Genomic DNA, 54,808 nt, shown 5'->3' on the forward strand with positions numbered 1-54,808 from the left:
TACGATCTAGAGTTAGGCCGAAATAGAGAGGAGAGGAGTGTGACTGGAATAGAAGGCACTAACGGCAGATATGAATCATATGTAGTGGATCAAGATGCAGTAAAATGGGCGACTTTAGAGAATTCTGAACGTACCAAAGCATAGGAAATTCTATTAGTGATAGGATGAGTCAAGCATTGATCGTAGCAGAACAGCTGCACCGATGTCATAAGGAGAAGGTTACGGTAGGACTCTTGACGTTGACCCAAACTGTCACAGGAGAATAGACATGGGAGCGTGCTTACCGGGCATCCTTACAACCAACCCATATTTTCGGAAAGTAGAACTTCTCTTGGCGTATACATTGTATAACTCAGTCGTACCTAGTATCACCTGCTATGAACAAGGACACTCCAAGGGAAGAGCATGATAGAAATTTCGGACAGTGGTATGCTGCTTAACAAGACTCAGTGCGAGATGTCGGGAACTTCCCTTCAGCGTTGGGCAACTATAAAAGGGACTGCACCTCTGAACCTAAAGTGTTGTCTGTTGAATGTACCTGATAATCTTTTCACAGTACTACTAGTAAGGAATCTAAACTACCTGAATACAATCCCTGATTCCACATACTTACTGTTAGGAATATAGATTGGTCACATAGCTACAAAACATTTGCTTCAGCGTACTTAACAAGACTGAATCAGGTACCAGCACCAAGCCGTGGTAACGGAAATTTCGTTCTCAAAAATTTTCTTAACACTGGTCATCGCTTATGTGGCCGATGCACATCACCGTGAGAGCCATCCACCCAAGCAAACTCCATTACTCACCAAGCGAGTGGGTCAACCACAAGGTCCTAACATTGTGGGTGTATCAGTTTCTGTAGACCTTGTGACGCGAAAGTTGGCGGAAGTTGCCGAATACGACCTATGCTCCTCTCCTAATAACACCAGCGAGTGAGCACCAGGCGGATTCCGCAGCCATGCGAATATCACGCGCTCGCACTCACTTCCACATAGGCTGTGAATTTACAGTGGACACATGTGCAATACGCTTCGCTTACCACCTGCGTTGGGCACAAATGACGAATACAGATTAAAATTACTGTTTGTTATTCGTGAATAACAAAAATATTTATTGTACATATTATTCATTTACAAGAATGAAAACTTTTATTCATCTGTGAATAAAAAAAACGTTATGAATACTAGATAAATATGGAATACAGTGACATTTGTTGCTCCTAATTTTTGTCATTTATTATTTTGTTGGTTTAAATTAGTTTGCGAAGATTTGCCATTCTGACATACTAAAGAAAATAACTTCTGTACATTAAAAGTGGATACCAATGCTTCTGAAATCTTATGTAATTCATGATAGCGATACAAGACCTTCAAAGCGCAATCGTCTTCAGCAAATGAGGAATCGATAGTCTTGTGCCAGTACTTCGTTGTGATTCCACGTTACCTTCAGCTCCCAAATCATATTCAAAATGAAATTTACTATTTACGTCTTAACATGATTTGAAACATGTGAGCCGATTTCTTCGACGTTTCTTTGGTTATTGTATTATGTTACAGTTCGTTGTAAGGCTCCCTGGGTCATGGACAGTAACTCAGATTAACTACTTGTTTTCAGATTGTGATAACGCACTGCGGCAATAGTGGCAGTTGACACAGAAGGGCAAGGAAGGTGTTTCAATAGTTTCTTGACTTTTTATTGGTAAAAAAGTTGTCAGATTGCTGAAATATTATGAACTCTTTTGTGTACTCAAACCCAGTGCCTCTTCTTGAAGCTCTCAATTTCGAAGCTCTAACAGGATACATACACGTCGCATCAAAAACGTATTCTACCTTCTGACGGAAAACTCACACAGAGTTACCCCTAACACATTTTCAAATGACTTTAAACGTTCAGAAGCCTTCCATAAACGTTCTGGGAGACTTCAGATTGAGAGTCTGATGTTGTTAAGCGTTAGCAAACACTGAGTTCTTGTTTTGTACACTCGTCCTGTAGCACTTTAAACACGAACAAACAGAGTAATTGTATCGAGGAGACATCCATATCCGTTAGTGTTAGCAATCTAAAGCCGGCCGCTGTGGTCGAGCGGTTCTAGGCGTTTCAGTCCGGAACCACGCGGCTACTACGGTCGCAGGTTAGAATCTTGTCTCGGGAATGGATGTGTGTTATGTCCTTAGGTTAGTTAGGTTTAAGTAGTTCTATGTTTAGAGGACTGATGACCTCAGATATTAAGTCCCATAGTGCTTAGAGCCATTTTTAGCAATCTAACGAAGGTGTTGAAGATTGAAGTTCTAGGGGATTGATGATCTCAGATGTTACGTCCCATATTACTCAGAGCCATTTGAACCATTTTTGTCGTGAGCATCCTCATCGTTGGCTACTTAGTTAAAGAACTTGCGCACATCAGGACTGGGAGGGGGATAAACACTGACTGGTGCAGGAACAATTGAATGGGGCCACATTGGTAGTGAACTACAAAGGCCCATCCCATGTAAGCATTTTTGTGTTTCATTTGTTATGCAGCAAATCAAGTAAAACCGTGCTCCACAAGAAGGTTGGTTTGAACACTCCAGTGCTTTACTAGGCGTGGTGGTTTACCCTTGACTTCCTCTCACTTCTGAATCAACTTTACACAGTAGTTGGGAGGAGGGAGGGTGGGGGGCTACATTTTAACACGAACACCAAAACACAGTGCAACTTCACTCGGCGTTTTGGTCATTGTTACAGGTGAAAGAAGCGACAAGTAACAGAAAATCGTAGGATGAATCGGGGATAGGAACCCAACTGTTTAGTTTTTTAGTCTGGAACTTTAACCAGCAACCCATCGAAACACGTTTCTGCACCAACCATTAATACATTGTATATAAAATAGCAACTGCACTTAGGAATGGGAGAAAACACTACTTATAGCATTCTGCAGAAAAAGTAAACAAAGAAAATATGGTGGAATAATATGTAATTCGTAATTTAAGTTAGAAATAATTTATTGAAAAATAAATCTGGTGGAGTGATACTTATTCGATTAATTACACCGACAGAAATTTATTCGTATAATGCCCAAGTCTGCTTACCACTATGCCTTGCACTTCCTTCCTCTTTGTGGTCACTGAACTTAATACTGTCAACTGTAGGGAGACCTTTTAAATAATTTACTCGATATAGTTACGAGCAACTACAGCGTAATTGGGTTGAAATTTATTGCTAATTATAGTAAAAGTAGACAATTCTCTTCAGTCGTCATTTCTGTCAACAGAAATCTGTCTCATCTGTTCTGTCCAAAATCTGTGTCAATGTCCGTGCGATTTTAGCTGGCTACTGAATGTGAGCATTATTTTCATCTACTTTTATTCACAGATAAATCAAATACCTTCTGCAACATTCAGTATTCTACACTCCTGGAAATTGAAATAAGAACACCGTGAATTCATTGTCCCAGGAAGGGGAAACTTTATTGACACATTCCTGGGGTCAGATACATCACATGATCACACTGACAGAACCACAGGTACATAGACACAGGCAACAGAGCATGCACAATGTCGGCACTAGTACAGTGTATATCCACCTTTCGCAGCAATGCAGGCTGCTATTCTCCCATGGAGACGATCGTAGAAATGCTGGATGTAGTTCTGTGGAACGGCTTGCCATGCCATTTCCACCTGGCGCCTCAGTTGGACCAGCGTTCGTGCTGGACGTGCAGACCACGTGAGACGACGCTTCATCCAGTCCCAAACATGCTCAATGGGGGACAGATCCGGAGATCTTGCTGGCCAGGGTAGTTGACTTACACCTTCTAGAGCACGTTGGGTGGCACGGGACACATGCGGACGTGCATTGTCCTGTTGGAACAGCAAGTTCCCTTGCTGGTCTAGGAATGGTAGACCGATGGGTTCGATGACGGTTTGGATGTACCGTGCACTATTCAGTGTCCCCTCGACGATCACCAGTGGTGTACGGCCAGTGTAGGAGATCGCTCCCAACACCATGATGCCAGGTGTTGGCCCTGTGTGCCTCGGTCGTATGCAGTCCTGATTGTGGCGCTCACCTGCACGGCGCCAAACACGCATACGACCATCATTGGCGCCAAGGCAGAAGCGAATCTCATCGCTGAAGACGACACGTCGCCATTCGTCCCTCCATTCACGCCTGTCGCGACACCACTGGAGGCGGGCAGCACGATGTTGGGGCGTGAGCGGAAGACGGCCTAACGGTGTGCGGGACCGTAGCCCAGCTTCATGGAGACGGTTGCGAATGGTCCTCGCCGATACCCCAGGAGCAACAGTGTCCCTAATTTGCTGGGAAGTGGCGGTGCGGTCCCCTACGGCACTGCGTAGGATCCTACGGTCTTGGCGTGCATCCGTGCGTCGCTGCGGTCCGGTTCCAGGTCGACGGGCACGTGCACCTTCCGCCGACCACTGGCGACAACATCGATGTACTGTGGAGACCTCACGCCCCACGTGTTGAGCAATTCGGCGGTACGTCCACCCGGCCTCCCGCATGCCCACTATACGCCCTCGCTCAAAGTCCGTCAACTGCACATACGGTTCACGTCTACGCTGTCGCGGCATGCTACCAGTGTTAAAGACTGCGATGGAGTTCCGTATGCCACGGCAAACTGGCTGACACTGACGGCGGCGGTGCACAAATGCTGCGCAGCTAGCGCCATTCGACGGCCAACACCGCGGTTCCTGGTGTGTCCGCTGTGCCGTGCGTGTGATCATTGCTTGTACAGCCCTCTCGCAGTGTCCGGAGCAAGTATGGTGGGTCTGACACACCGGTGTCAATGTGTTCTTTTTTCCATTTCCAGGAGTGTATTATCACTTTGCGTTTCATTATGCATAATTTTACTCAGTATCTGTGATAATATTTGATAAATCTCATGTATGTGATATATTGAATTTCTCCTTATAAAACATAGAAAACCGACAGCTAAAAGGAAATTCTAATCCTAGGTTAGGCCTGACGAACAATTACTCTCCTGGGGCGTGGTCACAATCCATGAGAGCAGTCGAGTAGTCTGCTGAGCTCTCCAGCTTCCCCCACCACTGCGCTATTCTGAGCAGCTTTGAGTCAGACGATTACATTCTGGAGGATACAGACACCGGAAACGTCGGAATACATGTTTGCAACACAATGCAGCTACCTCTAAGAGATGAATACTACAGCGTACTTTTATGAGCAGGCGTTTACAATCCCTGTCTGTTTTCAACTTTTTATTTTTCTGCCAAGGCAATTCCTTTCAGTTCTCGATTAAATAAATACATTATATAGTGCTAACATGGTGAACAGAACAACATAAAGCGTTACATCCAGGAAATTAACATTTCATTGTGATGTTTACAAACTTACATAGATTTCGATTTTATAATATGTAATAGTTCTGAAACTATGGTTCATGATACAGTCAAACACATGGATTTATGTCGAATAATAACCTGTCGAACCCAAACGTTGGCGGGAGAGAAGAGAGAAGAAAAGTCATTCACATACATTGTTGAACAGAAGTTTGAAATAACTTTAGCAGCTTGTCTGTTCAGTCAAGGATACTGTTTTTGGTGTAACATTTTATAAAAGTCTTTTAAATTCCTGGTCTGGAAAAACAGGTTATTGAGCTGGGTGCTCCACTGTACACTGTCATCTCAAGTCGGAAGCGAAAAGCGAAAATGATGTGACAAGTAAATAAAAATCCATCTTCAGTGATGCAGTGTCTCCGAATTTCTATGAAATGTTTTAATTACTCAAGCGCACTCAGTCAGGTCTGGTCCAATAACGACTACCTTGAGTTGTGGTAAACCTTTTATTTTATGAACTTGAAGTCGAATTTTACATAGGATAAATTGTGGCTCTCTAGTGTCAGTCTTGTTTGCTATATCTGTTACCAGGTCCTTATCTCCTTGCAGTAAGATACTTACAGAATTAAAATAATTTCTAATGCCAACAATAAAAGATTTTCTCGCCACTCTACATACACTTACCTCAGATTTATTCCCTTATGGTTGCCTTCAGTTGAGCCAGCGTACACTGTCGTTCCTCTGAAGAAAAGTGCATAATACTGTTCTTCTGGCTGATGTTGAAATGATGTTTGAATGAGTGCTTTTCCAGCGCATAATAAAGCGAGGCTTATTAATCACTCTCTAAACGATACGAAAAATAAAATAATTCCCATTCGCCATTGTTATGTGGCTTCCCCACTTTTGTTCCTGTTTTGAGGAAGGCTATGTAATTCCTAATGCTGAACGTAAATCTGATTTAACTTAAGCAGTATTGTTAACGAACTGCTTGATATCTAAGCAGTATTATCAACGAACTCCTTGATATCTAACATGGCAGCTATCCAGCTCTAGAGGCCCCTGACTGCAGCCATCATTGTCCTCAGCCCTCAGCTCCTCTAATTACTGCGCAGGAGCGCGGCTGGAGCGCTCACGTTCGCAGACAGGCCTGTTCTAGAGGCGTTCCACTGTCTACTGGCCCGTTAGTGGCGCTACAGTGTGGCATTACCACATGGCTTCTGCCCAGCACTCGGTGAACTGGCTCTACGTGGTGCCGAGTGAAACCACGTGATACCGAGTATGGAAACAACCGACAGCATGCTTCTACAAATGCAGGTGAACCGAGTCACGAGCGGCGAGCCCTACAAACGCGGTTTCTCCGAGCAGATGCAGCGCTCTAGTGTAAGAATTAGTAAATAGTGATACGAGAGGGGGGAAAATTTCAGAGATAGTGGTACCATGCGGCTTCGCTAGTCAACAGGTTCAGCAGTAGCCCAGAAATTCAGAGGACCGAATTCTCGACATGAGGGAGGCAATGTTGTGACGTTGGCCTGAGGAAGGCCATCGCAAACTGTCAAGCGGTAATCAGGCCAGCCAACTATAAAATTCTGCAGCTGTGCGACCACAGAATTCTACAACACTGATTCAGTACACGCTGCAGCTCAACATGGCGTTTCCTCAGTTAATGATATGGGGGTGGGCTGACCTTTGTCATTACAGACTCAGCCATGAGCTGGTCCTGAAGGTTCGAGACTTGAAATGGACATGCTGAGACAAGGCCACCCATTGGGTTCCACTGCCTGAAGCTCCAGCCAGTCTCTGGGAGCTCTGAGTCCAACCCGGGGCATCTGAACATCCAGTTAGCTGCCTTGCACTATGCGCTGTGCAGTATGAGCCCACTGTCTAACCATAGTGTGGTTCACTATACTTCACTGAGAAATATCAACAAATTACGTTGCAGTAAGTTCCAAATATTGTGAGTAAAATGGCACTTTGCAGCCACACAGTGAATGAATGGAGTAGTTTGACTGCCTATAACATTTAATGCAACTAAATGCTTAGCTACAATTAGCTGACAACAAACCAGCAGTTGTTTCCCACAAGATGTAGCAGCATCACCCTGAGCAAAGGCTGCTACATATGATGCACCATACATTCCCAGAATTTGAAGGGGCAGGCTAGACCCAATTCCCTCGCCTCCTTGCCCACCCATCATTATGCATCACGAACTTTCTTCTGTAGTTTCAAAAATAAAATTTTCTAAATACGTAAAACTAACCTTAATGATCACATCGGTCATAGCTTCACGACATCTGAAGCCTCATCTGAAAGCACACATTATACATTGACACTAAATGAGGAAATCTAAATATACACTACTGGCCAATAAAACTGCTACATCACGAAGATGACGTGTTACAGACGCAAAATTTAACCGACAGGAAGAAAATGCTGTGATATGCAAATGATTAGCTTTTCAGAGCATTCACACAAGGTTGGTGTCGGTGCTGACATGAGGAAAGTTTCCAACCGATTTCTCATACACAAACAGCAGTTGACCGGCGTAGCCTGGTGAAATGTTGTTGTGCTGGCTCGTGTAAGGAGGAGAAATGCGTACTATCACGTTTCTGACTTTGATAAAGGTCGGATTGTAGCCTATCGCGATTGCTGTTTATCGCATCGCGACATTGCTGCTCGCGTTGGTCGAGATCCAATGACTGTTAGCAGAATATGGAATCGGTCGGTTCAGGAGGGTAATACGGAACGCCGTGCTGGATCCCAACGGCCTCGTATCACAAGCAGTCGAGATGACAGGCATCTTATCCACATGGCTGTAACGGATCGTGCAGCCACGTCTCGATCCCTGAGTCAAGAGATGGGGACGTTTGCAAGACAACAACCATCTGCACGAACAGTTCGACGACGTTTGCAGCAGCATGGACTATCAGCTCGGAGACCATGGCTGTGGTTACCCCTGACGCTGCATCACAGACAGGAGCGCCTGCGATGGTGTACTCAACGACGAACCTGGGTGTACGAATGGCCTAACGTCATTCTTTTCGGATGAATCCAGGTTCTGTTTACAGCATCATGATCGTCGCATCTGTCTTTGGCGACATCGCGGTGAACGCGCATTGGAAGCGTGTATTCGTCATCGCCAACCTGGCGTATCACCCGGCGTGATGGTACAGGGTGCCATTGGTTACACGTCTCGGTCACCTCTTGTTCGCATTGACTGCACTTTGAACAGTGGACATTACGTTTCAGATGTGTTACGACCCGTGGCTCTCCCCTTCATACGACCACTGCGAAACCCTACATTGCAACAGGATAATGCACGACCGCATGTTGCAGGTCCTGTACGGGCCTTTCTGGATACAGAAAATGTTCGACTGGTGCCCTGGCCAGCACATTCTCCAGATCCCTCACCAACGTCTGATCAATGGTGGCCGAGCAAATGGCTCGTCACAATACGCCAGTCACTACTCTTGATGAACAGTGGTATCGTGTTGAAGCTGCATGGGAAACTGTACCTGTACACGCCATCCAAGCTCTGTTTGACTCAATGCCGAGGCATATCGAGGCCGTTATTACGGCCAGAGGTGGTTGTTCAGGGTAGTGATTTCTCAGGTTCTATGCACCCAAATTGTGTGAAAATGTAATCACATGTCAGTTCTAGTATAATATATTTGTCCAACGAATACCCGTTTATCGTCTGCAGTTCTTCTTGGTGTAGCAATTTTAATATCCAGTAGTGTATATTAAGAAACGACTTTCTCCTGCTATAACTCAAAGAAATATTAATCTTAGTACTAAAGGAATAAAGCGGGAAACAAATATAGTGAATAAGTTATGTTTTTATTTTCTATTGGATCAAACTGTACAAAACATTTTTTGTTTATTGTGCTGTCAGGCTATAGAGGACTGTTATTTTCTCATCCCCTCAACTCAACTAACATTTTCCTACTTGTTTCAGGTTCCTACTGCAAACTACTCTGAAATAGACATTTCACCAAGCCTTCAAGCATTGAGAGAAGTGATGCATTTCAACGACTTTCCTGATGCATCGTCTCCTGTGGCCTTACTAAAATTTATTCTTGATATGAGAATATATGGGTGCGAATTTCAGTTTGGTTTGGAACCGATGAAAGAGTTCATTAAGTAAGTTCAGCCTAGACTTATTTGTTGTGCTATAAAAATGTGTTGTAAGTATTGCTAAATGTTAGTGTTCAAATATCCGTGAAATTATCCTTTATATGTGGGAATGAACTTGGTGTTCTTCTGTTGTATGCTGTTACAGTGGTTGCCTAAAGTTTTATCTATGCAAAACGACATCAGTTATTACCTGCATCAGGCTAGAATCAATTACACAGCTGGATATTGCCAAACATGGTCTAAAAGTAACAGAAAAAATAACATTTCAGCAGCAATGCTATAGAGACTCAGAAGTACACAACTCGTTGAGGAAGTCCGCAGTCTACACATGATGCTGCAACAGTCGTTTGGAACTACATCAAGTTCAAGATGTCTCTGTTGGGCGGCACTGTAATTGTGGAATCGAAAATTCCGCTGATGTAAAATTTCAAAAATGCAAGATGGTGGGGAAGCAAAACAAATTTTTTAAAAATCCAAAAAAATTCCCGAAATACCAGACACTGACATTATCCCAGTTCACATTTGTAATACTGCCCTCACATGACCTCCTGTCTCCAGCTAACCACAGTGTAGTTTCTTACCTGGTATGTAAAGAGATAGCGCCAGTCATACCATTACTTTACATATCATTAAAACCAAACAGCCATTTGCAATGTAGCCAACAGCAGCCACACTAAAAGGTATATGAACTGTGCAATTTGTGCGTTATATTCAAAAGTATTTATTCAAGATATTACATAAAAAGTTTAATTCGCACATGTAAAGTATGTCAGCATCAGTACCATACATGGTGTAAGGCACAACAGACATTCAAACATGTTCATCATCTAAATTATTCTATAATGCTTGTCAAGTGTCACAATGTTCTTTCAAAGTCTGAAACAACTGCAAAAATACGTAAGACACATGTTGTTTATGTGAATGTTATTTCCACTTTTGTCACAAGAATAGATCAGTAGCTCTTTCTCTCTCTCTCTCTCTCTCTCACTCTCTCTCTCTCTCTCTCTCTATCTCTCTCTCTCTCTCTCTCTCTCTCTCTCTCTCTCTCTCACACACACACACACACACACACACACACATATACACATTATGATTATTCCAAGCGTTACAGTGGCATCCCCGCATCTAAAATTCCTTTTCATCTGAGGCTATGTTATTGATGGTTTGTAGAATTAACTAACATCAACTTATGATATTTCTGGTTTTCCTGTTATGCTTCACATTAACGAGCACCATTTAGGGGGAAGAAGATACTGTATCATGTTACACACTAGAAAGGTGTAATAATTAATAGTGATTGGCAATTATTGCTTTTTATTACAAATGGTTTAGCCTTACTCAAGATTATGTACATAAACAAATTTCTAGAAAGGTTGCATACCTACCAGAAGAATGATGCCAAGCCTTACTAAATGATTTAAAGTCTGTATTTCATATACCGGTAACTAACTAATAAACTACACCAAATATGTGAAATATGTAAGCACACAACATAGTCACAGGTAAAGGAACATTATAGAATCTGAAGAATGTGTTTTAATGATATCTTTATAGCAATGTGTTACTTAAGCTGCACATTTTCATAATGTATAACGAGAACTTCACAATACCAAATATTTACATACAAAACAATATTGACAAAGACAGAGATACAAAATATATTAGTAAACCATTGCTACAACAAAGCTTGTATTCGCTTGCTACTTCCCCATGGAAAGGGAACAAGTCAGGCTCATAAATTACTTAAAGCTCAGTATATGGCATCTACATGTGATATGTAAATATAGCAATGTATGAAATATTTCGTCACAATTCTGCTGTAACCTGACGATGTATAGGGAAATTTGTTACAATTTTACTGTGACACAGTGATGTATGTTGGGGTGAAGTGTCGTGTAGTTCCGAATGTGGTACTGATTAGTACTGTTGATTACAGAAAGGAAGGGAAATACAGTCATAAACGTTTCAGAGTGTTTTGGAACGATAGTTTTCATCGCTAAATTTTACAGACTTTATCAAAAATTGGTATTGTATAAAATCTCCAGTACTCCTAGATTAAATGTAATAAAAAGAAATATTAGCTTGTCAGTAACATCGATTATTTGTTTCTAGTGTAGAAAATAGTATAGTACCCTCTTTAACCCTAAAACGATAACTGATGACGTGAAGTAGTAGCGAAATTTTTTAAAAACATGAGGTGATGAAAGTTCGTTCTATGTACCACCAGTAACACAGCCTCAAGTAGATGTGCTATTGAAACACCAGTATCTCCATGCATTCAGATGTGCAATTATCACTGTAGTACTCAATTTCAGTCATATTTTAGGTGTCAGTTGAAACATGATGTTAACATTGTGACACTTATCTCTTCCAGTAGGTGACGCTCACAAAACAGTAATACCAGGCAACTATCAGTGAGTGTACCTGCCTCCTTAATGTAATATTATGGTCAATATGTGTTCTGTACAGTCATGGGTTTTTTCAGTTTTTGTTGTCCAAAGTTTTTTTACGAATAGAAACAAAGTTCAAACATTACATCGATATGAAAGAATGGGGGACACACATCAACAACATACTGAACAAGAAAGGACTGAAAGCGAGACCCGAGGGCATACAGGATACAATGGCACAAATAACTACGGAATGGGTCACATTGGCCACAGAAGAGATCAAATATGCCATTAACTGCACCAAGAACGAAAATGCTGCAGCCCTGACAGACTTTATAGCGAATCTTTAAAAGACAATGCTCAAATACTAACGCCAATGTGGACGAAACTGTACAATAAATGCATAGAAACAACCTCCATTCCAGAACAGTGGAGACAGTCAACAGTAAAAGTGCTATATAACGGGAAAAGAGACCCCAAGGATCTTAGCAAATAAAGAGATATGGCCGTAGAAAACTTATCTTTGAAAGTGTTCACAAAAATAATAACAGAATGAATAAAGCAAACAATCGACGAACACCTCCCCTAAAGCCAAATGGGATTCAGGAAGTGAAGATTGACTCTGACTGCAATAGAACTCCTGCTAAAGAGAATTTGGGAAGCCCTTGAAGCCGAAAAGTTTTATGTAGTATTTATAGACTCCAAAAAGCCTTTGACTTTATAAACAGAAAATTAGTGACCAAAGTACTAGAGGAAACTCCCTGTGAAAGCAACATTTGGACAGGAATCATAAGCGCAGTAGTGAGATGGAACGAATAAGGACCTCGGTCAACCTCTCCCTCTTTGAGCCGATACTCGAATCAAACGACGTAAATTCAGGGAGACCCATTGACTCCTCTGTTATTTATACTTGCAGCTGAAGAAATTTAATGTATACCCCAAGGAGTGTGTAATATCATATGCATATGCAGACGACATTGTCATAAACGCAAAGTCGCTGTAAAGTTACGAGAAACGATATGGAAGCTTGGTGCGTCGAACATGGCTTTGAAATAAATGCGACAAAAACGGAAATGATGGTGCTCCGAAATGGATGAAGAGCACCTGCTTCACCTGAGATCTTCATACAGCAGGGAATACTGAAAATCGTACTAGACATCAAGTACTTAGGGGTTACAATACGAACAACTACAAAGAGTTTCTCAAAACACGTAACAAAGAAAGCAATGCAAGAAATAATGGCAATCCATGAAATAGAATACATTAGATCCCTCAGCTCGGAGACAGCAGTGGCATTATTCAAAGCCAAAATCTCCCCAATACTGACGTACAGCATAGAAATTATAGGATCGCATCTCACAGTGAAAAACCTAACAACACTAAAAAGAGTAAAGGCGATCTATATAAAGACAGCAACTGTAGTGTCGAAAATAACACTTCTAGAGTTGTATACCTGCTGGCGAGAGAACCATCCGTCACTCAAGATCTATGGGTAAACATGATACTATCCAACCCCAGCGCTTCGGAAAGTCTACAAAAACATTCAAGAGAAAAAGGGAAGAGGTACCTCCAGAATTTTACAGCACAGGCGCCGTGATTGACCAAACATGGACAAAGTAAAACTTCGAAATAAAACATGTGATCACCAGAATGGTAGTCCATGGTTTCCACCACCGTATTTGCAACAACACATCATATCATGAAGCAAACGCAACGTGTGAGTGTAAACTGAGTCATAAAATATGCAAGCGTTACCAGGAATGCTCTGTTCCAAAAGGACGTGGCCAATAATTGACTATGCAAACCACAATAAGTGAAATTTCTAATTTATTGTATAATTATAATTGTACTTTGAACTTGTATGGCTATTTGGTTTCAATAAATTTGTTATTATAAGTATTACTCATTGCATGCCTCAAGTGTTTTGTACGTGTTTCACTTTCTGCTCATTGGCACTATCTTATACAGTTAACTTGAAGAAAACGTATTTTTTCGACATGCAAATATCTTTTAACTTGGCTCCAGGTGATGCATACTTTTTTTTAATTAGTCTTCCAGATTTAACCCTCAAGCCGGCACAATGGTTTTCATAAAATTAGTGTGTGTATGGTGTGCTTTGAACATATGTAAAGAATAACTGTCTTTATGTTATCAACGCAATCCTGTAAGAGCCAAATCATAGTTTAATGTTAGTGTAATTAAACAACGACAAAAACTTTCACTAAAACAGTGTTTAATTAAACAATAATGAAACGAACTTCAGTTGTACCACGCTGTTGCCAGGGACAGGCGTTTCCCCACATTAATGACCCACTCAAAGCAATGAACAGCACTGCTGCGTCGGATCCCAGGCAACCGCTTATTCGATTACTCATTATCCCGTAGACAACTGCATCATTTTGGGATTGTGGTATTAGCTCGTAACGTGGGTCATTTTCTTTCACCAATCATAAATTTTTCCTGAGCTAGGTTGCTGTTTATTTTGTATTACTGCTGTTCACTTGGATGTACGATAACACAATATGTCATTGTGTTAGCTGAAGCAATAACCAAAGATCAGGTACAGCTCGCCATTGTGAAACAACAATGGTACGGTGGAAAACTATTTTATCTTGTTTAGTGCACTTTATACATAGGCCCGCCCACTCGAGAGTTAACATGTTACATACATAAAAGTTGCCTATGTTGTTTGTATTTTACGAATTTGCCCCAATATAATGTGTCTGAAATAGGGGCATGGCGTGAGACGTCACTGATAAGCGTTTATGATGATGTCATCGAAAAGTGGGCACCGCTTGTGACGCCATCTGCAGGGCACTGAGCTGCTGACTTGATGTCGCAAATCTAAACAAACTGTGCCTGAAGACATATAGCCCTTCTGCTGCTGCTGGTGGAAAATCAAGAGGTGAATGTTGAGAGTTGCTAGGAAAAGCTAGAAAACAAACGATGGTTCAAAAAAGAAATGAGAAAAGTAGATCTTATTCTAACAATGATAAAATAAAAAAGGAAATGAAATTCATCCGTAGCTCTGCAAACAGACGAAATGCTTAAGGAAGTCTTCAACATTATAAAACACGCAAAAGAAACATGTATGTATGCAGCTGGAGATAACGAACCGGAAAGAGTAGAGGATGCTTTTATCGAGAAGATGATACCAAATGGATCACGATCGTTATGCATGGAACATTAACGCTACGGAAATGTATTCTCGTCTCATGTATATTCTTTGACGAAGTAGGAAACGTGTTTGTAACAGCTTATAGTGTAGACCGTACAACGAGATAAATATCGGCAGTTGTGTGCACCACACATCGAATATCACATCTTTATTACACAGCAATTATATGTTCGTCATGTGTATAGCATCGTCCACAATGTGTTTCCTTTATTTAATTAATTAATTGATTTAATTTCACAGTATAGATTTTCAAATGCAGCAAGACGTCATTCTTTCGCATTGTCGCTTAGTTAACTACCATTGTTGACGCATGAAGTTAAAAGAAGTCAACAACACTACCGATGATTCTAGTGACACTGAACATTAAAATTTTACATTTCTCAGTTTTATTCATGTGTGGGAACGATGTTCTTACTTAATATTTGAGTTCCATGCTATTACTTCTTTTTATGTAATACGTATAAACAGAATTCTTCGTTGAACATTTCCTGTTAAGATGTCATGAAAATTATGTTTTATCTTTCAGATTGGAGCAGAAGTACGATGTTTTCATCACAGAGAAATTCGGATTCACTTGCTATTATGGCTTAGCGCACAAAATGGGGTCTCCACCGTTAATTGGATACACTTCTCTTGGAATTACGTCACTTAATCGGAAGACTTTCGGTAGCCCAATTAATCCTTCCTACATCCCCGACTATAATCTCGGATACACGGACCACATGACCTTCTGGCAGAGACTGTACAACGCTTACATCTTACTGCGATCGCTGGATGTTGAAGAGACAGTTCTGTATGGGAAAGAGGAAGAGGAACTGAAGAAGTATTCCGGTCCCAACCCACCTACCGTGAAGGAAATGGATTACAATTTCAGCCTCATGTTGGTCAACAATCACTTCAGCGTGAGCTACCCTGTGCCGAACACGCCAAATATCGTCGAATTAACTGGACTACACATCCAGAAGGAGAGGAAACCGCTGCCTGAGGTATTTACAAATGTAATACAAAAAATGTGAGATGCTGCTCGTCGGAGTCAGGTGTTAACGTTGGAAATGGCTGAGAGCCGTAGAATAATGTGCTAAAGAAGCGTTAACGGATTACTGGGAAAATATTACATATTTATTTAGTTCTCGCAACTTACTTCTGTGTTATAAAATGTATGTTATTGCAATAATTTCCATATAACAGTAGCAAAGTCAGCCGCATATCTTCTAATGCCTTTACGTAGGTCTAAAAAAGGAAGGCAACGGCGTGAGACCGTAGAAGACCTAACAGTTTCATTCATTTTGTACAACTGGGGTGAGGTTCAAATGGCTCTGACCTCTATGGGACTTAACTTCTGAGGTTATCAGTCCCCTAGAACTTAGAACTACTTAAACCTAACTAACCTAAGGACATCACACACATCCATGCCCGAGGCAGGATTCTAACCTGGGACCGTGCCGGTCGCGCGGTTCCAGACTGTAGCGCCTAGAAGCGCTCGGCCACTCTAGCCGGCCACTGGGGAGAGGGGTTGCTTCAGATCTATCATCCATAAACACACTCTGCACAACAAATGTCCAGGCATATATCCAGTAAATGTTTTGATAATGTCATCCATTTTTTTCTACAGCTTTCCATCTCTTCATTTTTGCACACTTTCCAAAGCTACGTTCTTGAAAAACTATGTACTTAGAAAGTAAGTGCCTCAATAGATGTTAAATTGAGGGCAACCGGACCTGTATAACAAGAAAGAAGATCTATGGACCACTTATGATATATTTAAATCGTTTCATTACAAATAGTCATTAGCGGTCATGAAAGACGGGATATGGTCTTCGAATGGTCGTACGCGAGGTATGAGCCTCAAATGAAACACCTATCAAAGAGTAAGGTTCATTTTTTGTAGTAACTTTTTTCCTACATGATGATCCAATATGAAAGAGCAACTGTAAATGAAAACGTACGTCATTTCTGTACAGAACGTAAAAACACCAGAATAAATGTACGACTCATGCGCCTACCGTGATGTTGTTCCACTTTTTTACTTTTGAAGTTTCTTGTATAGGTGTAGCGCTACAGCACTAAATTGTATTGCAGAATTGTGTTTCATCTTATTTTCTTCTTTCAATAGCCTCAGGACAAAATCATGAGCTAAAATATAGACATACCAATTCATGGACTTCTTTACACATGAGAAAGAATTCACAATGTATACAGACTGCAGATGAAGCTGCTACAGAGCAAAGATAATCGTCACTGACATGAGGAACCAGATGTATAATGTTAGGAATTGCACTGTAATTTGTGTATTGAGACATAGATAAAGAAATGAACCAGTACATGTGAATTCAAGGAATGTTAGCGTAAAATAAGAAGTGCAGCTTAATGAAGAATAAACGTTATGTATTAATGTTTAGTGTGGCAGTAATATTTACAAAGTAAAACTGAGTTTACTAAATCTGTGAAGATTAAAAGTCTCTTATGGTATTAAATTAATTGCTAGATAGTATTTATTACACAGAACACTGGGTCTGTGAATAATGAATTAGATGTACATATTTTATAGGTGACGATACAAGCTCAGTAGTACAAGTCAGTAGTAATATGAATTCATGGGTAGAATGAGTGCAAACGTCGTAAAAAACGAAAAGTTTTTTTTATACAGTCCATTCTGTTTATTATTCTGTGGAGGTAGGGAATTATTGGCAAATATCACTATTTCCTACTGCAAAACCATTATCGTTATTTTGAATTATCTCTAAGTTCTCTTCGATATTTCTCAAAGTCAATATTAGAACACAAAGCAAACTTAGTTTGGCCAAAGTGCAAAAATATTCTCTCCAAATCTGGTCTCAGAGATCCTACTTGTTTATTCTGCAAGGAAGTTGAGAGGACTCACATTTGTTCTTCTGTATTGCAGATTCCTTGTGGGGAGATGTTATGGTTTTTGATAAAGCTTACACTTGCTGCAAAACTTATTTTTTTAGGAACTTCTAAAATGTTTGGCAGTTTTGTGATAAAGTTTCCCTAGCAAGGACTTGGCTACATCATTTGTGGTAGATTTATCAAGCTCTTTTGGTGACACAGAGATTGACAAGTGGAAAGTGAAGCTGGGTGGCGAGTCATTTCTTGAATGTGTTTTGATGTAATGTTTGCCAGTATAAGAAGTATGCTATAGCTTTAACAATAATAATATCCCTTAGTTAACGTATTTTATAAACTGGGACTTTAATCACTCCATTGAACATTCTATTTTGTCCATGTAATAGATGTATTTTCTTAAATAATTATTTGTATTTGCAACAAATTTTTGCGCCCATAACTTCTTTGTCTCATCACTACAGACGTCTTTCATGAATTTCTTACAATTGACGTCAGCCATAATTTTAATTATATTAAATTAATTACACATTTTCATTGTTACTGTACTTGTAATTGTCACTAGCAGATGACAGGTTATCGAAATGTAAGGAAGTGTAGTTTAAATCAATGAGAGAACCTTTATAGTTGTTTAAATCTATTCAAATAACATATTTAATACCGTTCCTTGTTTGGACACTGAAAAAAAATGAAATGTTAGTTTAAGGGGGAGGGGGGACAAAGGAAAAGAAAGAGAAGCAACTAATGATATCAGCTGCAACGGAACTTTATGAAGAATCGGCCTCGACGAGTGAAAAATGTGTGCCAGACCGTGACTCGAACCTGGGATCTCCTACTCATTGGGCAGTAGCGTTAACCACAGCGCCATCCGGAAACAGCGTTTAATGGAAATGCACGAACTATCTCGCCAAGCTCCACAGCTCAGTCACAATCCCGAGTGCCACCTGTATCACAGTCCCCATCCATTTCCTCTATACTCGCTAATTTTTAGATTCCCTATGGTGTTCGAATGATATTGAAGGTTGTGGATTAATTTCCCACCGAGGCCAATCAGTTGTATGAATGCATGGTGTCTGTTCTTTCGAACATGTCCGAAAATGCAGACATCGTGCAGAATCCGCAGCTATGATACATATTATGCAACTCGAAGGTGGAGGGGGAGAAAGCAAAGGAAAGGGAAGGAACTGATGATATCAGCTGCATCGGGACTTTATGCAGAATCGGGGGCGACGAGTGAAAATGTGGTCTGGACCAGGATCTTCTCCTCATTAGGCCGATGCTTTAACCAATCCACTATCGAGACACAGTGTCTGTCCCAAATGCACGGATATCTCGGCACACTTTCCAGCTGATGGTTACCTGTCCGCCGTCCCCATTCATGTCATCCATGCTTGCTAATTTTAGGATTCCCACTGGAGGTCGAACGATATTGTGCATCTGCACTGCAAATTGTCGATTCACTGAACACCGAGGTGAAACAATTATGTGAATGTCTGTTCTTTTGGACGTAACTTAAATAACAGACACCACGCAGAATCTGTATCTGTGATACAAATTATGTGTACTGAAAGAGAAAGTGGAAGAATAAAAAAGGAAAAGGAGGAACTGATGATATCGTCTGTATCGAGAATATATGCAGAATCTGCAGCAATGAGTGAAAATTGTGCCAAATTGGGAGCCAAACCTGGCATCTCCAGCTTACTAGATCGACACACTCTTTATTAAAAATGTATCAACTATCTCGTCATGCTCCCCAGGTGACGCCGCTCCTACCGAGTGCCACATATCCATAGTCCTCCGTGGTCGCTTTCTTAGATTCTCACTGGAGATCGAATGATATTATACTTCCACACTGAACGTTGCCGATTGATTGACCATCAAAACGATTCAGTTATATGAATTCGTGGTGTCTGTTCTTTTGAACATGTCTGAATGAATAGACACCATGGAGAATCTGCAAGTGTGATACATATTATGTGAATTGATAGCTGCAGGTTTCATGCGGTGTCTGTTCTTTCAACATGTAAGAAAGAAAACTCATTATGTATTCATATAACTGATTCGCTTCGGTCGGCAATGAAACCACAACCTTCAGTGCGGACGCACAATATTGTTCGACATCCAGTGAGAATCTAAAAATTACTGAACGTATAGAACATGAATGGGGACTATGGACAGGTGGCACACAATGGGTGTGGGAGTGAATCGGGCAGCACACATTTACGATGAACACTGTGTCAGGGTGGCGCAGTGGTTAATGCAACGTCCTAATAAGCCAGGGATCCCAAGTTTGTGTTCAGACCCAGCAGAAATTTTTATTCGTCTTTACCTATTTTGCATAAAGCCCTGATGCAGCTGAATCGTCAGCTCCACTCCTTTCCTTTTCTTCCCCCCCACCTCCACCTTCAGTTCACATAATGTATATCACAGGTGTAGATTCTGCGTAGTGTCTATTGTTTCAGACATGTCCCAAAAGGCCAGACACCACATATATGTAATTCAGGCAAGGACGCCCAAAGATCCGTTCAATGAGGATGCACACAAGGCTCGAACTCATATGAGAGTCGACGAAATGCCACGAATAATTAGAATAACAGGTAAGGACATTACATTAGTAGTGTATGGATAAGTTGAGAACTTGGGTCTGTCGAGTGGTGTGCTAGGGTATTAGGTGCAGTTATGATGGCCACTATGTCCAGACAGCTTTGTGGTCAGAGGGTCTGCCTAGACAGCAGGTGACCTGCGTTTGAATCCCGGTCCGGCACAAATTTTCAAATTTTCTCATTGGTTTAACGCAATGACCACTCGCAGCCGATGTCTGGACCTCCTTTGTATCTTTTTTCATAGTGGCTGCTGGGTCAAGATGATGTTCACTCTTTCGGACATGACCGAGAAAACAGACGTCACATATACATAATGAATATTGTTATTGCAAAATCAACAGTTCTAGTAAAATTTGTTTGTTCATTTGCTCATACATATTACTCCTGTTGCACAGGATCAATGACATACTAACAGAATTGCACAGAAGGAAATACAGAAAGAATCAAACCTGAAGATAAAGTTACTGCCCTGGGGAAGAGCGAGAAATAACTGGGTAGAGCTAGCAGATAAGAATAAGAAAATAACGGAAATAGACAGTGACGGAGCAGAAATTCTAAGTATCTGTCGGACAGAAGGAGAACAACTGAGTACCTCAAAACTGAAGCTGTGGAAATAATAAAATCGTCTTTAGCCCTCTTTGGAATTCTGAGTAACTTTGGGCGACACAGTTTACTGCGTAGTTTGTTGCAGAGTCATATAGCTGAAATGAGCCAAGATATAGGACTCAGATATCGTATGGCAGTTATGGAAAGATGAAAGCATTTTGGTTTACGAGGAGAGGTATTTAGAACACCAGTTACTAATAAATCAATGAAGACAACAAAAAGTGTGAAAATCACGTCACCTGGTCAAGGTTGCATACACAGGAAGGAGTGTCGTCATCTAACAAACCAATGTCCCATACATACACGATGTGATCAAAAGTATCCGGACACCTGGCTGAAAATGATTTACAAGTTCGTGGCGCCCTCCATCGGTAATGCTGGAATTCAATATGGTGTTGGCCCACCCATAACGTTGATGACAGCTTCCGCTCTCCCAGGCACACGTTCAATAAGGTGCTGGGAGGTTTCTTGGGGAATGGCAGCCCATTCTTCACCGATTATTGCACTGAGGACAGGTATCGATATCGGTCGGTGAGGCCTGGCAAGAAGTCGGCGCTCCAAAACGTCCCAAACGTATTCTGTAGATTTAAGGTCAGGACTCAGTGGACGCCAGTCCATTACAGGGATGTTATTGTCGTGTAACCACACCACCACAGGCCATGCATTATGAACAGGTGCTCGATCGTGTTGAAAGATGCAATCGCCATCCCCGAATTGCTCTTCAACAGTTGGAAGCACGAAGGTGCTTAAGGCATCAAAGTAGGCCTGTGCTGTAATAGTGCCACGCAAAACAACAAGTGGTGCAAGCCCCCTCGATGAAAAACACCACCACACCAAAACACCACCGCCCCCAAATTTTACTGTTGGCACTACACACACTGGTATGTGAAGTTCACCGGGCATTCGCCATACCCACACCCTGCCATCGGATCGCCACATTGTGTACCGTGATTCGTCACTCCACACGACGTTTTTCCACAGTTCAATCGTTCAATGTTTACGCTTCTCACACCAAGCGAGGCGTTGTTTGGCATTTACCAGCGGGGTGTGTGGCTAATGAGCAGCCGCTCGACCATGAAATCCAAGTTTTCTCACCTCCCGCCTAACTGTCATAGTAGTTGCAGTGGATCTTGATGCAGTTTGGAATTCCTGTGTGATGGTCTGGATAGATGTCGGCCTATTACACATTACGACCCTCTTCAATTGTCGACAGTCTCTGTCAGTCAACAGACGAGGTCGGTCTGTACACTTTTGTGCTGTACGTGTCTCTTCACGTTTCCATTCCTCTATCATTTCGCAAACAGTGGACCTAGGGATGTTTAGGAGTGTGTAAATCTCGCGCACAGACGTATGACACAACTGACACCCAATCACCTGACCACGTTCGAAGTCCTTGAGTTACGCGGAGCGATCCATTCTGCTTTCTCACGATGTCTAATGACTACTGAGGTCGCTGATAGGGAGTACCTGGCAGTAGGTGGCAGCACAATGCACCTAATATGAAAAGCGTATGTTTTTGGGAGTGTCCCAATACTTTTGATCACATAGTGTATCTTACTCAGACATTCATGGCTATCTCGCTTTGTGTGGCTTCACTATTTGTGTCGTGATAATAGTTATCAATTTTTTTTATTAAATTACATTTAGGAAAGACAAAGATTTCCAGCATGCAGTGATATGTTTAGATGTTTACCCAGTGTTTTGACAAGCCTAGTCACCATCGTATGATGTGGGAATAATTGTTTCGTGAAAGTGTTCTTTGATCTAAATCGGAGCCATACAATGAGCACCAGGGATATATTCCACATCTGCATAAATACTCCTTGAGGCACTGTACAGGACATGGCAGAGGCCACGTATTCACGTATTGCCAATAGTATCGGTATTCTTTTTTTATTCCATTCATGTACTGAGCGATGAAGAATGATTGTCTCCATGTCTCTGTAAGTGTCCCAATCTTACTTAACTTAGTTTCATGATCTCTACATCAATTGTATGACGTTGGCAGCCTAATAGTCGCATATTCTTCTTTGGAAAGAAATTATTTTACATTTGTCCAACGTGAGAATTATGACGTCTTTATTTCCGGCGTTTCCTATTTAAGTTACCCTAGCATTTCTGTTTCTCTTTCATATGAGCTGTACCGATCTGATACTATCGTATCAGAACGTCTCTGAATTCGTTTCGTGCCTGTTGCCATGCCTGCTTTATAAGGAATCCAAACACTGGAACAACGCTCTAGAATAGGTCGCACTTGCGTCCTACACATAATTTACTAACCCTTCCAGCAAATCTAAATCTTTCACTCACTTTCTTTAATACGGATTTTACTTGAGTCTCTCAATTGATATCACTTGTTAGTATTACCGCTAAAGACATATAACTCTGAGATGTGCTCCAGATGTTTGTCACTAGTCTTGTAAGCAGATACTATCGGTTCCTCCTCTTTGTTGTAGGCGTTATATCACGTTTATCAGCGTTTTGAGAGAGCTGCCATGCAGTCCATCGAGTGAAAATTTTGACGTCATTCTGATATTTCTTGCGATTATCCAATGACGAAATAATGCTCTATATAACAACTTCGTCAAGTAAAAAATCTTATAATGCTCCTGATACTGTCTGCTTAATGGTTTATACGTATTTAGCCGTGGTTAACCATCAATTAAGATCATCGTTCACACTGGGTGCTTATAATTAAAGTGAAGTTACTCATGGAGGCCCAGTGTAGGCATTAATAATCGTATGGCAGCGAAACTGGGTAGGTATGCCAATGCGTTAACGTGCAACCGATTAACGCTGTAAAACAAATAAGTTTCAGTTGTGGCCACCAGATGATAGTACGACATCCACGCTGCCATTAGCAAACCATAGCATAAGTGAATGGTGTGGCTATCGAGAAGAGAGGCGATGAACTGTTAGTGAAACTGTTTTATGTGAACGGCAGCTATTACACCGCTGCATTGAGAGAGTATTGCCGACTGAAAGGTCTGAATAGAGGCCCGATGCCATTCAATGGTATAAAGAAGGTGATAGAAACATTCGAAAATACGGGTAAGCTTGGTGTGGTACCTGGAAGAGGAAGACGTCCTATCCCGGAGGAAGTTATTTACCAGGTTGTTGTTTCTGTAACTGACCATGCTATACGTCCCGGGCAGTGTTACTGCTCGTGGAGTGTCACGAGAGTTGTCCATCCGATGGACATCAGTTCAGAATGTTTTTCAGTCTCTAGAATGAAATTTTCACTCTACAGCGGAGTGTGCGCTGATATGAAACTTCCTGGCAGATTAAAACTGTGTGCCGGACCGAGACTCGAACTCGGGACCTTTGCCTTTCGCGGGCAAGTGCTCTACCAACTGAGCTACCCAAGCACGACTCACGCCCCGTCCTCACAGCTTCAATTCAGCCAGTACCTCGTCTCCTACCTTCCAAACTTCACAGAAGCTCTCCTGATTTTCAGTCTATTTTACACTGACACCCGTACAAGATCCAGATGGTGCAGTAAATGATACCTCAAGATCCGCAACAACGTTCTGAATTTGCTCTTCGGTTTCTGTCATGGATCGAAGTTGATGACGTGTGGTCAGGCAATATTCTATGGAGTGAAGAGGCACATTTCACTGTACAGGACAGTACTAACACACAGAATTTGCGAATTTGGTTTGCTGTTACACGTCGTGTTGGTCACGAAGAGCCACTTCATTTGCCGTATGAGATTGTGCGGTGAGGATTTGCAAAGAGCTTCATTCTAGGTCCGTTCCTCTTTGAAGAGAATACACACGTAGGGCCTGCGAGGTGTACCGTGACATCTGCACGTTATGTCGTTCGTCCAGTGGAACATCTGCTTAATGCAGCCATCAACAAACGTGGTATTTCCAGAGGATTCCCAGATGCAGGGCCTGGAAGGTCACCTTGTTTCAATACCCATGACTTTTCACTCTGGGGAGATCCAAAAGAACCCATTTGCCAGGGACGCCTTCGATCTCTACTTGATCTGAAAAGCAGTTCACAGGAGGGACACGTCACTCAGATTCCGCTGTAACTGCTGCGAGCAACTATTGATACGCTTTTTACGGATGCAGCTTCTCGTTAACATCTCTCAGCAAACTGTGTGAAAAGCAGTTAATAATAAAATCAACATTATGCCTTTCACTCTTGTCTGAGCTTTCCTGGCCACGTCCCTTTCCTAACCCATTACGTACGGAAACATTTCTATGCATGTTTCTTCCGTTTACGGCGCCTGATTTCCCCTGGTTGCCAAAATTGGAAATTATGTTTTCCATAGTAAATCGGTTCCGCATTAACGCGTTAGACTGTCTACAAAGTTTCACTGCAGTACGATAATTACAGCCCAGCTGGACCCTTGTGAGCAGCTGGACTTTAATTATAACTAACCGGTACTTTGTTACTGTAGCAACAACTTTCTTAGGCTTGACCGCTGGGTGTCAACAGCGTATGCCTGCCATGATTTTGATGAAACAGAACACTCCTCTTTCAATGCGCAATTCGATAATGTGTGACTAGGGCCTCCCGCCGGGTAGACCGTTCGCCGGGTGCAAGTCTTTCGATTTGACACCACTTCGGCGACTTGCGCGTCGATAGGGATGAAATGATGATGATGAGGACAACACAACACCCAGTCCCAGAGCGGAGAAAATCTCCGACCCAGCCGGTAAGTGAACCCGGGCCCTTAGGATTGACATTCTGTGGCGCTGACCACTCAGCTACTGGGGGCGGACAATTCGCTAGGAGAAACACATTACTGAAGCCAGAATGAGATTTTCACTCTGCAGCGGAGTGTGCGCTGATATGAAACTTCCTGCCAGATTAAAACTGTGTGCCCGACCGAGACTCGAACTCGGGACCTTTGCCTTTCGCGGGCAAGTGCTCCACCATCTGAGCTACCGAAGCACGACTCACGCCCGGTCTCACAGCTTTACTTCTGCCAGTATCTCGACTCCTACCTTCCAAACTTTACAGAAGGTTCGCAGGAGAGCTTCTGTAAAGTTTGGAAGGTAGGAGACGAGGCACTGGCAGAAGTAAAGCTGTGAGGACGGGGCGTGAGCCGTGCTTGGGTAGCTCAGTTGGTAGAGCACTTGCCCGCGAAAGGCAAAGGTCCCGATTTGTCTCGGTCGGGCACACAGTTTTAATCTGCCAGGAAGTTTCACATTACTGAAGACTGGACGCTGTATTAGCGGCGTCATACACCGTTGGATTCCTTGAAATGTACAACAATATGTTTCTGGAGACTTTTGCCACCATATAGGGTAGCTTTATGGCTTTTGAAACGTTAAATATTAAAGTCACATGTGAAGCATTTCTGTGTATCAGGATGTGAGGGACTTCCTGGACGGTGCCAGGGACGGCGTGGTTTACTTCAGCCTGGGCTCCAACGTGCAGAGCAGCGCCATGCCTCCAGAGACAGTCCGCGCCTTCACGGACGCTTTCGCTGGAATCCCGCAGCGCGTGCTCTGGAAATGGGAAGCTGATGGACTGCCCGGTCAGCCCGGCAACGTGATGACCGCCAAGTGGCTGCCGCAGCAGGACGTGCTGGGTGAGTGTGCGGACGCCCTGCGCTGCAACAGCCTGCGGGACTCACGAGCGTAGCGACTACTGCGGATAAGTGACGTCATTGTACTGTTGCAGCTCATCCGAACGTACGCCTCTTCATCACTCAGGGAGGACTACAGAGTTGGAACGAGGCAGCTTATTTCTCTGTGCCCGTCATTGGGATTCCTTTCCTAGGAGACCAGATTTACAATGTTGAAAAGATGCTCAGTTTAGGCGTTGGACGAAGGCTGGATTTAAAAGACGTCACCAAGGACAGTGTACTGGAAGCGGTGCAGACTGTTCTGGAAGACAAGAGGTGAGGGAATCTGTTTCTTAGTTCTCCAGTAGTTCGCAGCACACAGATGTTGTCAGATGAAAAACAGCCGACCAGTTGCAAAGGATAAAGTAATCTTTACCTAGGTTTCAATAGGTTTAAACCTATCTTCTTCAGAAGACGGCAGTATTACATTAACATGGCATGATACGTCGTTGCAATTTTTACAAACATCTCCATAGCTCCATTAGTTCAAATACAATATAGCCCTACGAGTAGGGTTCGTCAAATAAATAAAATTAAGTACATGGAGGTCGGAGCGCGTATAAGCTTATACGCGCTCCGACCTCCATGTACTTAATTTTATTTATTTGACGAACCCTACTCGTAGGGCTATATTGTATTTGAACTAATGGAGCTATGGAGATGTTTGTAAAAATTGCAACGACGTATCATGCCATGTTAATGTAATACTGCCGTCTTCTGAAGAAGATAGGTTTAAACCTATTGAAACCTAGGTAAAGATTACTTTATCCTTTGCAACTGGTCGGCTGTTTTTCATCTGATTACGTGGAACCGTTGCTGTTACGCAGCTATGTTTAAAATAACACAGATGTTGATCACCCTTTCCAGCTCCACGGAATTAGTAATGGTAGTGCAGTGTCGTGATTGCTCGGACACTTGAAAATATGGTTCATATTTGTAATGGCAAGATTCTTCCGACGTGCTGCCTGTTTCAAAAGTCGGGAACCCGCTTCACATTATTCATGTTCACAACTTCGTGCAGATTTACGCTTAAATGACCGTCCTTCAAATTACAAGGATTTTCTTATATTACACATATTGAAATGAGCGTCACCCAACGGCTTTTCCGACCTTACAAAACATTCTCATATAGTACCATAAACATTAATCAGCTGATTACTTACTATCATCATGTACGTTTATAAAAATAAAGAAAAATAAGAAAACTAAGTAGATACTCCCGCATACATATGTCTTGTGTATCAAATCAAAGTTTATAAGTCTATTTTCCTGCTCGTTTGAGTGGTGCTATTGGTTTTTATGCCGCACTTACGTAGTTTACAATGCTACCGTCTCAATTGGAGATCTGTTTCAGTGGGAAATAACAGTGTTCAAAAAGCTTCCTGGCAGATTAAATCTGTGCGCCGAACTGAGACTCGAACTCGGAACCCTTGTTTGTGCGAGCAGGTGCTCTATCAACTGTGCTGCTGAAGCACGACCCACGACCTATCCTCACAGTTTTAGTTCCGCCAGTACCTCCTCTCTTTCATTTTGCAAACAATGCTTAATTTAACACAGAAACAGCTTACGTATCTAAACACAAATACTCTCAAGAGAGGGATAAGGGTATAGGATATTCCATATTGATGTCATAATACATTTACGTTTGAAATACTTTCATTTCTGATTAACTTGGATGAGTGCATTATCCAAGCATCAACGTTCTCGATACGTTTACGGTATGGTATTCCTGCGTCAGACTGTATTCGTTGTGTAGTTTCGCTACTGTTCGACGTCTTGTTGATGCTTGTAGCACCTTTGGTTTACCAGTAGTGTTGTCAAAGTGTTTTTGTAATCACTGCATATAAAATAAAAATTAAAAGCAAGTGCTTGCACAGCACCGTGCTATGTTGCACCGAACTCGTGGCATCCAGACGCACAGTGATAGCTTTTTTGTTATGTGTGTCCACTGTACTCGGAGAATTTTTCTGTATGATACTTGAGAGTAATATTTTGTCACTAGACGAAGATGTCGCGACAGTCAGCCACACGATGGTCGTCGGAGTGGTCATCAGCATCCCTCCTGTAACCACCAGCTTCAATTTGTAACAATATATTAGTAAGACCTTTCGTTTGAGATTCCAGTTGAATATGTTGGAAGTATTGTCCTGATCACATCACACAGCTCTCAAACCACATAAAGCTCTATCTGAATCCTCGTTTAGCCCCGTATTCATATGCCAAAACGACATTTTTGAGCTGTGTTATTAAGAAAGTTATCGTGATGTATTTGTCACGTTACTAAGAAAAGCATTCGTTAGCTTCAGTGCAAATGCTCCAGAGACCGTTCATTGCGACATGTGACGGATTTAACAATATCTAATGAAAAAACAATACTTCTAGTGCCGTATCGAAAGTGTCTATTAGTAATCTTAAACTGATTTTGTCTTAAGGGGGGTAGGACATCAAACGGGCCGACTTGGAGCGGGAGAGGCACCATAGGACATTTTAGTTTCCACTGTCTATACTTTTACAAATAAATTCATAAAACTTTGTCAGCATGACCAGGAAGAATTCAGAATTCACACTCATAGCAGTGAAAGTTCAAAAACATAACAAAATAAATTTTTTTACATGTGAAATTTCATCATTTTCTCAGTTACTATTGGCTGCACGTGTTGCTGTAGGAATAGTTTTCTTCATAAGTAAGAGAGATCCTTCGATGAATTTTGCACACCATACAAACCATACTTACAGGTGTATGAAACTCTAGAATTTATTTAATTTATGAAAAAATGAATGAGCTGCTACATTTTAAACTTCATGTTTAGAAAAAAACTCAAATTTTAGAGTTAATTATCTCAATTTTTACCACAGTTTTAAATAGATTTGAAAAATTCTAGAGTTTCGTACACCTGTAAGTATGATTTGTATGCTATACAAAATTCATTCAAGAATCTCTCTTACTTACGAAGAAAAGCGTGCCTATAGCAACAAGTGCATCCAATAGTAAGTGAAAAAATGATATTTCACATGTAAAACTTTGTTTTGTTATGTTTTCGAACTTCCACTGCTATGAGTGTGAATCCTGAATTCTTCCTGGTCATACTGACAAAGTTTTATGAATGTATTTGTAAAAGTATAGGCAGTGGAAACTAAAATGTCCTGTGGTGCCTCTCCTGCTCCAAGTCGGCCAGTTTGACGTCCTACCCCCCGCCCCCCCTTAACGCTCTCCAAATTCTCTCTCTGTGTGGGCCTATAAACAATATAGAAACTGAAATTGTACATCGTACCAGACAGTTCTATAAGTTTCTGCAATTGTTACAAAAATATTCCCTCAATGAAAAATCGCACCTCTTAACGTTAAATGTCTCAATTTTTTTTTTATAGCTGCGTAGTCATACTAGATAACTACTTAGGTGTATTTTACTTGCTGATCTTGATCACATTTTCGATAAATACTGTGCGTGTAACTATTTTGTGTAAACAAAACTATAAGAATGCACATAATATGTTTTGCTTTTGGCAGTAGGATGTTAGCTTCCAAGAGTAAACAAATCTCTGTAATGCCTACAAAAGTTTTGTTACAGGGCGTTGCAGTATAGAAGTGTGTAGATCACAATAAAATGTGTAATGTAGTGAGGAAGCGAAGGACACCAAAACCACTATAACATAGAACAACTTGATAACCTACAGTATTTGTCTCTTTACTTTCTAGTCTTTTGTTGAACAGGCTACAGCTAGAGTAGTGCTCTATCCTACCATTATAGGATAACTAAGTAGAACAAAAATGTTACAATTTTAGAGTTTAGTATCTCAGTTAGTAAAAATGGAACCCTCAAAGGACCACTCTTTTGTCAGTCTGTCTGTACGACTGTTAAAAACCCTTTTCCTCAGCAACAGACAGACAAACCAAGCTGAAATATATCACACATTAAAGTCTACAGTCCCTTGTCGGTGAAACAATGTGAAGCTTCTAAGTCAGTGTTATCAAAGGATACCTCCAAGTCTGTCATATATTTTGATACTCGCAAACTCACCCATCAAAACCTGCAGGATACGGTCGTCTACCTACAGTCAATAAATTTTGCATGAAGCAGAGTTTCACACTACAACCAAAGGAAACAATCTGGAATTGTTAATTTATAATTATATCACGGTAAAAAATAATTTTTTGCATTTGTTATCAGACTGTCTGTCCGTCAGTCCATCTATTAACTCTCATTTCTTTCAGGAATGGGCAGACGTATGAACTTGAAATTTGTGACATATGCTAAGGTCTATGTCATTTGACTTCTAAGTTGATTTACCAAAAAGATATGGCCATTTATATCACATGTATTTATACAAAGTCACTCATTAAGACCTACATTTTCTTCCCTGTGACCTAGAATCACGAAATTTACTTAGAAACAAGGTTTCACGGTGCAATAAAAGGAAAAAATTGTGAATTTGTGATAATATCACACAAAAAATATTCGTTTGTCATATGTTATCCGAATTCAAACTAAAAATTGAAACATTCTGGGAACTTTTGGAATCTCTGTGACCGATGTCTTGCCAGTATCAATGTCGATAACAGGCAAATATCGTCAATATTCTCAATTACCAGGCTGAATTAAGTTTGTACGAAACCCTCAGTGGGTGGACCCTACTCCTACCTCGCCTTTTTTTCATATATGTATACACGTTTCACGATATGAAGTGTAAGATATATGAGCAAACACTGTGCAAAGCACTCATGAATGTTACTTTATGTACCTGTAAACAGAACGTAACTAACATTATTTCTTTCAGATCAAATAACAGTAGTTTTGTCCGAAATTTTCGCGAACGTAATTCAAATTTGCAGTTTACTTTTCAACTCAAAATATAACAACATAAAAAAATTTAATTAGAAACTCAAAATAATCATCACCAAACACTGCTGCTTGTGATCATGACGTGGGTCACTGGCACCAAATGAAACCTATAATTTTCGGTTCAAAATAACATTACTTCGTCTTACTATCAGAGTCTTCGATCTAAATTATAGGATACTCAGTGGAGAGTCCTAAATTTTTTGAAGACACAGTTTGACTTTCTTCCATATAACGTAATATCAGCTGCACAAAAGCTAACTTTTCGGTTGATGCACGAGAAAACCTGTTTCTAATTGTACTATGGATCCTCCCATGGGACGACCAACTGCGCTCGCTTGCAGCTGTGGATGATGGTACACTGAGAAGTTTGCATGTTAAAACGGATCACTGGCTGACTTGTACACAATCCTTTCCACCAGGTACAATGTGAGCCACACTCACCAGCTGGTCACACACTATCTAAAGAGAAGAAAGAAATTCAAGCTCTAAATTCTGGGCATTAGCTAGCATACGCCCTCTTTCATTTTCATACAATCGCACACAGAGCTGATGAACTGCAATGCAAGCCTTTTATAGTCATTAGTCACTTTGTACTTTGGATCTAATAGATTTCCGCAGCATGTATAGGCTGGCAAGTGGGTGTTGTTTTGTGTTTATAATTGCAGGTATCATACATAGCTAGTCATCTGGAGATAGCTTGACCAGTTTTCTTTTATAAGGTCCACCTCTACTGCAATTTTTGTAAAGAGATGATGCATATCTGACAACAGGGCATTGTTAGCCTGACTTTGAGTGGTGGCAGTAGACGCTGGTCGCAGTAAGCGAATCGCTTGTTCAAGTTTCCCCCATGTCTCCTCCTTTGACACAGCACTTCTTATTGTGTTATCTAAACGAACTGAAGGGGGAACAATGGATTCTAAAATAGCCTCTTTGTTCTTTATCAGGCTCTCAAAACTTATTAAAGCTCCAGCATGTTGGTGGCGGAAGTTTCAAAATTACAGCCGAATTCGTGTACTTTTCTGTATGCTTAGATTCCAGCAGAGCATGGGATACATGAATGAATCTGAATGCTTTGATTATTTTTTTATTGACAGGTACAACCATTATGTCTTTGATGAAGAGACTGATACAATTAGCAGCACATCCTACACATGTGATACGCATTTACCGTTCTTCCTCTATTCTGTAGTCACCCTGCATATTTTCTCTCATTGTCGGTGATCACTGCTATGAACTTTTCCTCTCGTATGTCTTGAATTACTGTCCTAAGGCCTGTGATGTTATGTTGTACTCTTTCTCCGCACTCAACAGAGCGAATACTCCAGAAAAAAGTTGGTTCATGTATCGTGGCAACGAAATTAATCACTTGGTGTCAGGGCACATCTATTCATACATCATAAATTAAAACGATAGCATTTGATCGCTTAATCTTATGTGCGACAACAGCATGAACACTTTGATATTAAGCGATACCAATAATGTACTCTTACATTGACGATTAGGTGGCTCGTAGCCAAGATAAATTAAATGAAAAGATTTCATCCAATATTGCATCTCTAGCATTGATAAGGAGGATCCTCAAGCATAAACAGCTCTAGGGACGACTTCATCTCTCTCAGAAATGATTGTAGGAGCGCGCCATGAAACTGATGATGTGGCGTTCGAGAGACTAGACTCGTTATGAGGTGAGGTCGCAGATACGGACATGGCCGTTTCATTATGTGTTACAGAAGAGCCGGCCGGGGTGGCCATGCGGTTCTAGGCGCTACAGTCTGCAACCGCGTGACCGCTACGTTCGTAGGTTCGAATCCTGCCTCGGGCATGGATGTGTATGATGTCCTTAGGTTAGTTAGGTTTTAGTAGTTCTAAGTTCTATGGGACTGATGACCTTAGAAGTTAAGTCCCATAGTGCTCAGAGCCATTTGAACCATTTGTTACAGAAGCTGTCCTCGAATTTTTTTCTTATCTCTGTGTAGGTTCCTGTGCCACACGTTTTATGGATTCTGGACAGAGCCTACACTTCTGAAGGTGATCTCACTGCGTTTCGATATAGTGGTACCTAAGCAGTTCACGTGGCTTCTGTCCTGTTTTTGATGGCCACTGTATAGTACAGTTTCCACAACTCCGAATGGTGGCGTGTGCTGAAGAGTGCTGATGGATTCTCACGTTCCGTAAATTAAAAATCATCACCAATGGCTGTCGAAGACTTCATGTCATTCTACCAACGGCCTTGTCAAAGAGAAGGGAGGTGCGGACAGGGTTTCAGTGCACAATCTTGCCATTTGGGTGGGAAACTGTCCTTAAAGGTGGAACAATCTTGTATGAGTATGCAGAAGTCAATGGAAACCACTGCATTAAAGACACATAACATGTATCCACAGGACATATGGCCTATAATTGAACTAGTATCATGATCATGGCAAAAGATTCCGGCTAGTCACTCTTTGGGATATCCAGGAGGGGAATGCCAAGGGGATGTGACCATGGGAAACAGATTAAGTAGCCAACGAAAGGATAACGGTCTACGAGTCTGGACGTGGAATATCACAAGTTTGAACGTGGTAGAGAAGCTAGAAAATTTGTAAAGGGAAACAATAAGGCTGAACTAGAAATAATGGCGTCAGTGAAGGGAAATGGAAAGAAGACAAGGATTTCTTGTCAGATGAGTTTAGGGTGACACCAACAACAGCAGAAAATCGTATCTCGGAAGTAAGATTCGTTATGACTAGGAAGATAGGGTGGAGAGTGAGCTACTGTGAACAGTTCAGTAGTAGAGGTGTTCTCTGCAGAATCGACAGCAAACCAATACCGACGACAGTAGTTCAGGTATACATGCCGACGCCGCAAGCTGAAGGTGGAGAGATAGAGAAAGTGTATGAGGACACTTAACGGGTAATTCACTACGTAAAAGAAGATGAATATCTAATAGTAATGAGTGACTGGAATTAGGTTGTAGGGGAAGGAGTAGAAGAAAGATTTACAGCAGAATATGGGCTTGATATTAGAAATGAGAGAAGTGGAAGACTAATAGAGTTCTGCAATAAATTACAGATAGTAACAGCGAACACTCTGTTCAAGAATAGCAACAGTAAGAAGTATACTTGGAGAAGGCCAGGAGATATCGGAAGATTTCGGTTGGATTGCATCATGGTCAGCAGAGATTTCGCAATCAGATACTGTATTGTAAGGTGTTCCCAGGAGCATATATAGACTCAGATTACAATTTAGTAGTGATGAAGATTAGGTTGAAGTTTAAGAGATTACGCAGGGTGCATCATTACGCAAAGAAGTGGGACATAGAAGTACTAGGGAATGAAGAGATACGCTTGAAATTCTCTGAGGATATAGATAATGCGCTAAGGACTAGCTCACTAGGCTGTTCAGTTGAGGAAGAATAGACATCTCTGAAAAATGCAATCACAAAAAGTGTTCAAATGTGTGTGAATTCCTAAGGGATCAAACTGCTGAGGTCATCGGCCCCTAGACTTACACACCATATTGTTGTTGTTGTTGTGGTCCTCAGTCCTGAGACTGGTTTGATGCAGCTCTCCATGCTACTCTATCCTGTGCAAGCTTCTTCATCTCCCAGTACCTACTGCAACCTACATCCTTCTGAATCTGCTTAGTGTATTCATCTCTTGGTCTCCCCCTACGATTTTTACCCTCCACGCTGCCCTCCAATACTAAATTGGTGATCCCTTGATGCCTCAGAACATGTCCTACCAACCGATCCCTTCTTCCGGTCAAGTTGTGCCACAAACGTCTCTTCTCCCCAATCCTATTCAATACTTCCTCATTAGTTATGTGATCTACCCATCTAATCTTCAGCATTCTTCTGTAGCACCACATTTCGAAAGCTTCTATTCTCTTCTTGTCCAAACTATTTACCGTCCATGTTTCACTTCCATACACTCCATACAAATACTTTCAGAAATGACTTCCTGACATTTAAATCTATACTCGATGTTAACATATTCTCTTCTTCAGAAACGCTTTCCTTGCCATTGCCAGTCTACATTTTATATCCTCTCTACTTCGACCATCATCAGTTATTTTGCTCCCCAAATAGCAAAACTCCTTTACTACTTTAAGTGTCTAATTTCCTAATCTAATACTCTCAACGTCACCTGACTTAATTCGACTACATTCCATTATTCTCGTTTTGTTTTTGTTGATGTTCATGTTATATCCTCCCTTCAAGACACCATCCATTCCGTTCAACTGCTCTTCCAAGTCCTTTGCTGTCTCTGACAGAATTACAATGTCATCGGCGAACCTCAAAGTTTTTATTTCTTCTCCATGGATTTTAATACCTACCCTGAATTTTTCTTTTGTTTCCTTTATTGCTTGCTCAATATACAGATTGAATAACATCGGGGAGAGGCTACAACCCTGTCTTACTCCCTTCCCAACCACTGCTTCCCTTTCATGTCCCTCGACTCTTATAACTGCCATCTGGTTTCTGTACAAATTGTAAATAGCCTTTCGCTCCCTGTATTTTACCCCTGCCACCTTTAGAATTTGAAAGAGAGTATTCCAGTCAACATTGTCAAAAGCTTTCTATAAGTCTACAAATGCTAGAAACGTAGGTTTGCCTTTCCTTAATCTTTCTTCTAAGATAAGTCGTAAGGTCAGTATTGCCTCACGTGTTCCAGTATTTCTACGGAATCCAAACTGATCTTCCCCGAGTTCGGCTTCTACTAGTTTTTCCATTCGTCTGTAAAGAATTCGTGTTAGTATTTTGCAGCTGTGGCTTATTAAACTGATTGTTCGGTAATTTTCACATCTGTCAACACCTGCTTTCTTTGGTATTGGAATTATTATATTCTTCTTGAAGTCTGAGGGTATTTCACCTGTTTCATACATCTTGCTTACCAGATGGTAGAGTTTTGTCAGGACTGTTTCTCCCAAGGCCGTCAGTAGTTCCAATGGAATGTTGTCTACTCTGGGGGCCTTGTTTCGACTCAGGGCTTTCAGTGCTCTGTCAAACTCTTCACGCAGTATCGTATCTCCCATTTCATCTTCATCTACATCCTCTTCCATTTCCATAATATTGTCCTCAAGTGCTTCGCCCTTGTATAGACCTTCTATATACTCCTTCCACCTTTCTGCTTTCCCTTCTTTGCTTAGAACTGGGATTCCATCTGAGCTCTTGATGTTCATACAAGTGGTTCTCTTATCTCCAAAAGTCTCTTTAATTTTCCTGTAGGCAGTATCTATCTTACCCCTAGTGAGATACGCTCTACATCCTTACATTTGTCCTCTAGCCATCCCTGCTTAGCCATTTTGCACTTCCTGTCGATCTCATTTTTGAGACGTTTGTATTCCTTTTTGCCTGCTTCATTTACTGCATTTTTATATTTTCTCCTTTCATCAATTAAATTCAATATTTCTTCTGTTACCCAAGGATTTCTACTAGCCCTCGTCTTTTTACCTACTTGATCCTCTGCCGCCTTCACTACTTCCTCCCTCAAAGCTAACCATTCTTCTTCTACTGTATTTCTTTCCCCCATTCCTGTCAATTTTTCCCTTATGCTCTCCCTGAAACTCTGTACAACCTCTGGTTGTTTCAGTTTATCCAGGTCCCATCTCCTTAAGTTCCCACCTTTTTGCAGTTTCTTCAGTTTTAATCTACAGGTCATAACCAATAGATTGTGGTCAGAGTCCACATCTGCCCCTGGAAATGTCTTACAATTTAAAACCTGGTTCCTAAATCTCTGTCTTACCATTATGTAATCTATCTGATACCTTTTAGTGTCTCCAGGGTTCTTCCTTGTATACAACCTTCTATCATGATTCTTAAACCAAGTGTTAGCTATGTTTAAGTTGTGCTCTGTGCAAAATTCTACCAGGCGGGTTCCTCTTTCATTTCTTAGCCCCAATCCATATTCACCTACTACGTTTCCTTCTCTCCCTTTTCCTACACTCGAATTCCAGTCACCAATGACTATTAAATTTTCGTCTCCCTTCACTGTCTGAATAATTTCTTTTATTTCTTCATACATTTCTTCAATTTCTTCGTCATCTGCAGAGCTAGTTGCCATATAAACTTGTACTACTGTAGTAGGTGTGGGCTTCGTATCTATCTTGGCCACAATAATGCGTTCACTATGCTGTTTGTAGTAGCTTACCCGCATTCCTATTTTCCTATTCATTATTAAACCTACTCCTGCATTACCCCTATTTGACTTTGTGTTTATAACCCTGTAGTCACCTGACCAGAAGTCTTGTTCCTCCTGCCACCGAACTTCACTAATTCCCACTATATCTAACTTTAACCTATCCATTTCCATTTTTAAAGTTTCTAACCTACCTGCCCGATTAAGGGATCTGACATTCCACGCTCCGATCCGTAGAACGCCAGTTTTCTTTCTGCTGATAACGACATCCTCTTGAGTAGTCGCCGCCCGGAGATCCGAATGGGGGACTATTTTACCTCCGGAATATTTTACCCAAGAGGACGCCATCATCATTTAATCATACAGTAAAGCTGCATGCCCTCGGGAAAAATTACGGCCTTAGTTTCCCCTTGCTTTCAGCCGTTCGCAGTACCAGCACAGCAAGGCCGTTTTGGTTATTGTTACAAGGCCAGATCAGTCAATCATCCAGACTGTTGCCCTTGCAACTACTGAAAAGGCTGCTGCCCCTCTTCAGGAACGACACGTTTGTCTGGCCTCTCAACAGATACCCCTCCGTTGTGGTTGTACCTACGGTACGGCTATCTGTATCGCTGAGGCACGCAAGCCTCCCCACCAACGGCAAGGTCCATGGTTCATGGGGGGGACACACCATATTAAAAAACTAAAAACCCGCCTCGATTGCGAAAAAAGCACCTAGTGTTAAGTGTTAACTCAGGTTTCGGCGTAGATAACTGCACCTTCTTCAGAACAACAATAAAACCCACAAGTGCCTAAGAAGACCTTTATCAATGATTAAAAGAACGCCATAGCTATACATTTATAAACGAAAAAGAAAAGTAAAACACGAACAGTACATATGTACAAAGTCAAAACCACTACTTAACTTAATGGTGTACGCTCCACCTCACACCAGTGTGAGGTGGAGCTTAATTTTCGAGTTATTCTGGTTTGTGAACTTAAAATTTACACCCTGTGTATTGAGTTCTCCAGGAAATATTTTAAATGCGGAACCTTCAAAATAGTGCACATCATTCTGTGCAATGGTAAAGAAGTGTTATCCAAATGAAAATTGTTATTACCGATTAGTGTTCACTGAGTTTGGGGGGCAGTTCTTTCTGACTCAGTTCATCATTATTTACCACAAACGTGACAAGAATTACATGTACCGAAAGGGCACTGCTGAATTGTACAATACAATAACAATGGCCTCCATGAATATCATGAAATGCCGCTCCACAGCATTCAGATTTTTTTGTGAGTGTGCAGATTATCCAAAAGTGTAATAAAGTGGAAAGGTGTTAAATAAACTGACTTTTGTGTTTTAATGTCAGAGGTAGAGTTGATTATTCTTAAAGTAAATGTATGGCTAGTCAATCCCTGCTCAATATCCTGAAATTGATACCGTCAAGAAACCCTCTCATGTGTGACTGCATGCAGATACCTACCAAGAGCCCCTAAAATTTCTGGTATTTTGCGTTTCTGCTCTGTGTAATGTCACTGATTATTCGCTGAAAATGGTGTGTTGATATCACTAGTGAGTTACTGACATAGGCAGACATTAATTGAAAAAAGAAAGTACATTCAGTCTTTATAAACATTCAGTGATGTATCTGATAAAATATTCTATGCAGTTCACTCTTATAAGGTTCTGTTTGGCACAACCACTGCTCTATGATTTGTCCAAATGAAATTCCCTTTCCCTGTTGCAGCTACCAGGAGAACGTGAAGCGCTTCTCAGCCGTCTACCGGGAGCACCAGAGCACGTCCCTGGAGAGGGCGGTGTGGTGGGTGGAGTACGTGATCCGCCACCAGGGGGCCCCCCACCTGCGCAGCGCAGCCCTCGACCTGCACTGGTGGCAGCTGCTGCTGCTCGACGTCATTGCCTTCATACTGGCTGTGGCAGCAGTGGCTGCGTTTGTCATCTACAGGCTGACGCGATGGCTGTTCACGTGGTTCGCTCGACCCAGTAAATTAAAGAATCAGTGAGACTTGCGGCGTGGCTTATCTCTGTGTTTTCTGTGCGTTTGTTCTGTGCAAACTGGGTCAATGTATATTCCATGTAAGGGAGCGACTATCGAAATAGAGAAACCATTGATGATACTTCATCAGGGCCATTAAGAGTTCATAAAGAACATTTTAATTATGCACAGTTATAAACAGGTTTGCTACAAAACTAACTCGTTGTGTGCTGCTGAATGAGGTACATCGCTGTAGTTTTGAATGACTGAAACGTGTGTGCTGGCAGACACGTGAATTTTGTGATTACATATTCGGATAGGATAACATAAATCAATGCCTCGCGTACCACGTCGAAATAGAGGATGTCTCAAAGGTCTGTTAACGTTTGAAAATTCAGTACTTGACGTAATAATGTACACAGAGATCTAAACATTGACACATATGCTTGAAATTACATCTTTCATACATATACCAGTATGGTTTGCTGCGCCAACAAAAAAGGCACAAAATGTCCAGTAGATAGGACTTCATATGATACACAGGCAATAATTAGCGTAAAAACTGCTTTATAGCAAAGACAATGTTCTTTATAACAAATGCTCAACATGTTGGCTGTCATTCATCAACAATACCTGTAGTCGAGGGACTATGTTGTGAAGCGCGCTGTATAGTATATCAGTAGATATGGTGATAAATTGGTGTCATATGTCTTTTAACATTCCTAATGAGGTCGGGTGATCGCGATGTACAGAACTTGCGACTTCAGGTAAATAAACAATAATTAATCACTCGGACTGTGGCCTGGGGACATTGGCGGCCAAACATGAAGGAAGTGTGCCGCAGCACGTGATGATCACCAAACAATGTGCGCAAGAGATCTTTCATACATATACCAGTATGGTTTGCTGCGCCATACTGCATAAAAGTCATACCCTCCAGCAGCTCTTTATCAGCCAGGATAGGAATGATTCGATTCTGTAACACATCTGCGTACCTCAAACGCTCAAGCGGTGTCACTGACGTGTTTGTGGTCAAAGCCGAATTTTGCACTCGGGTTTGCTTTCAATAAAACCCCATGTCATTTCAGGCACATGTGTCAAGTTTCCCTCTCTACTTAAATTTTTCCGTGAAATAATGCGTTTTCAAATGATAGCGGATTTTGGGTCACCCCGTATGTTGTCACTGAATGAACCAAATCTCATTAGCTCCTCTTCTATTCAAGTAGCCCGTAGTACTAACCTTCCTATCACTGGAGTAGTCTAAAATGCCTCTGTTGATAAAATTCAAGTCATATTTCTTTTATATTCCTTCCTTCGTTGTCCGTAACTCCTGGTGCCAATAGCGAAGCTATAGTATTGTTAACGCACCACAGCAGCAATTGACTGGGCTTACTGGCGCTCTCTGAGGCCGAAAAACTGAAGACAAGCAGATAAGTCCTCACTCTCTCTGCTCCACTACGTCACAGGAAGTGAAGTGGAACACAGGTATGAGTCACCAATAACACTACGGCAGCTGTACCATTCTTCCAGGAAAGGCAAGTGTGTCCCCCACCAAGTGTGCTGCTCTATGTTCAGTTTGCAGATGAAAAAATAGTTTGACTGCTCGAAGTTGATACTTATTTGCAGTTGTTAACTGTAATGTTATGTGCACACTGAAGAGCCTGCCCCAAGTATAACATGTTGTCAATATGTATTCGACAATGTTGATTTCACTGTATGTACCGCCAATGGCTGGAATATATTTCACAGTATGAGGACTATCAAATGCATCATCTCAGCCTCAATTCTTCACTCATCTGCAGAGGCCCAGAGACTGAAATTGGCTGTCTCTGCAACAGAAGTAGGTCACGTATGTGTTTTAATAAGTCAGGCAACGCATAACAGCAGAATGCCGCTCTAGACTTGAACATGGTCAGTACTATTCCATCAGGCGTTTTCACACCCAAGCCGCGAGATATTCTGTGGATATATGGTAAGTGGCTCCGCTAAGTGTAGCGCAGTTTACAAGTGCCAGCAGTTCCTCGATGGTAGATATTTATGCCGTGTAGCAGTAACACAGATGATGGTGAGAGAAGTGCATTGACTTTCTGGCCCTTCATTAATTCACCACTAAGTGATTACAACAGGGTTACACAGCTTTACAGTACACTGTCGACAACAGACAGTAGCTAGATGTCACATTTATCAACCCAGTCACTAACAACACTACACTTTCATATTAAATACTTCTCAGCCATTATTTATGGGAACATGTTTTATATAGAAGTTCACTTTTTTTGTCATCAGTCTTCCCACTGGTTTGATGCTGCCCAGCATGAATTCTTCTCGTGTGCTAAACTCTTCATCTCACAGTAGCACTTGCAACCTACGTCCTCAATTATTTGCTGGATGTATTCCAATCTCTGTCTTCCTATACAGTTTTTGCCCTCTACGGCTCCCTTTAGTACCACAGAAGTCATTCCCTCATGTCTTAACAGATGTCCTATCATCCCGTCCCTTCTCCTTATCAGTGTTTCCACATATTCCTGTCCTCTACGATTCTGCGTAGAACCTCCTCATTCCTTATCTTATCAGTCTACCTAATTTTCTACATTCGTCTGCAACACCACATCTCAAATGCTTCGATTCTCTTCTGTTCTTGTTTTCCCACAGTCCCTGTTTCACTACTATATAAAGCTGTACTCCATACGTACATTCTCCGAAATTTCTTCCTCAAATTAAGGCCGATATTTGATATTAGTAGAATTCTCCTAACCAGGAATGCCTCTTTTGCCATAGCTATTCTGCTTTTGATGCCCTCCTTGCCCCGTCCATCATTCCTTACCTTAATCTCCTTCGTGACCATCAATTCTGATGTTATGTTTCTTACTGTTCTCATTTCTACTTCTTCTCATTACCTTCGTTTTTCTTCGATTTACTCTCAATACGTATTGTGTACTCTTAGACTGTTCGTTCCGTTCAGAAGATCATGTAATTCTTCTTCCCTTTCACTCAGGATAGCAATGTCATCAGCGAATCGTATCATCCTTTCAACCATCATCATCATCATCATCATCATCATCATTTAAGACTGATTATGCCTTTCAGCGTTTAGTCTGGAGCATAGCCCCTTTTATACAGTTCCTCCATTATCCCCTATTCAGTGCTAACATTGGTGCCTCTTCTGATGTTAAACCTATTACTTCAAAATCATTCGTAACCGAATCCAGGTACCTTCTCCTCGGTCTGCCCCGACTCCTCCTACCCTCTACTGCTGAATCCATGAGTCTCTTGGGTAACCTTGCTTCTCCCATGCGTGTAACATGACCCCACCATCTAAGCCTGTTCGCCCTGACTGCTACATCTATAGAGTTCATTCCCAGTTTTTCTTTGATTTCCTCATTGTGGACACCCACCTGCCATTGTTCCCATCTACTAGTACCTGCAATCATCCTAGCTACTTTCATATCCGTAACCTCAACCTTGTTGATAAGGTAACCTGAATCCACCCAGCTTTCGCTCCCATACAACAAAGTTGGTCGAAAGATTGAACGGTGCACAGATAACTTAGTCTTGGTACTGACTTCCTTCTTGCAGAAGAGAGTAGATCGTAGCTGAGCGCTCACTGCATTAGCTTTGCTACACCTCGCTTCCAGCTCTTTCACTATGTTGTCATCCTGTGAGAATATGCATCCTAAGTACTTGAAACCGTCCACCTGTTCTAACTTTGTTCCTCATATTTGGCACTCAATCCGTTTATATTTCTTTCCCACTGACATTACTTTCGTTTTGGAGATGCTAATCTTCATACCATAGTCCTTACATTTCTGATCTAGCTCTGAAATATTACTTTGCAAACTTCCAATCGAATCTGCCATCACAACTAAGTCATCCGCATATGCAAGACTGCTTATTTTGTGTTCACATATCTTAATTTCACCCAGCCAGTCTATTGTTTTCAATATATGATCCATAAATAATATGAACAACAGTGGAGACAGGTTGCAGCCTTGTCTTACCCCTGAAACTACTCTGAACCATGAACTCAATTTACCATCAACTCTAATGCTTGCAAAAGTTTGCCTCCTATTCCATAATCTCGTAGAACAGACAATAACTTCCTCCTAGGAACCCGGTCATATGCCTTTTCTAGATCTATAAAGCATAGATACAATTCCCTGTTCCACTCATAACACTTCTCCATTATTTGCCGTAAGCTAAAGATCTGGTCCTGACAACCTCTAAGAGGCCTAAGACCACACTGATTTTCATCCAATTGGTCCTCAACTAATACTCGCACTTTCCTTTCAACAATACCTGAGAAGATTTTACCCACAACGCTGATTAGAGAGATACCTCTGTAGTTGTTACAATCTTTTCTGTTTCCATGTTTGAAGATTGGTGTGATTACTGCTTTTGTCCAGTCTGATGGAACCTGTACCGACTCCCAGGCCATTTCAGTTATCCTGTGTAGCCATTTAAGACCTGACATTCCACTGTATTTGATGAGTTCTGACTTAATTTCATCCACCCCAGCCGCTTTATTGCACTGCAATCTATTGACCATTTTTTCCACTTCCTCAAATGTGATCCTATTTCCGTCATCATTCCTATCCCATTCTACCTCGAAATCTGAAACATTACTGATCGTATTTTCACCTACACTGAACAACTCTTCAAAATATTCCCTCCATCTGCCCAAGGAATCAACAGGATTCACCAGCAGTTTTCCTGACCTGTCCAAAATACTTGTCATTTCCTTCTTACCTCCCTTTCGAAGACTGCTAATTACACTCCAGAATGGTTTTCCAGCAGCTTGACCCAAAGTCTCCAACCTGTTTCCAAAGTCTTCCCACGATTTCTTCTTGGATGCTGCAAATATCTGTTTGGCTTTGTTTCTTTCTTCAACATAACTTTCTCTGTCTACCTGGGTTCTGGTATGTAGCCATTTTTGATACGCCTTCTTTTTCCTTTTACAGGCTGCCTTGACTCTATCATTCCACCAAGCTGTTTGCTACATCCTACTTTTACACACTACTGTTCCAAAACATTCTTTAGCCACTCCTAGTACTGTGTCCCTGTACCTTGTCCATTCCTTTTCCAATGACTGTAATTGACTACATTCAACTAACTGGTACCTTTCTGAGATCGCTGTTATGTACTTGTGCCTGATTTCCTTATCCTGAAGTTTCTCTACTCTTATCCTCCTACATATGGACCTGACATCCTGCACTTTCGGCCTCACAATCCCAATTTCACTGCAGATTAAATAATGATCAGTGTCATCAAAGAATCCCCTGAATACACGTGTGTCTACATCTACATCTACATCTACATTTATACTCCGCAAGCCACCCAACGGTGTGTGGCGGAGGGCACTTTACGTGCCACTGTCATTATCTCCCTTTCCTGTTCCAGTCGCGTATGGTTCGCGGGAAGAACGACTGTCTGAAAGCCTCTGTGCGCGCTCTAATCTCTCTAATTTTACATTCGTGATCTCCTCGGGAGGTATAAGTAGGGGGAAGCAATATATTCGATACCTCATCCAGAAACGCACCCTCTCGAAACCTGGCGAGCAAGCTACACCGCGATGCAGAGCGCCTCTCTTGCAGAGTCTGCCACTTGAGTTTGTTAAACATCTCCGTAACGCTATCACGGTTACCAAATAACCCTGTGACGAAACGCGCCGCTCTTCTTTGGATCTTCTCTATCTCCTCCGTCAACCCGATCTGGTACGGATCCCACACTGATGAGCAATACTCAAGTATAGGTCGAACGAGTGTTTTGTAAGCCACCTCCTTTGTTGATGGACTACATTTTCTAAGGACTCTCCCAATGAATCTCAACCTGGTACCCGCCTTACCAACAATTAATTTTATATGATCATTCCACTTCAAATCGTTCCGCACGCATACTCCCAGATATTTTACAGAAGTAACTGCTACCAGTGTTTGTTCCGCTATCATATAATCATACAATAAAGGATCCTTCTTTCTATGTATTCGCAATACATTACATTTGCCTATGTTAAGGGTCAGTTGCCACTCCCTGCACCAAGTGCCTATCCGCTGCAGATCTTCCTGCATTTCGCTACAATTTTCTAATGCTGCAACTTCTCTGTATACTACAGCATCATCCGCGAAAAGCCGCACGGAACTTCCGACACTATCTACTAGGTCCCTCACAGCCTTCCTGAATTCCTGATCTGTTATTATATAGTCAATGACAGATCTGGTTCCCCTGCCTTCCCAAGTATACCGGTGAATGTTTTTATGTTTAAAAAAGGAGTTTGTGATTACTAAGCCCGTACTGGCACAGAAATCCAAGAGTTGTTTCCCGTCCCTGTTGGCCTCCATATCCTATCCAAATTTACCCATAACCTTTTCGTACCCTTCTGTTCGATTTCCAATCCTGGCGTTAAAATCACCCATGAGCAGAACACTGTCTTTGTCCTTTACTCTAACAACTACATCACTGAGTGCCTCATAAAAACTATCCATCTTATCTCGATCTCTCCCTTCACAATGCGAATATACTGACACAATCCTAATTTTCTTGCTAGACACTGTCAAATCTATCCACATCAGTCGTTCGTTTACATACCTTATTGCAACTACGCTGGGTTCCATTTCTTTCCTGATGTAAAGCCCTACACCCCATTGTGCTATTCCTGCTTTGACTCCTGACAGGTAGACCTTGTATTCTCCCACTTCCTCTTCTTTCTCGCCCCTTACCCGCATGTCACTAACAGCTAAAACGTCCAGCCCCATCTTACTTGCAGCCTCTGGCAGCTCTACCTTCTTCCCAGAGTAGCCCCCATTGATATTAATAGCTCCCCACCTCATTACCATTTGTTTGCCAAGTCGTATCTTAGGAGTCCCTGGTTTGTCAGTTAGAGGTGGGACTCCGTCACCTCCAAAGGTCCGAGGCATTTTGCTCTGATTGTTGCCAGCATCATATTTAAAGTACCAGGGAAGCAGGTTGCTAGCCTTACTTGCCCCGAGTCCCATTGGGTTTTACCCCTAACGGCTGAGGGACTAACCGGTGGATTTGGTAGTCTTTGCCGTATGAGCACAAAGGTGACCACGAGTCAGAATATGTCCGAGATGCCCAGCCTTATTCCAAAGTAACTGGTATCCCGACTGTCGGGGCCACTTGCTTGGCCACTCATACGTTGCCCGTGGTTCATGAACTAGGACATGACTACAGGAACCCACACCATGAACCACATCCTTTCAACTTGAATTTTAATTCCACTCCTAAACTTTTCTTTTATTTCCATAATTGCTTCCTCGATGTATAGACTGAACAGTATGGGCGAAAGGATATATCCTTGTCTTACAAGGGACGTGGTATATATGTATATACGTGACAAACAATTATGTTTATCGTTTCCTTCGAACAAACAAGATGTCCTTGTTCTGGACTGAGTTTCGCACGACGTCAATGCTACGCCAGACAGGGTCGCAACAATGAAGCCACGGTCATATTTTTAGCATTATTTCAAATGATCGGGTGAACTGTGCAACGTAGTGGTCAGCGGAATCGCCAGTTGTTGGTTGCACAGTGACTATGTCCGCAACTACTGGGCAGTGCAAGCTTTAGCTCTTGTATCTCGACGCCTCCTTTCAGACTTTCAGTCTCCGCGAGGGAGACTTGACCACATTATGAAGCGGTTCCTGGTTGGTAACAGACATGAAGACAACACTGGTCCATCTACTGCCATAGGGGTGGGAGATATTCAAAAGGTGAAAACGAGAAGGTGTGTTGAGAACTACTAGTATTTATTGCTAGGCTTCACAAAAAACTACAGTCAATTATTAAGATCGTCTTCAGTGTGTAATTTGTTTAATCATTTTAGCTGCTGATAGCATTAAGCCTGACAAGTTAGAAGTACATCTTGAAATTAAACATTCCGAATCAACGGAAAAACCGGAAGAATTCTATCATGAAATTAAATGTTTTATTTATTTATTTTACTATTTTTTGAGTCGTCGGTCTTCTGACTAGTTTGATGCAGCCTGCCAAGAATTCCTCTCCTGTGCCAACTTCTTCATCTCTGTCTTCCTTTACAGTTTTTTCTCTCAACACCTTCCTCTAGAGCCATGGAAGTCATTCCCTGACGTCCTAAGAGATGTTCCATTATCCTGTCCCTTCTCGTTGTCAGTGTTTTCCACATTTTCCTTTCCTCTCCGATTTTGTGCAGAACCACCTCATTTCCCAACTTTCAGCCCATCTGTTCCGGTTTCCCATAGTCCATGTTTTATTAACTACCCAAAACACTTTGCTGAAACGATGTCCCATAGTCCATGTTTTATTAACTACCCAAAACACTTTGCTGAAACAATGAATGTTAGTTATAAGACTTTTAGTCTGTTATCAGATTTCAGATATGGTTGGTAAATGCAAAAAACTACACACGGTTTTATCAGCAGCGATCAATATAATATCAATAATATTTCACGACTCATTTGCTCAACAGTTGAATAGTATTCTAGTCTCTAATGACACACCGCATAGAAGAATGTTAGACATTCCTGACGATTTACTCGAGCAGTTAATCGATAAATTGCGTAACAACTGTTTTGCACTGCAAGTGGACGAAGCGACTAATATTCATAAAGATGCTCATATGATTACATATGTTCGTTTCGGTGATGAGTTTAACGTTCGAGAACAATTGATTTTCTATGAGCCGATACTGAAAAATGCTACAGCCCAAAGCTTTACTGACACGATCAAGACTGCAAGCGAAAATTGAAGTCGTGACTCCATATGTAGTATGGGCTCTATGTTTGATACAGTCATGTTCAGAAAAAAACAGAACATCTAGAATGACTAGGCATAAGATCTTCATATTCAAAGAATGTGTACGAGTACATTAATATGTTCTGCAGAAACGATTAGCATTTCAGTCACCTCGTTTCAACACGTGGCCTGTTGCCTAGAAGGCAAGGGTCCGCCATGGACTCTTATAACTTGTTCCATGCCTGATGCTATCGACGTATACAATGCGCGAATGGCGTCCTGAGGTATAGCCATCCATGCTGAATTCACCTGATTCCGAAGTTCATTTCAAGTGTTTTGCACTGGGTCACAGCGCTACACCTGTCGTTTCACAATATCCCACATATTTTCTATTGGTGACAAGTCTGATAGTCTGGCAGACCAGGGCAACAGATAGACACCCTATGACACCAAGAAGGCACGTGTTCGTGCAGCAGCATGTGGGTTGTCTTGCTGCAAAATGGCGTCTGGGGTTTTGTGCAAAAAGCGTATGGCTATGGGCCGCAGGATGTCATTCACGTAGACCACACTGGTCACAATGCCCTGAACACGCACCAACTCTGATTTGCGGTTGTGCCCATGAGCACGCCACACCCTTGGCGCTGTATGCCTTGTGCGAGTGCACTGATGACCTCAGAAGTTAAATCGCATAGTGCTCAGAGCCAACCTTGTGCGAGTGCAGCCACTTTGATGCTGTTTCCCCAGTCTGAGGTGAACCAAAATGCGCCCATCATTTTCAAACAAACAAAACCTGGATTCCCCCGGAAACACCATTTCTTTCCCCAATGGTGTCGTTCCATACACCATTGTCATCTAGCACATTTCTGCACATTCGTCAAAGGTAAGCGGAGAAGTGGGCGAAGCGCGCGTATCCCATGGCGTAACAAATTCCGAAAGGCTGTCACCCCTGATAGTGTACGATGTGTTACAATGTCCCATAGTTGAGCCAGAGCCGAGGAGGACACAGATCTGTGATGCAATCCCTTTCGAATCAGGTGACAATCTACTCGGGGGTTGGTCTGAGTGGTATGACCTGACCCATCTCGTCGTATTCTACGGCCTTCCGTGAAAAATCTGGCACACTGCCTTTGCACTCCCCAAACACTTCATCCTACACGAGCAGCAGTTTGCCGGATGGATGCATCACATTCTCTCACGGCAATAATGCGCCCGCTTTCAAACTCACTGATTTGACGGTACGGTTCGCGCATACGTCTGTGAGGCATCCTGCACTTCTGCTCAAGTCAAACTGATCCATCACCTTCCGTTTGTACCGACAAAGAGAGCCGCACACATATTTTACCTGTAGGTGGTACTGCACCGCGATATCGATGCTGACCTTGGACCCTTAAATATTCCTTGAATGAAAAACTGAGGGCGTTCTTAACGAAATTAGAGCAGTGGCAAAACCAACTGGAAAGTGGCATGCTAAATATGTTGCCTAATCTAGTGTCGCTGTTAGGGGACACTGATAATCCGATATTTACAATGGAGATAAAAGGCTGCCTTCTTCTTCATCTTACAATCTTAAAAATCTGATTTGAGAAGTATTTCAACAACGATTTTGATACATTTAGTTGAATTAGGGATCCACTCATAAATGCTCCTGGACCATGTGATGTAAATGAAAAAGAGTAAAAAAGCTTATTGATCTGATGTCTGGTACTTCATTCAATGAAGTGTCTTTGTTGTAGATTTGGGAACTTGTTATCAAGGATGATCCAAAATGCGATGAACATCCTGACTGCAACAACACGCTTGTGTGAGACTGGCTTTCATTTGGCATCTATGAAGTCGAACTACCGTCCAAAACTAAATGTAAGCAAAACTTTTCGAGTGACGGTTTCTGTTATTACACCACATCTTGGGAAACCTTCTTTCCAAAAGCAAGCTCATCTGTGACACTGAACTTCGTAATTTAAATTGTTGATGCTGTTGCAACCCTTGTTTGCTAATTGTAAATATTGTTCATTTCAAATTTTTTGAATAAATCAAAATGTGAAAAACAATTTGCTCCGTATTTTAGTTCCAATAATTAACGTATTTTTGCTTCTTGTTGCGTAAAATCCTTGTACCTGAATTTAGTAAAGCAAACAATAACGCAAAGAAAATATAAAAAATGACTATTTTTATTAATAAAATAGCTTGGGGGTGGGGGGACTGGTTGAGGTTATGTTTTCACGTGAAGAGGGCCCAGAGGAAAAACATGTGGATCAAAGTGCACAGATGTACGTAGAATCTGCCCACATGTGTTTCTCCTTTATTATCAGATCATATCTGTATTCGATGTTGTGCTAAAATACTTGGTGGAAAATAAGCGCCGCCGAGGCGTGTTTGCACACTGCGCCGCCATGACGAGGCGAGCTGTTGAAAGTCGTTATAACTTTATGAAACGTCCTGTAGCTACATCTTGTGACGTACAGGGGTAAAAAGAATGGGGATTTACAGACACATGAAGGAGGGAATGCATGACCACAATCCGGCTGACGGCCTTCCCTCGCGGGTGTTTAATATCCCCACGCCCCACCCACTATTCTCCAGGCACAAGCCCATAGCACAATTTATCCCTTAGTATGGCTCTACTGCATTTAGATGAAGTACATACCTAAATATTTATTTTTAACCCATTTCATTTAACGAGTAACATAATTTTATTTTATTAAAATAATATTTTTATTAATCTCCGATTTTTCCATCCCTGCAATGCGGAAAATATTATTCATAGGATAAAAATGAATAGCAATTTTGTAGAAAATTTAAAGTAGTTTAACTCACAATTAGAACCATTTTCGCCAGGGCAAACGGTTTTCTAGTTATTCAAGAAAAGAAAAGGAAAATATAAAAAATATAGATAAAAAGCCGACCCCTCCCCCGAACCCCATTGTCACATCCCATCAGACAGAATTTTTAGTGTGTGTTACATGGGCATCCCACCTACCACTATACAAAAATTTGCCACTACGAGAACTTTTCCCCCATTTGACCGTTTTTGGTCTACATTGACTGGGATCAAACGTCTCCTGTGATACGCTGTAAGCACATAAAAGGAAGCTGATGACTGGACGGTTGTTTCTGGTATCGTTCAACAAAGGATGACGAAGGCACATGTCTAAGAGGTTACTTCCCATCTATGTAAACATTCCAGAGACGAAAATATTTCAACGAAATGGCTGAATGGTAAGCTGTTAACAAGCAGGATTTATCACTTTTTCTGATTTTCAACTTACTCTCATATTCTAATCGTTATGGAACACGGTGATAGTATGTAAGATCTCTATAAAAGGCAATCCAGATTTCAACAAATATTTAATTTTGATTACTGAGGTTTCGGTCTATAAGATCCTAGACCAAGCCTCTGAAATACATGACATTTATAGTGGATCGTATACGACATATAATTAGCAGCCACCTTACAGCAAACATAGCAGAAAATTAAGTTACGATTTAAAATGATTTTGTGGTTAACTGATATTGTTACTCGAAGTGGGAGGGAATCTTCTATATTTGAGAGTCTAGTAACTTGTTAGAGCACATTGTTGCCTAGATCACTTTTTTGCATATAGAACTATTTTCACCCAGTTAATGGCCATCTTCAGATCAATAATCCCAGAACTTGTAAAATATTATACACTGTATAGAGTATTGAGTGCCCTGTACTCTACACAGGGAGAGGATCACTCACTATCTAGTTCTTAGAAACAAATTACGTCAAATAGCTTCACTTGAGTTCTAGGATATGACTATTTGTTAATAACAACTCAACATTACTTCATTCAAGGCACCAACAGAGATATGTAACTACTCTTATTCTTCTTAGTTTCTACGTATTTATGCAATTTTTCCACCATTTTATGGAATTTTCTTCAGATTTACGTATTTTCATTCATTCTCATATTTTTACAGGAGCTTCCATAATGATACGAATTTTTTCCAAATTTCATGTAAGTTATACAATCCTGTAAGATTCACCCCACTGTTCGCGACGTCGCGTCGACCTCCTGAAGCTCTCAGCGAATCACAACGTCGCATGCGTCCAAATTGTTTATCATTGCTATTGGAATACCGACTCCCCTCCTTCATCTTTTATAACTGGGGCACCTAAGTGGCCACCACAGGGAAATGTTGTATGTTACGTGTATTTCTTAATAACAAAATATGTTAAGTTACATCACAAGAGGTCTATTTGCTAATAACATTTTAATATTATGCCAATTAAGGCACCAGTAGAGATAACATCCAGACGGATATGTAAACACTTTCATTATTCTCTAATTTTACATATTTTTCACTCACTTTCCTCAGTTTTTCGTATTTTACCCAATTACGCGAGTTCCAACCCGCGATGCTCACAGCCAAACAAAATGCAGCAGCGGCCCGATTTATTTACCAGTTCTTGGGCGACCGCTCCATTATTAGTGCGTGTGATGTCATAGCGTATGTGCTAGAAACGTACACAGTTGTCGAAATAATGATACCATGGCAAATTCCAACAAAGAAATACCACACCACGATAGTTTAGCCCCCTGCAAAACTCAGAAGAACATTAGATTGTGTGCTATGATAAAAATTCTGAGGGTCTCAAACCAAAGATCCTATTTGTATAATACCAGAATGAAACTGAATGAACTGAAGTGATATCAGGTGTTCCCCAGGGAAGCGTCCTGGGACCTTTGCTGTTCTTGATCTATATAAATGACCTGGGTGACAATCTGAGCAGTTCTCTTAAGTTGCTCGCAGATTATGCTGTAATTTACTGTCTAGTAAGGTCATCCGAAGACCAGTATCAGTTGCAAAGCGATTTAGAAAAGATTGCTGTATGGTGTGGCAGGTGGCAGTTGACGCTAAATAACGAAAAGTGTGAGGTGATCCACATGAGTTCCAAAAGAAATCCGTTGTATTTCGATTACTCGATAAATAGTACAATTCTCATGGCTGTCAATTCAACTAAGTACCTGGGTGTTAAAATTACGAACAACTTCAGTTGGAAAGACCACATAGATAATATTGTGGGGAAGGCGAGCCAAAGGTTGCGTTTCCTTGGCAGGACACTTAGAAGATGCACGTCCACTAAAGAGACAGCTTACACTACACTCGTTCGTCCTCTGTTAGAATATTGCTGCGCGGTGTGGGATCCTTACCAGGTGGGATTGACAGAGGACATCGAAAGGGTGCAAAAAAGGGCAGCTCGTTTTGTATTATCACGTAATAGGGGACAGAGTGTGGCAGATATGATACGCGGGTTGGGATGGAAGTCATTAAAGCAAAGATGTTTATCGTCATGGCGAGATCTATTTACGAAGTTTCAGTCACCAACTTTCTCTTCCGAATGCGAAAATATTTTGTTGAGCCCAGTCTACATAGGCAGGAACGATCATCAAAATAAAATGAGAGAAATCAGAGCTCGAACAGAAAGGTTTAGGTGTTCGCAGGAGAGCTTCTGTAAAGTTTGGAAGGTAGGAGACAATGTACTGGCAGAAGTAAGGCTGTGAGGACGGAGCGTGAGTCGTGGTTGGGTAGCTCAGTTGGTAGAGCACTTGCCGACGAAAGGCAAAGGTCCTGAGTTCGAATCTCGTTCCGGCACTCCGTTTTAATCTGCCAGGAATTTTCGTATCAGCGCACACTCCGCTGCAGAGTGAAAATCTCATTCTGGTATCTTCTTCATGTTTGACACTAAATCGCATCTTAGGGCATTTCCAAAACAAAGAACACCATGCATTCACATGTTATCAATTTTATCTTTAGTCGTCTTGAAAAGTGTTATAGTGTCATCAATTTATCCTTTATACTAAACGGTTTTGGCTCTAATTTAAGTTATTTTTCAGAAAATTTACCTTCAATATAGAGAGTGAACCAGCCTTCAAAGCTTCAAAGGTAGCAGTGTGGACAAAAAAAAAGTCAGCATATTTGGGCTCTATATCTACTTGTTCATCTTCAGTGTTAAGAGGTATACCTTTATATCTCTTCTATCACAAGTCCTTCGCTTTCTATATTTTTAGAGATGGTACTGTGACTGTGGACCAAAAGAGGAAAACGTGGCCTGTTATCAAGGGCCTTAAAGTATACACCATGGGTGCTACGATCACCAATTCAGTTTCGCTAGTGTGAGACCCATGTCTTCTACTAGTCAAGTGCTCATACTTCTTAGAGTATTCATGATTACTATCACCTCTGAGGGTTTGTCGGTGAAATTTTGGTTCACCTTTTAGTAGATGAGTCTATTCGCTTTTGTCCCAGAGAGTGAATATATATTATTAAATCTCTTGAATTCTACCATTTACGGTTACCGTCATACACAACGATCCGTCAGTCTAAGTGTTTTACAGGCGTCGGGCATCCAAGAGTAGTGATTCTATGCATATGCTAATCTTTATCCCACTGTCATGCCATGAGCAGAGGTACCTGTTCGGGACATATAGCTCGTAGTGTGGAAGTGGACCTTTGCGGAGTTGCTG

The 54,808-nt window shown here is 41.5% G+C and overlaps 1 protein-coding gene across 1 annotated transcript; it reads left to right on the forward strand.

Annotated features, from left to right (window-relative positions):
• The first annotated feature begins 9,315 nt into the window (after positions 1–9,315).
• On the forward strand, positions 9,316–39,618 carry LOC126176267 (UDP-glycosyltransferase UGT5-like). The gene is made up of 5 exons (XM_049923415.1): positions 9,316–9,431; positions 15,520–15,979; positions 26,393–26,615; positions 26,708–26,927; positions 39,342–39,618. The coding sequence occupies exons 1-5, from the start codon at positions 9,373–9,375 to the stop codon at positions 39,616–39,618; spliced, it is 1,239 nt and encodes a 412-aa protein (XP_049779372.1). The 5' UTR covers positions 9,316–9,372.
• The last annotated feature ends 15,190 nt before the right edge of the window (positions 39,619–54,808 follow it).

The sequence above is a fragment of the Schistocerca cancellata genome, chromosome 3 (assembly GCF_023864275.1).
Source record: "Schistocerca cancellata isolate TAMUIC-IGC-003103 chromosome 3, iqSchCanc2.1, whole genome shotgun sequence".
NCBI classification, from domain to species: Eukaryota; Metazoa; Arthropoda; class Insecta; order Orthoptera; family Acrididae; genus Schistocerca; species Schistocerca cancellata.

Bases quoted from the DNA above. Each gene is read 5' to 3' on its own strand.
- LOC126176267 (XM_049923415.1), top strand. From the start codon at position 9,373: ATGAGAATATATGGGTGCGAATTTCAGTTTGGTTTGGAACCGATGAAA. The intron at 15,980-26,392 runs GTATTTACAAAT...TCTGTGTATCAG, and splicing joins AGAGGAAACCGCTGCCTGAG to GATGTGAGGGACTTCCTGGA. The intron at 26,928-39,341 runs GTGAGGGAATCT...TCCCTGTTGCAG, and splicing joins ACTGTTCTGGAAGACAAGAG to CTACCAGGAGAACGTGAAGC.